We start from the raw sequence: 58906 nt of genomic DNA, 5'->3' as shown, positions 1-58906 counted from the left end.
AAATTTAGTAATATTATGGAAATTGTGTCTAAACAGAATGATATATTGTTGTTTCTTACAAAGTCATACATTAGTAAGGCACCTAATCTTAATGGTTATATTAAAAACTACAATAATCATTTAATCTTACTAAAGCATATTCAGTTAAAATTTATTGTTTGAAATTTGGTGTTTGCATACATTATGGAGCCACAAAGGTGTGCCCTGATATAAGCCATTACAGCACAACTGCTTAAAATGAGCATTTAGAACACATGGATGGCAATGGCTACCCATGAACCAGGCCAACAGACCAGAAAATATGATGCGAAATGGATTCATGCTTTTCATACTTGTTCTGAAAGCCAGACCAGGTACAGCTATGGACTTGTCATAGTTTAACTGTTTCCTTAACCTGGGCAGAAAATATTTCGTATTTTCAATAATCCTTGCTTTGGACTTTTGCAACAGATTTTCAGGCACGGATCTGATTTGGACGTAATAGGGGTAAATAAGTACATCTGAGAGTAGCAGTGTTTTTGAAGCTAATTGGCACAAAGAGATTCTTGTTTTGCAGGTTTCTGATTTGCTGGCAATGTGCTTTCACCAGGATTGCTGGGAAAGTCTGTATAAATACCCCACGCTGTCTGCTGACACAATCGGGGCTCTCCCACCAGATTTGAGACGTGCAAAGTTGTGCTCTCAGAAAGAAAGAAAATGGTCAGCCGGTAAGTGTTATCTACTTTCATATTTCTACTACATGTAGGCATGGATTTCATCACTTAAAATTTTATCATCAAGCTGCATTTTTTGTCAATTCATCCAACACAGGGAAAAGTAAACATGGATATATTTCGACAACAAATGTCTGAAAATGACAATGTATAGTACAGTTGCTTAAATTTGATAAGATTGGTGTATTAGGATTTTTAAACTGATTTTATACCAATTTTGAATCAATACTCTTATGCTGATGATTAATGTACCTATTTGTTCTAGTTTTCCCACAGTCACACCCCTCCCTATCTCTACCCAGGTTTGCTTTTTTTTGCTACCCATCACTCAATATTTTCCCAGTCCTCACGTTGACAATGTACTCTACAGAGTGGAGCATCCTGCTGGAGGCTACAAGAAGATCTTTGAGACTTGTGAGGAGCTGGCTGAGCCCATTCCTGCCCAGGTTACAGGTCTGCTTGGAGAATCTGCTTCCTGCAATCCATCTCACTCATTGACAGCTGCACTGTGGCCTCATTCCCATTGCAGATACATGCATGGATTTTTTTCCTCCTCTCTTTATGCTTGTTCTGGATTTCTAATTGCAGGATATGTAAAATGTATATTAATTACTCTTCTAAGAAGAGCTCTGGCAGATTTAACCTTTTTGCAACCATAATATAATATAATATAATGGCACTGTGGCACAGCGAGTAGCACTGTTGTCACACAGCACCTCGGTGGAGTGTTCCACTGATGTATGGATGAGTGACCCATTGTAAGTAGTGTATCTAGCAGTGTAAGTCACCTTGGAGAATAAGGTGTGTGGGCTGATAACACTACACAGAGTTCAATGGAAGTTGTTTTGGAGAAAAGTGCCTGCTAAATAAATAAATGTAAATTTAATACGATACGAAAAACACAAAAATTGTATATATAATGCATGTTTATCCATTGAGCTGCATGTGAACAGCCTTGCATTGTTAAAGGTAACTTCCCAAGATGGACCTTTTGATATTTGATCAAGGCTGTGAATTTGCTATATAGGAGGATGTACAGGAGGGCTTTTTCCATCGCTTTTCAGGTCGAATACCTTCTTGGCTGAAGGGGAGTCTTCTCCGCCTTGGGCCTGGGTTGTTTGAGGTTGGATCAGAGCCATTCTATCACCTTTTCGATGGACAGGCCCTCATGCACAAATTTGATTTCAAGAATGGCCAAGTCACCTACTACCGCAAGTAATGCTTCAAAAACAATTTGAAATGTTAACTTTTCTGAGTTTGTATCATTAACGATTTTTTGTAACATTTTCTCGTATTAACTGAAGTTTCATAATAAATGTAATATGCTTTCAAGTTACAAATACTAAAAATTTTAATGTAAGAACTTTTTTGCATTTATCTTTGAAAAAGTAAGGGCTTTTAGTACACAGAAATTCAGTACTGAGCTTTGAACATAATAAATTACTTTTTTTTTTTTTTTTACTGATTTTACCCTTTTACAGATTCATAAAAACAGATGCCTACGTGCGAGCCATGACAGAGAAGCGTATTGTTATAACAGAGTTTGGGACTTTTGCTTATCCTGATCCCTGCAAAAACATCTTCTCCAGGTCAGGACTATTCACTCCCTGTTTTCACTAAATTTAGTTTACGGTGTCTGTATAGTTCACCCTGCCGGCCGACAAGGGTATGCGGGCTTTTTTCAGAGTTTAAAAGGAATTAGTGGCAAATGATTAAACAAAAAAGGGGGTGCGGTGGCGCAGTGGGTTGGACCGCAGTCCTGCTCTCCAGTGGGTCTGGGGTTCAAGTCCCGCTTGGGGTGCCTTGCGGCGGACTGGCGTCCCGTCCTGGGTGTGTCCCCTTCCCCCTCCGGCCTTACGCCCTGTGTTGCCGGGTAGGCTCCGGTTCCCCGTGACCCCGTAAGGGACAAGCGGTTCTGAAAATGTGTGTGTGTGTGTGTGATTAAACAAAAACCGCTGTTAAAAATGAGAAAGTTCAAACCCCTGGGAGACACAACAGTGACGGCACACTTTTTCCTTATCTTTGTCCACAGCACATGATAAAATAAAATCTATAGTTCACTTCCTGGACAAGGCTGAAACCAAACTGGTGATTTAGATTCAGCATTTAGATCAACAATGAGATTTATTTCATAAACGTACAAATAAAAACATCTCTCAATAGCATTGATCAAACTGTTTGCTTCCTTTTTGTTATGACTCTAGGTTTTTCTCCTACTTCAAAGGTGTGGAAGTAACCGATAACTGCCTGGTGAATGTGTACCCCATTGGTGAGGATTTCTATGCCTGCACAGAAACCAACTACATCACTAAAGTCAATACAGAAACACTGGAGACTCTGAAAAAGGTAAACATCTCCATTGTAGTTTTATCTTTATTTTGTTTTTTGCAACGGTTTCAGTTCTAAGGAACTCTCCATCCATACTCTGGAGCAGTCATGACCACAGGCCAATCTCAGGAAGGACAAGGGTGTAGGACATATGTAACAGCAGTGTTGCACACAAGTCACTCACTATCATTTATACAGGTGGGTAATCTTCACCGGAGCAATTCAGGACAAGCACCTTGATCACACCTACAACAGTGGGAAGGGGATTCAAACCTGGGTCCTTTGAGAAGATGGCAACATTTACATTTGCTTATTTAGCAGATGTTTTTCTCCAAAACAACTTCCAATTGATACTATGTAGTGGCCTCAGCCTACACACCTTATTCACCGCGGTGACTTACACTGCTAGATACACTACTTACAATGGGTCACTCATCCATACATCAGTGAAACACACTCTCTCTGGCACTCACATACTATGGGTGAACCTGAACAGCATGTCTCTGGACTGTGGGAGGAAACCCACACAGACATGGGGAGAATATGCAAACTCCACACAGGCTGAGCAGGGATTGAACCCACATCTTCTTGCACCACTGAGGCACTGTTAGACAGCAGCACCGCTCGCTGTGCCACCCAACAACAGGTCTAGCCACTACCCACATTACCAGCCTCTACCCACATAAACATGCTCACGCTCAAAGATGCACACACACTCACACACACAATACTATAAGTACTATACATGTAGAGAATTCTATGTGTGACATATTTACAATCTATTTATGTTTAGATACTGAAACTATACTTTCTTCCACAGGTGGACCTGTGTAACTATGTCTCCATCAATGGAGTAACAGCTCACCCTCAGATTGATGCAGACGGCACAGTGTACAACATTGGAAACTGCATGGGGAAGGGTGCGTCGCTAGCCTATAACATCATAAGCATACCTCCAGCCCAAAAAGGTAAGTATTTTCACATTTATCATGCATTGATTGAACGTGATGGTTTACATTCCCAAAACGCATCAAGCTTGTATTTTCCGAATCAAACTCCCAAATCCTGTTGGTTGGTCTCTTGTTAAAGTCTCCCTCAATGTGTTGCTTGTATTTCCAGACAAATCAGACCCCATTGAGAAGTCCAAAGTTGTGGTCCAGTTCCCCAGTAGCGAGAGGTTCAAACCATCCTATGTACACAGGTTTGTCTTACCTGCGACACCCTCAATGCTCTACCATGTCTTACATAACAAATAACTTGAAAATTTAGCTGGTAAGCACACTTTCTCACGCACAACAGCTGCATTCGTGTTTCAGTTTCAGAAATATCCAGTAGCACATGTACAACCATTCACCTATAGAGGGTCAAGTGGCATAGCAGCTATGGGTAAAGACAAGCAACCTGAAGAGTTACCCTGTCTGTTATACCCTTGAGCGATATACTTCGTCTCAGAGGCTCTAATAAAATATTGAAATGTAAAAAAGGATGATGTTTCAGGAGATTCTTGACTAAAGTCCTGTCTAAGCCCAAAATACAAATGGGACATAAAGCTAACATAGCAGATGGTGGTTCTGCTGTCTCTGCCTTCCCCCACAGCTTTGGAATGACACCCAACTACTTTGTGTTTGTGGAGACTCCGGTGAAGATCAATCTCTTGAAGTTCTTGGGTGCATGGAGTATAAGAGGCTCCAACTACATGGACTGCTTTGAATCCAATGAAACCATGGGTGTTAGTTTTCTTGTCTTCCTTTCTTTGTTCAATTTAATGACACTGTTGGTTTTTAATATAGTAAATACAGACTTTGACTGCATCTGTTCTTCTTTTTAGACCTGGTTTCATCTGGCCAGCAGGAATCCAGCTGGATATATTGATTACAAATTCAGGGGTTCTGCAATTAATGTTTTCCACCATATCAACTGCTATGAAGACCAAGGTTTTGTAGTGGTTGACCTGTGTACCTGGAAAGGGTAAGCAAAGCAGTATCCTGACAGTCACCATTTTTTTGGAACCCGTATGAGCCCTCTTGAATATACCTTGTCTCCTTCGATGCCCTGCAGATTTGAGTTTGTGTACAACTACTTGTACCTGGCAAATCTGCGGGAGAACTGGGAAGAGGTGAAGAAGGCCGCTATGATGGCCCCTCAGCCAGAAGTGCGCCGTTATGTCTTTCCCCTTGATATCGAGAAGGTACCCTACGCACGACAGTGTGTCTTACTCCAGTGTACTTATTGCTCGGGAGGAGAGCTGGTATTCCACAGTATCTAGAAGCTATTTTCTTCTCCATGGCAACCCACAGGAAGAGCAGGGGAAGAACCTGATATCCCTGCCATATACCACGGCCACTGCTGTGATGCGCTATGACGGGACCATCTGGCTGGAACCAGAGGTTCTCTTCTCTGGACCGCGCCAAGGTGAGGAAAATCACAGCTGATTAATATATTCATACTGGCATGGAGTTTTATCCATTTATACAGCTCTATATTTAAGAGGAGCAGTTTAATGAAAGCATGTAGCACAAAGATACAACAGAGCCACCTACTGCACTCAAACCAGTAAAATCAAGGCTGAATGTCCTTTAATCACCATGTTACCTGATCTTAGGTTCTTCTGCCAACCATCCTTCTTAAACATGCAGCAGCTGTACAACATCATTGCCTTCTTTTATAAGATGATTGAGCCTGTCACAGTTTGGATTAAGACACAAAATATAAAAAAAGAAATTACAAAAGTTCTGCTCTGCTTTAAAGTCAGCCTTAAAGGTTAACATAATAGAACCATAAAAAGTGATTTACCTGCTGGAAAATGTACATCACTGTGCTCATATTTCTTTTTCATTTGTATATTAATGCATTATTTCACATACTGTAGCCTTTGAGTTCCCTCAGATCAACTACAAGAGGTTCGGTGGAAAGAACTACAGTTACGCGTATGGACTTGGTCTGAATCACTTCATTCCTGACAGGGTGAGTACGAAAAACAAAAAATACTGAAACATGTCAATATATTAACTTTTTTTTCCCCCTCACCCCTTATAAGATGGCAAAAAATAGCCTCTCACACCTTGATTTAAAAACATCATGAAAAGCATACCATCTAGTGGCAACAATGTCCTATTTTACATTTACATGTATTCATTTAGCAGATGCTTTTCTCCAAAGCGATGTACATCTCAGCTAAAATACAATTTGTACATTACAAGAGAAAGAGATTTGTACATTAAGAGAAAGAGACATGGCTGCAGACATGTGATTCTTAAGTAAACCTAGTTTGTTACTATCCACTTGATGCACCGATGTTCATCGCTCGAGTAGGTGCATTTTCCCTTTCCGTCATAGTTTATCTGTACACAGGCATTAGAGCTGAAACATCTTTATTGGTTTGTTGCAAGATCTGCAAGCTTAATGTGCGAACCAAGGAGACTTGGGTCTGGCAGGAGCCAGATTCGTACCCCTCAGAGCCACTGTTTGTTCAGAGTCCCGACGGCGTGGATGAGGATGATGGTAAGCAGGAACAACAGAATGTCAGGAATGTATTCTTAAGGTGAATTCTATCCCAGCTCTCGATGTGAGCAACTGAAGGTGCTATGAGGGGGCTTGACCTGTCTGTTTGGTCCAGGGGTACTGCTCACAATCGTGGTGAACCCAGGGGCTGCCCAGAGGCCGGGGTACCTTCTTATCCTGAATGCCAAGGATCTGACAGAGATTGCCCGTGCAGAAGTCGAGGTCATGATCCCAGTGACCTTCCATGGAATGTACAAGCCTTAGAACCCTCCCTAGACGACAGGATGAGCCCTCATGCTACATTATAAACTTATCTTTAGAGTGTAAAATAATGTGTCCATGGCCAAATTGTCACGAAAGTTTGATACAGAGGAAATGTATACACCTCTGATGGTGGCTGTGCCTTGTCACATAATCACATAAATTTAGCCAGCTAGATTTCACTTTTTGCTTCTCATCTTGGTTCACTTCTTCAGTGAATCATGGGCCAAACTTACCGAGAGAACTTCAACCTTAGCTTAATCTCTTCATTCAGTTTGCTGAAGCTACAGTTAAAGAGTACTCCAGTGAAATGTGTACAAAGCTATGCACTTGAGAAATGGTAAACACAAAAATAAAACAATCAAAACCTACATTGTGTAGCCCTGTTTACACTTTTTGGGTATAAGTTTGTGCTTTAAATTTTTCCATCATTGTAATGTCCTTTTGATTATTACAGTTATTTTATTCCTGTGCCCATCAGTGGTAGAAGTTTCAAATCCTATTGATTTCTTTGTTGATCATTTTAGATGATGGGGATATACTGCTGTTTGTTAGATTTAGCCTTTTTCTCTCTAAATCGGCTCCTTGTACAGGCCAAGGATACACTGCCCTTTCGGAAAAACTGGATCTAATGAAAAGCTTGACACATTTGCTCAGTAACCCATGTGGTGTTTGGCAGCCCACAGCAACTGTCCCAGTTATTGGAGGATCAGGGACTCCTGGGTCATCCTCTTTGTATTATCTTCCTTTTCCTGCCAGAAATTCAGGCAGATTGGCAAAAAATCTTGGGAAGGGCATTACCAGGTCATCGGAGCTGCTGATCACATAGCCTGGGGCAGAAAAACTTGACGGTTTCAATAAAAGAACTAAACAGGTTTTAAAAATGTACTTTTGTTAATCTTGTTTACATCAAAATACTTAATTTAAAACATACCAAGATCATAACATCTGTGTGGACCAATTAATTTGGACTATAAAACCCACATGATCCATAGAGTGAACAATTTAACCATAAGGTCAATGGTTTCATACAAATTATACAGATTTTAATATGTCCAGTTTTTCAAACAAATGTCAACTTAATGAATCCAAAATTGACAATTGAGTTTTTCCCCCCATTTCCCCTAGAATATGTTGCACAGAATGAAACAAAAATGCAAATTAAATTCAAAATATGATTTTACAAGCGTATAGTTAGTCTCCATTTTGCTGAAAATATGAAAAAGGCTCATCATAGTATGCTGAAAAGAAGATGAAATAGCACCAATAGTGAAAATACTTTATACTCTCCATACTACTTCTTTTAATATATTGACAAAAATATGAAATATGCTTATATAAATATATGTATTTTGGCATATGAAACTAGTAGTGACAGTAATGTACTGTGTATGTGGCCAGCAGAATTTGAAGCCTTCATATCAATATATGATGGAGCTGTTCTTGGAGTTCTCTCTCCCAAGAATTTAGAATTGCCATAGCAACCACTCTTATTACTCATTAATGCCAAAATTAAAATACCCTGCCATCATTAGTATTTTAAGTAGCAGTTCTCTACAAAGCAGAATACATAGATTCTTTTATTTACAGTATTTTCCTGTGAGTGAGTTGTTTTTTGAGTTTGTGATGGTAAATTTTTGAAAGGATTTTTCAGTTTAACCCAACCATTGCACAGCTGTATTATGTGGCCCGGTGTGCGTTTATATAAAAATCTTTCCCATACTAATCTTGTTGTTACAGTCGTAGTAATCCACTGTAATACAAAGTCTGACTGGGCATTCAGTTGCAATTTGCTAATCTGATAATACCAATAAGGTGGGACAACTATTTCACCTCTTGAACAAAAGACACATTATATTTATGGCTCTGTGAGAAATCAGAACAACCAATATGCCCTTGTAACATGGGGCAGTTTATGTAAAAATATTACAAAAGCAAAGGGGAAAAAAAGGTATAAGCAGAAACAAAAAATGCTGGGTGCACACTACATGGCTTTCAAATCTTTTTCAGAAGGGCATTATGATTGCATCTTACCAGATTAGGAACAGCACTAGATGACTGTGTGGTAAGAAATGATAAATCTCCTTTGTCTTTTTCAGGCTTCATGAATGTCATCTACATCCAATATCAGTAAAATCAGTTTTTTTTTTTTTTTTTTTTAAAATTATCTCTCAAAAGACGTTTGACCAGTCAGGCAACAATCAACTGGTTGACACTTTCAGCTAGATGACACTTTTATCCAGTATGACTTACAATGGTACATAACTTCGCAATGATTTAGCAATTTACACAGAAGGGTTTTCTTGCTGTATCAGATCAGCTTCATAAAAGGTGCTATAACAAAAGCAGGATTTGAACCCAGAACCTTCATCTTATGAAGCTATAATCCTATCCAGGACACTACTAGATGAACACCACTCAGTGCTGCTCTTTATGCACCAGGCAGTAGCTGTCCGAGATCCATCCCTGGCAGACCGACAGCCTACCGTTTACTCGACGTTTACTCTGCTTAAATACTCCAAGACTGGTTTACATAACAGAGTTCACTGCGACCAACGCTTGACTGAGTGGTTCACAAAATCTGCACAATGGATGGATGCATTCTGTACAGGTATGGAAACTTGCCTATAAATTCTCACGCACAATGCGGAGCAGTACTCAGTTTGTATGAACAACAGCGCCACCCACAGGACCTGGACAGAACATGCCAGCAAATTCACTGTGAAATGTGTGTGTGTGTGTGTGTGTGTGTGTGTGTGTTACATTGATCATTTTTACAGCATTGGACAATTTTCTGAAACAGTTGAGATTTGTATCACAGTGCAATTATTCGTATTCATTTGTAGCATGTGGAAGAACACTACAGCATTTTTTTTTTGCTCGAGGCATTGGAAAGGCTACATTTTTGATGACCGTTATTAACAGCTGATCGTGCCATGGATGGCTATTCGATAACTGATCATGCCACAATTGAACCTTTCACTATCACAATCATTATGAGGTATTAAACTCAATCCATTCAAACATAGTCAAGCATGAAGAAATTCATTATTTATTATTGCCACATAATCATGGCGACTGGGATGTTTCGGAATTTCTCATTCCAGATATGGAGAGGTGCCCCGCGAGCAGGTCATAATTAATAATTATTGCAATAAGACCGACTCCCCAGTGGGATGGCCCGTCCGAGCGGGCAGGCGGGCAGGTAGGTGGGCAGGCAGGTGGGCGTAGCACTCCCATGCAAAACACACCTCGTACACACCGCAGTCTGCCCGGGGAGTGGACTTAAGCCTTAAGTTAAGGCTTTGATCCGTCTACTCCAAAGTCAGAGCAACAGTTCGGACTGATACCGCCTGTAAAGGCGACTTTGTTTGGGAGGAGATGCTGAACCATACAAACGACGGACGGGGCTTTTTATCGCTGCGGCTGTAGATGAACGTTTTTTGGAGTTTTTTTTCCCCGTTTTTCAGAGGTGACTTCGCCCCTAGGGACGGGTTAAGGACGTTTCCTGGACCTTGGAGGTCATTTTCCCCGCCGTCCCGTGAGCTTCGAGTGGGACCCGTACGGGGATGCCCTAGAAGTGGATGCTGACTGCGCTCCGCCGGCCCCTTTCTTTCACCATGAGCTGGGCGACGGCGCTCTGGGTGAGTGAGCGCGCCGTGCGACCGGAGCCTCGTTTCCACGTTCCCGCGCGCGCCACGCTCCGCTTCATCGTGGACGAGGCTGTAGGATCATGTCGAAACGTTTGCAGTCTGAATGCAGAGTTCGGCGAACACCTGTTCCTGTCCATGATGATCTGGATGTATAGGAAATATATATTCCAGTTCAGCTGTTGCTCCAACGAGGGCTTCGGTTTCGCACGTGCCCGACAGACACACGACACGGGGGGGGGGGGGGGGGGTCTTTGAAGTTTTCTCAAGACAAAAGACTTACTGAAATCCGTTGTTCTCGTGTGTGAGAAGCACTAAAAACGTTGGCGATACTAGCTACTGTTAAATATCTAGATCAATGCCCCGTAGTGTGTTTAGATTAGAATTTTACTTTTATTTTTTATTTAACTCTACTTACAAAAAAACATGATATGCAAAGGGGAAAAACATTTTACTTTGGTTTTGTCCTTACCTGACACCTAAATACAATACACTGATCTCTAACTAATCCTTCTCCCGTCAGTAACATTTGCAGATGATTATATCTTAAAAATTCTGAAAATTGTTCCAGGTGCTCAGCCCCTGCCATCCATTTAATGCCTGTATTTTTGTTCTTAATACTTGTGTAAATAAATGAACACGGAAGTGAACTGTGATCTTCTTCTTATACTTTTTAGAGAGTAGTTAGGGTTGTGTAATGTTGCTCTGAACTGTGAGCACACAGGTCTTCTGTGACCATTTAGGTGAGGTGCACCTTACCTTGCTTTACCTTACCTGGTACGTATGCTATGCAGAACACGTGTTGTTCTGCTATGTGGACAATGAGGAGATTCCTCGGGAACACTAAACACACATTCCGCTGTGAACTCATGTCACAGGCCAGGACATTCATTTATTTAATGTGCAAATCTGCACTTTTTTAGATCTGCCCTTCTTCTTGGCCACAACTCCTCTTGTCGTGAGGGTTAATAGGACAGGGAAGGTGTCGAAATGACAGTGTGACCATTGTGTTCGGAGTAGACTTCTGCCTCTGCGCTGGCATTTTTGCCTTTAACAAGAAGTTTTTGATCTTCCTGTTGATTACAAAGCGGAATGTCAAGAGTATCGTATGGCACAGAGGACACGCAAGGCTTACAGATGGGCATGACTTCAGGGCCTTTTCCTTGTTTGCTTAGGAGGAGGGTAAACTCACCATGTGCACTTCAGCACAGTTTTCTGTGACTGCATCTTCTTCCTTGTAAATCGGAAGAACTGGACCAACAGATCAAAACTCTCTGAGTGAAACGAAGGCAGAATTCACAAAATATGTCCATCCGTCCGAACGAACGAACAAACGAACCACTCGCCCCATGGGGAACTGGAGCCTAACCCGGCACAAGGCTGGAGGGGACACACCCAGGACGGGACGCCAGTCTGTTGCAAGGCACCCCAAGCGGGACTCAAACCCCAAACACCCCGAAGAGCAGGACCAGGACCAACCCACTGCGCCACCACACCCCCTCGTAAAATATGTTGAACATATTAATTATTAGTCTGTTTCTGTACTATTACTATTTACTCATTTAGCTGAAGCTTTTCTCCAAAGTGACTTACAACAATAAGGTTACAATTATCACACTTACAATTATTTACCTATTTAGACAACTGGAGCAATTTAGGGTAAGTACCTTGCTCAAGGGTACTACAGCTGGAGGTGGGCATCAAGCCTATGACCTATAGATCCAAAGGCATTAACGCCAACCACTACGCTACTGGCTGTCCCCTATTACTGTATTATTCTTTGAAGACTATGTCATACACTATATCACGCACTTCGGCACACTTCCCTGGCTACCGGACAAGCTTGTCTTTGTGTATACAGTTATACAGAAGTCATCTTGTCTCTACAAAAAAGTTTGTCTAAATAACTGACTCATACAGTCACCGGCAAAGTTAAAGAAAAAAAGCATGACAGGCATATCCTTGTCTGTTTCTTTAAAACACGTACGGTTTGTATCTTAGATGGCAGCTTAAGAGCACTTAGTCAAAAAAAAGACGTTTATAACATATGCTCAAAACACTTCTTTCAAGTCGTGGATTACAATGTGACTGAATCTTCCTGCCCTGAAAACTTACTTTCTCAGATGAAGTCAAAAGCTTGAATTCTCTTATGTACCTGTTCTTTTTCACCTATTATGAAATTTGCACACAGAGTGAAGACTGCTTACAAAAATGTAAAAATAATATTTTTGCCTACAAGTAACATTGTTCTACTGAGCAACAACTTGGATCAGTTTTTCCATTCTATTTGCCGTGAACAAATACTCACTGAAAAAGCTGAAAGGACTGCTTCCTCGCTTGTAATTTTCTTTAGGACCAGCTGGAAAATCTTGACAAGCATACACAATGGGGGATCGACTTCTTGGAGAAGTATGCAAAATTTGTCAAAGAAAGGATGGAGATCGAGCAGACCTATGTAAAACAACTGAGGTAAAACACTAGTCAAAGCTAAGCTCACATAAGGACACTTTTTTTTTTTTTTTTTTTAACCTAGTGTCTGTTATACAGTACTTGTTACTTCCCATATGCAAGTGTAAAATGTTCATTCTTTGAAACCTTTTACAACACTAATATACCTTTAATTTGTATTACATTTTACACACACACACACACACCATCTGAAACCGCTTGTCCCATACGGGGTCACGTGGAGCCGAAGCCTAACCCGGCAACACAGGACGTAAGGCTGGAGGGGGAGGGGACACACCCAGGACGGGACGCCAGTCCATCGCAAGGCACCCCAAGCGGGACTCGGACCCCAGACCCACCAGAGAGCATGACTCAGTCAAACCCACTGCGCCACCAAGCCCCGCCTCTATTACATTTTAGATAATTGTAAATTAGTTTTGACTATAAGGCATGGAAAAGTTGAAATTTGCAGTGTGAATAATATTAGACATGTTGACATTAATTTAGCCAGCAAAGTTTTACGTTAATGTTTACCAGTTTATACTGTAGTTACTACTTTCCTTAAATACAATTCATATGTTAAGAAATTAAAGCAAACTCAATTACTTAACATTTATGCAGAAGAGTGGATTTTTGAGCTGGTACTTTCTAGCTGGGACAAGCGGTTCTGAAAAGGTGTGTGTTTGTATGCTAGTGAAGACATTTGTGTTCTGATTTTATCTCTGATCTGCACCTTTGAAAGTGATTCTTACATTTTCTGCAAACAGAAACCTGGCAAAGAAGTTTTGTTCTAAGCAATCAAAAGAGGATGAACCCAAGTAAGTCCAATCAAAAGAGTCTGAGCTTAAAGTTTCAAAGTTTTTTTTTTTTAAATATGTATAAAATGTGTGTAGATTAGGAAGTTTAAGTTATGAAGATGGGTGTGGGGAACTTTAGTTGTACCTTTTAGCACAATCACAAATCCTTTCATTAAAATCCTGTTTAACTACAAGCTATTTAGGAAACTTTGTCTGAAAATGCAATTCAAGGTTGTTTTGAAAAACCACAAAATACCCTGTATGTTTGCACTGAGTGTCTGTTATATTGTCATTAACAGACAAACTGGTGAACTGGTGTTTGTGGACCATGGTGCAATACTGTCTGCCTTTATGGGATGACCTGTATCCTTTGTGACACCTTCATCAGGTTTTCCTGCTGTCTTTCGTTCCATGCCATTCTGAGCGAGTTGAATGACTATGCTGGGCACAGGGAAGTCATCGCCCAGGAGCTGGGAGACAAGCTGCATGGAGATCTGATGAAGTATTCACAGGAACTCAAGAATGACAGGAAACAAGTGAGCTGTTTTATTTCCTCTTCCAACACTGCTTACATTATGCTTGCTGCTTAGACAGGACATCTGTCCTCTATTTGATGCTAAGTAGTATGTTAATGAATCTTGATCTTTATTATGGAGTGTTAACTAAGTGTGTATAAAGTCCATTTTCCACTCTGCAACTGAGACAAGGAAAAGACAGGAGATTTGATTGAAAACATTAATAATCCAAGGGAACACCATCCCAGCATTTTCCCCTGCTTTGAGGATAAAGTTTATATTACTGTTTCAGTGGGTTTTTCTAAATAAAAGTCACATGGTATACTATAGCTAACAAAAACTCAACAAGAGTGGTTTTTAGGGAAAATAGTTATCCAATTTTGGATCCAAAGGTCGCAGTTTAATTCCCACCTCTGACTGTAACACCCTTGAGCAAGGTACTTACACTGAATTGCTCCAGTAAAATTAACCAGTTGTATAAATGGCTAAATAATTGTAACCTTAACATTGTAAGTTGCTTTGGAGAAAAGCATCAGTCAGTTAAATGAATTTAGGGTAGATAGTGAGTGAGCAGAACAGATTTGTCTTTTTGAATAGCCATTTTTTACCATTATGCATGTTCAGACAGCTTCCTTTTCCTTTGGAAGTTTCTGATCACAGCCTTTGTGTTCGCTTGTGCTTACTCCACAGTACCTGCAGGACTGGAGGAAGGCGCAGCAGCACATTGAGCAGCAGTTGAAGCAGATGGAAAGCGTGAGTGGTGTTGCCCTCGATTCTTACAGTAAAATGGAACTGCACAGGGTTCTTCAGTTACTCCCTCATGTTCTCCAGCAGTATCCATACTTTACTCGTACAATACATGACTTATTTAGGTGAAATTTATGTTTACATTTCTTTATTTAGCAGATGCTTTTCTCCAAAGCGACTATCAATAAACTCTATGTAGTGTTCCTAGGCCAAACACCTTTATTCACTGTGGTGCCTTACACTGCTAGACATCTACTTACACTGGGTCACTCATCCATACATCAGTGGAACACACTCTCTCTCTCTCTCTCTCTCTCTCTGTCACTCACACACTAATTTTTTAAACTCTGTTCAATTCCTTTACTGATGCTTTGCCTCAAAAAAAGGACCGGAATTCACAATAACATTCTCAAACCCTCCCCCGTTTTGGATATTGAGTTGAAAACAAAAGCACTGAACACATTTTTTTCAGTTGTACACTAACTAGAAAAAATCCCAGACATTTCCCTTCAACATATTAACCAGATCTTTCTACCCAAACCATTTTCAGACTGGTGGCATTAAGTACTTATTTCTCAAAACCAAACACTGAACTCTATAACTGTGACTCTGTAGCGTAAATTACATTATTGCCATAAAACAAACATCCTACAAAAGGCATGCAAAGCTGAAATCAAGTATACTGCACAAAACAAACAATATCTAAATACTTAAGAATAATAACTTATGTTATATAATATCTGAAATAATTTATTCAAGATTTTGCAGAACTTAAAACACTAGCTCCACTTTCTGAGACAACAGAACAAGATTACTTGCATTGTATGTTATACTGTAATTCCTTCTCACCATTGCAGCAAACAGGTTACAATTAATTTCTCCCCATAAAGTGGCAAAAAAATATGCACACATAAGTGGAAATAAAGAATTCAGACGTACATTTTGGAAGCAAAAACTTTTGACCAAAATCATGACAAGAAAACCTGAAGGTTATATGGACTTGTAAACTGCAAAGTTGAACAACTTACTGACAATAAATACAAACTGTGGACAACTGTGTAAAAATTAAATAGTAAAGATGAAATTTTCCACACCACTCAGAAGTTAGAATGCAAATGCTATGTTGACAGGGAGCACCAATACTACACAGCTCTGGGCAGCATTTTAAAAATTGTCTTTCTGTGTGGGGTTTGCAAAATCTCCCCATGTTTGTGTGGGTTTCTACCAGTTGCTCCAGTTTCCTCCCACAGTCCAAAGACGTGGGTCAGATGGATTGGTGACTAAATCACCTTTAATGTCTGATTGCTCTGAGATGGACTGGCATCCCTTCCATGGTAAACACTGCCTCACTTCCTATGCTTCTTGAATAAGCTCTAGAGCACCTAGACCCTACGATGGACAAGTGGTTCTCAATAATGGATGGACTGATGAATGCTACATAATATTCTGTTTTCATTAGGTCTATAATTTTGCCATGCACCTTTCTGGTTTTAATTTAAAAATCTATGCCATATAGATTTTAATGTAGAGTGCATATTATAATTAAGTCTTCTGTACCTTGTAGTACTTATTGTAATTGACATATTGCCTTCTTTGATAGAGCCTGTTTATTAAATTCTTTAAAATAATCATCTCAGACTTTCTGCAGTCCTATTGTAAAGCCACAGTTCTGGCAACATCCCCTTACTCAGTGTTGTTAACATAACGTTGGCTTCTCTCCTTTTCTTTGCCGTGAAAATAGACTGTGTTTGCCATTTCCTCAGGATAAGAAAAAATTTGAGCGAGAGTGGAAGGAAGCTGAGAAGTTACAGCTGCGATATGAGAAGTTGGAAATTGACATGAATGTCACCAAAGCTGATGTTGAAAAGGTTGGCCCTTAATGGTACAATATAGTAAAATATGTAATGCCGTATGAACTGTAATCCCAGTATCAGCACATTAATGTTTTATTTTGCTGCTTTATACATTTTACATAAACTCATTTTGTTCTGTTTTATAAAAACTATTAATGTATTTTCCTGAAATATTAGTATCTTAAACTGCCCCTTACACTATTTAAAACATTTTGATGTTCTTGTTGTGAACAGCAAAACACAAATGAGCTTTGTGCATCCTAATAAAATTACAGTGCTAATGTAATTAAAGTACATGCCCCACGTTTAGTTTCATGTACAGGCAGTCCCCGAGTTACGAATGTCCGACTTACGTAGCTCATTAGTTTTATACCATTCTCTAGCAGAAATCTTGGCAAGATAACCACCCCTAGATAAACGTACCTCTGTTCTAAACTTTCTCCTTTGGATGAGCATGGTTCTTTCCATGTTTTCATTGAGATTCAGGAGCTTAAAGTGGCTGTGTGATACCAGCCATGCAGATGAGCATCACAAACTTCCTTCTAGCATCGTATAACACGAATATGTATTTCTGCTAACTGAGCTTCATCTAGTAAAGATGTACTAGTTGAAAATGATATTTGCCAGGGCTGACCTCAATTAAGCCTGATTATATTCAAACAGCTCATTCTAATTACCCCTTTAATTAAGATGAATCTAGTTAGGGGGTAATTACTTTGTCACACCTGTGATTGCCAATTTCATTGTCTTCCGCATCAAGTAAATAACATAAAAGTAATTCTTTTGCCCCCCAATACGTAATTTAAATTGACAAAAAGATTTTTATCAAATTTATGTCAAAAAGCTGGAAAAGCATAGAAAATCTGAAAGGGAGAAAATACTGTTTGTGTGATTTCTATCTCTTGTACTATATTTAAATGTGGCCCTATATAGTGCATCCTTTGCATACTTATTGTACAATATCTACATAAACCAGCTTTGAGAGCTGAATGTAACATTTGTTTTAATGTCAGTAAGTCCTTGAATAATAGTGTGGTTTATCCATTTGAGGCAAAGAACCAACTCAGTGCCCAGCTTCAGGTGGTTGAGGAGAACAAGGAAGAATACATCATTCAGCTGCAGAGCTTTAATGAAGAGCAGAGGAAGTATTTCAATGTTACCCTTGTGCAGATATGTCAGGTAAAATCTTTTCTTTAACCTTTACACCTCCAGTCTCTCCGACAACATGTAATGCATGTATGAAAGTCAACAGCATTGTCCTGCATTTAGGACACAGCAGCAGTTGGCAGGAAGCAGTCCAGGAGGGGCCTGGGCATGGCCTTATGCATAGATTGTAAACTAAACTGCTCCAGTAAAAATATACTACTTAATAAATGGTCATAACTGGGTTACTCTAGACGAAACTGTCTTCTAAGCAATAGTATTAGTTGTAATAAAAAGGGTGCTGCTCATTCTGTGCCTCTTTGAATCGGGAATGAAGAAGCTGCAGGAAATGGACGAGAGACGCTCAGTGACACTTGGTGAGAGCTACAAAAGCCTAGGACAACTGGAGCAGAGGGTCTCCCCTGCCATCTCCAAGTGTTTCCAAGGCATGGTGAATGCTGGGAAGTCAGTGGATGCTAAGAAAGTAAGAGTAGAATACCATGATGGGGAATGTCAGTAAAAACAAAAGTATGGAGTAAAATAATGATGGTGTGGTGGATGGTACTTTTACTGTATAGAAATGCAATAAGTAAAATTTGTAGGAATTATTTTCTTACATTTTTGTATCATTATTAAACTCGAGTATATGGCTGAAGTTCTTCAACAAAGAAGGCTTCTTGTGAGGTTGACGTCACATATAAAAATAAGTACTGTATATTTTCTAAAAATGGTTGGTGGTAAAATTTCTCTATCTTTGAGGATTCTGAGATGGTGGTGCAACTATACAAGTCTGGCTTGGAGACTCCAGGGGACTACTGCTTTGAAGACTTCTCCCAAGTTTCAGCTCGAACCCGTACAAGTTCTGCCTGCACCATAAACGGGCCAAAGTTGGATGGTGTGCTCCCAGACAGGAAGATCATATTGGGCAAGGCCAGGATCAAGCTAAGCCAGTGGAAGAGGCAGGTTCAGTTCAAGACCCAGACACCCAACACATCTTCACTGGTGCGTAGGAGGCAAATCATGGTCAACGCATCTGTTCTCTCATCAAGTTATGTGCTTGAGGGTCACAATAAAATGACCTGATGGCAGTGCATATGGGAAAAGTACATGCATTGCTCATACATATAGAAAACATTTTAACTGTACTGAAATTTTATTAAATAAAGGCAGTTATTCTTGATCTGAGCAATTGCTGTTGGAATAGATTTTCAGACTGTCACACCATAAAAAACAATTGCTATAAAATTAGAACTTCCTCCTCCAATCTGCCTGGTGGGATTACACCGGTAAGGAAAAGTGTATTGACAATAGATGACAGTAGTTATCCTGTTCTTGTTCTATTTATCTAAGACCCATGTGAAGAAAAAATATCCTTTCCTTTTTGATTCATTCATTTTTCAGTCGCTGGAGGACTACAGCCATCTTTCCCCAGAGCAAAGTTGTAAGAAGCTGCAGCAGAGAATTGACCAGCTGTACAAGGATCTCCGCATAGAGACGAACTACAGGTGGCTTGTGCCAGGAACAGACAGGGAGAAGTTGATGATACAAACTCAGCAGATTGTAATCAGTCTGCATTCAAAAGTCTTATTCACCAAGATGGGGACAGATTACAATCTTCTGGGTTGCTTAGTATGGACACATGTTAGACATTTAGATGCTCTCATTGTCTCCAGTGCTGGCTCGCTGGCTCTTTGTACACCATTGCTGCCTACTATTGTATGTGCTTTGTTTGCCTCTTACAGGAAGGCAAACTGTGCTGTGATAAAACCCGGGGGGTTAATGTTTTGCAGCTGTGGCTGCAAGAACACGTTCTTTTATTGAGGTTTTGCAGTTCCTTATTACTCAGGTCAAGGTACCGTAGTACCTTTTACTGCAGTGAAATATTCCATTACATGAACACCGATAAGCCTGAATTATTATTTTATGTGTCTTTAGCTGATAACTGTCAGTTATTGTTAATGTAGCTCCAGTGTGCATCACTTTTTGATATGAACAAAGGTTCAACCTTATATGACTGATTTCCTGTTGTATGAATACATTTTTCTTACGAGTACAATTTCCATGATGCTGTGTTTTGACCTAGCCATATCTTTGTGTCCTACTCAGGGATGGGCTCACGAAGATGAAGGAGGGATATGAGAAGAAGCCCCAACTAGGGGACACCACAACCCTGGACACCAAAATGTCTGAGTCTCTAGTAAACATAGAGCACCTACGCTTAGAGATCTCCAAGGCCGAGGTATCCTAACTATACCTGCCCATGTGCAAGCAGATACTCCATATAGACTTTCTTACTTATGGATATGCTGAGATTTCTACAAATGTTATGGTTTATGATGGGTTCTTCATCGACACTACTGGATGGTCGAGGCCTGTAGGGCGTTGTTACAGCTGGGCAGTTAACCACCAGGTTCGACTTTGTGTTGTAACAAGGGAAGAAAAACCTACTGCACTTCTCCCTTAATGAGATATTAATCAGTGTTTGATAAATACAAGTAAATCTCAATTTCATTTGTACAGATGTGTATAGTGAACTTTGTGTGTTTGGAATATTGGTGCCTAATTTTTTTTAAATGCACTATTGTTATAGTCAAAGAGCTGATAAATTTGTCCATTGTTCTTTGATAGTATTAGTTAACATGTCTAATAATTGTCAACTACATAGACTATGATTTCTCACTGAAGTCAGATGTCTAAATCCAGAGCTCTGTAAATCGCTGTAGTGACAGCCTCTGGATGTGGGTATAATGTAGGCATATGCTTTGAATGTGTTTGTTTGCTGCTGGGTAGTGTCAAAATGTTTGTGCCTGGGTCTCAGAAATTGCTGTTAGAGATGAAGGTGAAGCAGAGCGCAGATGCAAGGAAACACCACAGCTCCGGGGACAACATCTACATGCCTTACAGCATGGAGAGGTGAGGGAGCTGTGTTCACAAGATGTTCATTATCCATACAAATGCTAATTTAATAATTCACATAATGCTGGTGTAGTGGGAATAACAGAAATATTCCAGATTTATACAATGTTTGGCTGATGCAACAATACCACTGACAAAGGACCCTGTGAAAGTTTCAATTTTAACGATAATTACAGATCTTTATTGATTATTACTTTACTGATGTGGTCCTGAGAAGGAGGCTTTTTAGAAGAAATACTGTTTTAGCTGTAGATATGTTTCCTTAATATTCGAAATTAAGGGTCCTTATTAATTATTTCACTGATGCGGAATCCGTCTTGAAAGGGAGGGTTGACACAAGAGAAAATGCTGTTCTCGGTTTTGGACAAGTTTCTAAGGAAAAAATCCATATTTTTAATGGAAGTGCTGGTGTACAGATTGTGCCAACATAACTGTCTCTTTGCCCTAGTCCTGAGGAGAGCTTGTATGAGGATGTCATCATAGTGGCATGCCAGGAGTTTGACGACGATCACTTTGAGTACGACAACATTAAGCCTCTTTCTGCTGGCTGCTGCCGAGCTCTCTATGATTTTGATGGTACTGAGAAAGATTATTTCATTGCAAACTCATATTTTATACGCTTTAATAACATGATAAAATTCTTAACAATTTATATGTACGTGTTACACTTATTTTGTATGTTTGAGTACAGTAGCTGAATCTGTGCATTAATTTAATGTGTAATATATTCACTTGTTGTCCAGTACAAGAATGCTTTGCAAAACGTACAGCACAATACGCTGATGTTGCTGCTCAGTGTTTTATGACAACTGTTATGTTCTTTATTTCTATAGGTCAGGCCGAGGGCTCACTGATCATGAAAGCAAACGAGATGCTTTATGTCATTGAGAAGGACAAGGGGGACGGATGGACACGAGCACGCAACTGCAGCGGGCACGAGGGCTTTGTGCCCACGTCCTACCTGGAGATAAAAGACCGGGTCCAGTAAATGTCTTGTCATAGTTCAGCCCTGTAGGTCCCCCTGCGAGGAAGCATCAATGACGGTCCGAGCTGCTCCGATACAGACTCCAGACCAGTGGAGACATACATCCCTCACACCATACCAGGAATGGGCTACAGCATGTGACAACTCCTCTGAGAGACCGGACATCAGCCTGGCTTCCAGCTGTCCAGTAGTACAGCTTGTAAAATGTCTGAAATGCTTTAGGCAAAATCTTTTTACAATATTTAAATCAGACAAAATTTGACAAGATGAAAGAACACTATGTACTTAACGTATAATATGAATAACTTACTGTTTTGGCAGTGTTTTTACTTTATATAGTATGCAGTAATGATCACTGTGCATTCTTGTGTATGATATTTATGCACAGTAAACTTTTGAAGTGATTTCTTAGATCAAAATTAATTTTAAGTTGCCTAATTGAAATATAATTAATAATAATGGGTAAGATCATAGTGACTGAGTAAAGTGATAAGATCAGAGGTCTAGCTGCACAGTTTAGGAAAGCATTCAAACGCAAGTAAAGACTGATGATCCGTAAAGACTGACGATCCAAAAATACATAACGGGATGTGTCATGCTCAGTATTTATTTTGTTTCACTTTTAAGGTTCATCGTGACGATGCATTTTGTGACAGTCTCTTTCTATAAATGCTAAAGATTCTTAAATTTAATGAAAGAAAATGTGGAAAATATTATTTTTAAAGATAGATACAAAAAGGCTCTCATTAGGCATAGTTCTGACTCTAGTGACTTGTAAGAAGAAATAAAATATGTATATTTCATGCATTTCCAAAAGTGGTGTTAAGGTCTATGATATACATAAATCAATAAAAAAGCTATTATTAATTACGTGAAACTGACTAGTGGGGAGCAGAAAATACCTTTATTGTAATTTGCTTTGTCTGAGCTCCATTTAAACACATTGAATTATGGTATATGTATTTATGTTAAATTTTCAGCAAAATTATTACATGTTTTGGTCATTACAAACTAAATATATTAAACTTAAAACAAATTACATTATAGTAAATCATGTGCCCACTAGTGTTCAAAACTGTAATATTCCAAGTCAATGTACAGACAGCCAAAGAACATAATTATTCTGCTTGAGCAATTAAAAAAACGCTGGTTCTGTTTGACTGCACAACAAGGTCATGTTAATGCACTATTAACACTACTGTATATGTAAATCGCATTGAAAGTTTACATACTGAAATGCCAATGCAAGCAGTGCTTTTCCGAATTATGGAAAAAAATATTTCCTGCATATGTGTGTCAACACTAATATTAATCTTCAGTTCTAGGGGTCTGGATACATAGGTCGGAATCATAAGAACACAGTTACTTGACCGATGGTTCTAACTTCCTGGAGAGAGCAGTAAGAATGAGACTGAACTTCTCAAACCGCTCCTTTTGGTTCAGAAGGGCCCCTCGACTGCCCCAGAGAAGTCGCAGCTGGAAGTCCGTGGTGAAAATCTGCACCAAGTCCTCATCGGGTTGGAACTCTTCAGAGGCAAAATGAGGAAACATTTTACAGACAGTCAACTTAAATGTTTACTTAGCAAGACGTGTGGTCATTATTTGCAAATACTTAGTTCAGTTCAACATGAGCGGCAGCAGGTGGCTTAGTGATTAGAGCTGCCACCTTACCATCAGTCCAAGTCCAAGGTTTGAATCCCTGCTCGTGCTACACTGCCCTCCTGCAAGGAACTTATCCCGAACTCTTTACTCCAGTAAAGTCACCCAGGTACACGACTGGGTAAAATAATTCTAAATAGCTTAGTATATAAGTGTTTATACGCTGTACTTTTCCGCTGAGCTGCATGAGGAGTGCTTAGAATAACATCTATGTGCAAAATTCAAGGATTCAGCTCTCTGTTCCCCAAGCTTAATGGAGACCAGGAAAGCTGGTCTTTTTGAAAGAACTGGAGCAAACACCTGCATATCCGAGAGCCCGAGGGAAACGTATGCATGCATAAACTGCCGCGGTGAGCTTCCAGTTGTATAAGTGCATGGAAACAGTGTCAGACTGCAGGGTAAGTAAACTCCACTTCTGTTGAGAAATTCAACTTGTGCTGTGGGACCGAGGGACGGAAGACAGTTAGTTACCCTGGAGGATGCACTCAGCGTTGGTGGCGCACGCTTCTGCATTCCACGCCATGACCCGAGCCATCTCTAGGTGCTGCAGTGTGGTGTCGCAGCCCAGGTCGTCGCTCTCCCATATGTCGCCATCGTCAGTGGCCACGGGGGGTCCCTCCATGAGTGTGAGTAGGGGCATCAGGAGTGGTACCGTGGTACTGTCTGGAGGAACAGCTACTGCGGTAACCAAGAAAAAGCAACATAACAGACAAAGTCTTGATAAATATTACAGCCGCATATCCCTTAAAGCGGAAGAAACAATTCCGAGCGCAATCAGTTTTTTGGTATTTATTGTAAAGTGAGTTTTTGTGTGTTGTCTTGGGGATATTGTGTGTACAGAAAACATCCTCCAAACATGCAACTGTAAAATTGCCGGGTAAGAATTTCCGCACGTAAAAATGTATGGTGACATTTCTTGGCGCTTAATTAAAATCCCCCAACGAAACGTTCACAAACAACAGCCACAACATTCTAGGAAAACAAATCATCCAACATACCGTGAGACATTATAACTCCTTTCATCGCTGGAAAAAATGTTCAGTATGTCTAGGAAAGGTTCTGACTGAGACGTTATGGGGTAGAAAAAATTACTTACTGCTGCCTTCGTATAAACCCTTGAAAAAAGGCTTGAGGCACTTGTCATACATGACGGCAGTCTGCGGGTGTTTCCTTCTCAGACTGGTCCAGCTGTGCTCTAACCTCCGTATCTGTGGGAAGTGGGAGGCCCGGGTCACCGCGGTGAAGGCCTGAAGTGTTCCAGGAGTGCGGCCGCAGCGCAACACTAATGTGCTCATTCACGGGGCTCGGTACCCTTTTCAATTACGCTCCTCTCATTTGTCCTCTTCAAGAGACCCCAGTAATTGTGAAAACATCATAAAGGTATTTCTTGCATAGTGACACAGTCACGATGCGAATTAAACAGCTGTTGTGTCGCCGACTTAATCGCTCTTAGCTTTCCATGAATTAAATTGAAAGGTTAAACAGAAAGAGGTTTGATACTAATTTGTTCTGTTCTGCTTCTGGACAGAACAAAATGAATGAGACATTGTCATGGCACTCATCCAGCAATTTTCTTAAATCAATACAGCTTTCATTTCATACAACTGAAAAGGCATTTCAGTTCTTCTTGCTCTACGCTCCGTTCAACAAGGTTTGAACCATGTGGCTCATTCAAGAAACAGCTATTACAGTAAATTAACGAAGATCTCAGCTGCAGCGAAAAAAACCGCACACGCAGCACTCTGCAATGGCCCGGACTCAAAGCCCCTGATCAATAGGCATGAATCTTAGATCTGCTGTATTTAAAGTTAAAATGCAGGGTAATTCATCAGTCTCTTGAGGAGTAGAATACTGTGGAACGCAGCGCCGTGGGTCTGGATGGAGCGAAGAAGGACGCGCAGGCAGCGTTCGTTCTGAACGTTTTATTAGAACAGCGGCACGCAGGGAAATAACGCTGTCGGTCCGAGGTTCCCGCTTCCTCCAGGACCTGTGCCTCAAGCCAGTCTTCCCAGCCTACTTAGCACTCTCTAGGTTCTCTTCAACATGCTGCCAAACACACTCTACCCCATTAGTTTCCCCATGAATCACCCTAGTGGTTGAACCCTCTAGTTACAGTTTACCCACAATTCAACTATTCACATTAAACAAATCTTCCCGTCCAAACACACAGTAACACGGCTCGTTACAATACATCTAACTGCTATATGGTTGTCCTAGATGCCCCTTAGACTCTCGCACTGGTTACCTGGAGCATTTCCAGAGCCTTCAGAATGGCAGAAAAGGCAAAGAGGTCCCCCATGGAGTCCTTCAGCTCCCGGGCTATGAGAAGAAAGCGGTTGAGGGCAGCAGCCCGCTCCTCCGGATGACCAGTGCAGGCCAGGATGGTTACTGCCACCCAGAAAGCCATGGTGCTGTGCCTGGAGATAACACAACAGGCCATTTGAAACTACGTTTTCAAAATGGGCTTCCACATAAAATATGTAATGTCACTTATCAGTGAGTGATACATACTAATTTTCACTGAAACTTTCTGGGTAAAGTACCTTCTATGAAGATGTATCAGTAGTTTCACTGCTGGATTTTGGACCTATACCTTTTCACTAATAATTAATGTTACTTAATTACATGCCATTATTATAGAGTCATGATGATTTACTGGATAAAGATAACTGGTAATGTTAAACAGCATTTATCCAATCTAGCATTTCACACGCCCTGTTTCAGTTCTCAGGCTTTACCTTTCCATCAAGTCTTGACGCAACTGTTTGCCATGGGGAAGGGTCACAAGCTCCAAGCCTGAGTTCACTCCCATTTCACCTTTGACCTCTTCAGCAATATGCAATATTCTTGCAACCTGATGAAAAAAGGAAACTTATACATCTACAGTATTATTTATGACATTGTGAGTAAATAAAATAGTAGTCAAGGAATGAACTTGAAGATAAAAATCTATTTTACAAACTGGCAAATACACATACAGCAACAATGAGTTTACATTTACTGGTTTTACTTTTTTGCCTGATATAAGCTGAAGAAATATTAACTGTGGATGTGCTTCTTTTTGCTTAAACTTGACAATAAACAACAACTGCTTGTATTTAGTGAATGACAGTTCAGCACGCAGCATAATGAATCAGCTAGTAGCATGCTATCTGGGGAGTACCACAATTGACCTTATCCTGGTAAGCTTCTGACAACTGTGACCCTGACTTGGAAAATTGTTTAATGATAGTAAGCGAGTGATAGTTCAGTACCTTGCAGTCAGCCTGTAAAATGTGCTTTGCGATGGTTCTATGGTTTTGACGGTCCAGCAATTTGTTAATCTTCTTCAGTAAGGACATTTCAAGAGGTTTGTTCTCAAAGGGGAGGAGCCTTGATCTGAACTCTCTAGGAGAAAACGCTGATGTTTTCTGGAACATAGGTGGTTGGAACCATTTCTTTTTCTGTTCTTTTTGGTGTAGTTTATTCATTTTTCCTTCCTCTGACATCCCTTGTAACAACATATGGCCTTTCTTCTTGCCATGAACATCCAGAACATCAAGGTCAAGGCAGTGAAGATTCTGGTTCAGCTTAGTAAGACAGGCTTCAGGCTTCCGCTGACAACTGTATTCATCTTCATCTGTCTTCAGCCTTTCCATGAAACCAGTGTTAGAGAGAGGAGTGAAAAGTCTGTCCTTCAGAGCCAGGCCAAAGGTTCTCCACTCACCAAAGTTCAGGTCAGAATAGCAGTGTTTCAGCTGTTGTGCGGATTGGAAAGAAGGGTCAAGGAGTTGTGTGTGGAGGACATGGGCCAGCTTCCCAGAGGAAGCCTTTCTGGGTTTGGTGGGCAGGTCGGAACACAGGTGATTGCCAGACATCATGAAGGACACCTCAGTCAACCCCTTATAGGCCATCCTTGACATAGGGGGGCTCAGCGGTGGCTCGTTCCCCATCCGGAACAGTAAAGGCCTGGTTCCTAGCAGAGTCTCCATGCATTTTGTATTCAAGCCTGTGGAGGAGTCATGTCGTTAATATCAACAGAATAGTTCTTCAGTTGTACTTCAAAATAATACAGCATAGGCAGTTTTGGTCAGCAAACCTTTGGAAAACTCAGATACACTATGAATAAAGAATGGAAGAACAGAGGAATAGTGGTGTATATTTCCCCACTCTTTATTAAAGAGGTGATTCATCCTTCCTACTTTTTTCTATAAAGAATGAGTCACCTGTGTGCCCCCCTCTCTTTTCTAGAAAATAATCAAAAATGATTCACTTCATATATATGGATGTACATCTCAGGTGTCAATGAAAAGTGTGAATACGTGTGGCCAAGCAAGGCAATACTTGGATGAAGAGTTGAAGCAAAACAACCCACAAGTGCCCTATAACTCCGGGAACTGCTACGGAAGAGCTGGGATGTCATATCGACTCATTGCCTGATCAAACGTGTGAATCAAATGCTTCCTGAAAACAAACTCGTTTCAATCAAGTGGGTGATAATTTTGACTGGCGGTGCAAAAGGAAATGTGCTATTATAGTTGCTGAAGCACCAGAACGTCAAACAGATAACAGATTATGAATGATGACAATCCGTGCTACCGTGATGAAGGATGCTCTCTGACTGGCAGGATGTGAAGGTTTGCCTCCTGTTCGCACACATTGGCTGGCTCAGACACCGCTCTTCTGTCCTGTGGAGGGGAGACATGATTTCTGCTCATAGCCCCCCATGAGACACAGTGAAACTTATTAAACATACTAAATTGCACCTGTATTAAATAAATAATGATGTAGCAGGGTTAGCCAAACGAAAGCAAAACTTCTGACATACCATGTGTAAATAAGCATATCATCATTTTTACAATCTGAAGGCTGCTTACAGCAGTTAAAAAATTGTCATTTCCATTCCTGACAATTCCTATCCGAGAAACATTATTTAAAATTTAATTCAAGGGATTTTAAAGAAAATTCCATTTACATTCTTATCTTTCAAATGGTTTTCCGATTTGTTGCATTGTTTAGAAGATGCCCTATCAATCTAGCCTGCTGTGTTGTAATGAACTTGGCTGAGTTGCTTCTTTGGCCCTGTGTACCCACCTCAGGAGGTTGCCATGGTAGCAGGGACGTCCCTGGTTATTCTCATTTAGGATGCTGACACACAGGCATCTACAGGGCTCTGCCCTGTGCATGAGCAGCACTGCCTGTGACCCGTAGATTTCTTCCAGACAGCGGAGAGGCAGCCCTCGGTTTACAGGTTGGGAGATTATTGGCCCCACCTGTTCTGAGAGGGGCTTACAGTTACCTACATAGTGACACACCAGTGCTGGCATGCTCTTACAGGCCTCCCCCTCCAGCAGATACTGGGCTTGCTTGTAGGCCTCGCTTGCCATTGCCACCCCCTTGGTGATCTTGAAGTGCTGTGGTGTGTCCTTCCACTGGCAGGTTAGAGTGTAGCTGCCCGGACTGGACAGGGGATCACAGTTTGGGAGGTTGCCGTCCCTCGTGATCGGGTGTTCTCCTACCTAAAAGCAAACAGCAGCTCTAAAAGGCACCTAATCAACCAAACATGTCTTCCAGAAATATTTAAAATATTAATGGTGCCACGCCCACACCATCGACGCAAAGAAGAACACCTGGGGGCACCGCAAGGGGAGACGCATAAAAGGCTACAGAATAGCAGTAGCAACTGCGGAACCTCGTTCAGCCATACAACTCGTTACTGTGTGCTCTGTATTGCTTACCTTCCTTGTTCTCCCGTCCTCGCCCCTGTTCCTTCGCCTGACTCCTGACCTCCCCTTCGTTGCTTAGCGGGTTCTGACTATTGCTTGTTTCTCAACGACGACTTTAGATAATCCCTATAACCACATTCGCACATCGACGACCTTGCCTGTCTTGAGACCACGATTCTTGGATTCCCCTCAATAAAGTCCGGTGCTCTTTAATTGTGTCCGACCCCCTACTTCCGGCAAGGACCATGACAAATAGAGGCTTTACTTTCCATGAAAACAGTCCCTCTCTAACTCTTCCAGGACTTAGTAATGAGAAAAATGTTTTCAGTTCCCTCTCCACAATGAAGAAGCACCGGGATCTAATTAGGCATGCATTCAATCTTATTTGAAACAGTGACATTAACAATAAGTTTTTAAAAGGTAATATCTGCGAAAAATAAGGGCAGTGCTGCTATACTGAATTTCCACTCAGTCACAGCGTTGCTCAGTCACCATGAGGGCTACAACAGCACATTTCCCAGAAAAGCTCTGCCAAAAAAAGTTTCTAGACCGTATAAGGCACTTACAGTAATAATATAAGTAATAAGTAATGAGTTCACAATATCAGTATCCTTTGGAGATATTTACTGGCATGCTGCACAATAGTTACAAGCACAACTGTTTATAAAGTAGCAAAAAATGCATTTATGACACACTGGAGTGCCACATTATTCATAGAAAATAAATCATAATTGTAATGGAGGCAACAATAGCAATTATTATAATGGCTGATGGGAAAAGCTCTGGATTGCTGTAATACTACATGGAAAAGAAGCATTTACTGGAAATGTCTTCATGGATGAATGCATTTTTTAATGAAAATGTATTAAAAATTGAAGTATGACATTTACATTTGAAAGTTTATGTTGATTCAGCAAAAACTAGTTCAAAAGTAAATACTGTATAACGTAAATTATGGTTATATTCCTTCCAAACAAAGTGGAGATCTTTTGATCCAGTTCAGCACCCACCTGTAGGGGTAGGGCTCCGTGGTACCAGGAGTGATTGTGAGGCTCCTCACTGCTCCACTTCAGCTCCACCACCAGCTCCTTGTGAAGCTTCTCTGCACTGCTCTCCAAACTGGCACTCTCCTGGGTGAACTGAAGGGTAAAAAACAAACAGTATAGTATTATCTCCACAATAATCCCATTGATGTTGCAACAGTGACCTCTCTTAAAATGTATCTTCATTTCACTTCTTTAAGGGCCTCAGTACGATCATCACAGCGTTCATTGCGTAGACCATCTGAAAGACCTAGGAGGTCCACCTTGAGGCCTTCCAAGTACTGTTGTATATTATGTCATGTGAAATAAGAATGCAATGAATGAATTAAGTAAAAAGTTTGAAGATGGCCAGTTGCACAGTTGGTAACATGAATGGCAAGAAGCATGGAGACTGTGATAAAAATTTTAAAGATACCAATGATAAATCTACAAATTAAGGGACTGAACAGACAGGAGGTCAAAACCTTAAAACATGCCTTCAGAAAGTCACCTAGCATGGGCTGCTTCTGTAGACAAGTGCACATCTTTAAGTAAAGTCTGCATTGATTAGTGCTCCAGCTTTGTGAATGTGATGCATTGCAAAACAGGTAGCAAGTCCCTAATAAGTCTATAACCCATCTGCGACCACTCTTCCCTGCTACAGTATACCGAGAATGACTTCATAGAGGTCAGGTTGAATCCTGACCTATCTGTCTGCATCTGTCTGCTCCAAAGTAAATGTGTGAATTTCCTTCACAGCTCAGAGCTGGAGTTTGACAAGACAGCTCCCATCAGACCCAACAGCCGCAATGTCATTGCAGCGTTTCTGGTCTCACTTATCGCCTCTGGAGCCAAGAATAAGACACGTGGAGCAACAAATGTGACCGTGTTTCGACCCATATTGTCCCAGAGGCAAAACATCCACGTGTTGTCCTCTTCATTCCCATAATCATGAGGAACACCTGGGGAAACTGTCAATGCACAAGGTGTTGATGGACGACTGCGAGGAATAGGACATGGGGGGTGCTAGATGCATGTCTCCTTTGGGATCAGTTCTCTCACAATATGACATGTGTACATTCACATGTGTTGACTATTATTAGATGTTTACATAACACGCTTTTTTTTACAGAAAATACAAGTAAAGCCCACATGAGCTGCAGATACATTGATATGTTTGTTTTTTTCCTCTTAATAAGAAAGATGATTTCATGAAAGCTCGAGAGAGACTTTTGTTTGTTTTATATTATACTGTATTTCCTTATAATTACAATTGCTTTTTAGTTTATCACTTTTTCAGTTTATTGTTTCTTTACAGTACTTATCACTTTGTTCTAGGTCTAGGTCTGTGCTGTTTTATTGGTATTGGTATTAGTGGTATTTGAATATTTTTAAAATATTTATTGATGTTTTATGCATCTGTTCCTCTTGATATTTCATACTATATATTTTAATCTTTACTTTTCGTGCAAAGTGAAGGATGTTGCAAGGGGGGTGTGGTGGTTGAGCGGGTTTGACCAGGTCCTGCTCTCCGGCAGGTCAGGGGTTCAAGTCCTGCTTGGGGTGCCTTGCAATGGACTGGTGTCCTGTCCTGGCAGTGTTCCTTCCCCCTCCAGCCTTGCACCCTGTGTTTCCAGGTTAGGCTCCAGTTCACCATGACCCTGCTTGGGACAAGTGGTTTCAGACACTGTGTGTGTGTGTGATTTCTGCAAGCCATACATCTGATGCCACTAGGAGGAAAGGAGATAAGTTTTGCTGCTGTCCAATTTAAACAGCAACCAAAAACAATGGATAATGCGACACTTTTTCTGTACACACAGAGACAGCCATGGGCACAGGTCTGCTGTCTGCTGCCCGCTGTCACTTTTCATTTCCACTAAGTGTCACACAGTGACTGATGTCTGTTGTGCCTGTACAACACCCAGATCTAGGACCGCACGTTAATGAAGCCTTGCGGTTCTCTGCAAGTTGCAACTACTTTGAGAAGGCCGGGGCAGCATATGTGGACTGCGGCTTGTGAAGACAGAGCAGGAGATTGAGACCTTGTACCTCAAGTACTGCAAAGTTCTCCTGGCCAGCTGCATTCACACATACACATTCATTCTAGAGTCACTCTCACTCTATATCAATAAATGTTTCCTAACTCCAATCCAGCAGAAAGTTAATAATATCAACGTTTTAGCAGTTTTAGATTTTCAAACAAGTTGGCAAACCTTTAAGATATACAGATATATTGTCAGATATTGTATAATATAATGCAATATACATCATAATATATCTGAATAATATTTCCATTTAAGGGTGATATATATATTATATATTATACATAATATTTCATACGTATGGATACAGTATATTTGTATGTATATCAATATCATGTATAATAATATGTTGTAGTATGTAAAATTACATAAATGTAGTATTCTATTTTCCATTATGTTCATAATTTATTTTCTTTTAAACTGAACTGCTAAACAACAGATACTTACAGAGTAACATTATTTATACGTTAATGTAAGATGGAAGTATTTCCAAAACTCAAAAACCAAAATTAGCCAGATAAAAACCATAATATATCAAAGTTAGGCATTAAAAAATATGAATATATATTTTTTTCATGCAAAGGAAAGTAGTTTGCCTGGTGAGTCTTTCTTTATGGTTTATAAACCCCACAATTTCATGGCAACGAGTGTAAACACACATAACCACAGACACGTAGAATATTCATGGGGCTACTGAGACCACTCACACACCAAATATTGTGTACAAAAACAGGGATGTGTGAGAACACATCTTTCCATGATATTTCGACACAGCTCTCCATGCGTATTTAAGCTCCCACGGTATGAAGGTTTCCACTAGTCTCATGTACTGAGACACTTTACACGACACGCTCAAACACCGAGAGCACACGTGACTCACCTGTGCTTTGATGACCGAAGGCTTGTGGTAAAAGCAGCAAAGAGCAGATGTGATGTTCTGCAGGACCGAGCATCTCTCAGACATCTTTCCGATAAACTCACTATCCCAAAAAAGGCAGCGCATTTTTACTCAGAAAAACAAGACTGTTTCATGAAATCGTCAGTGACGAGCGAGGAAACCCTACGATGACTCCCAAGCGATCTCTGTGCTCCTCCCTATGAAGCCGCCCAGCTCCTGTGTGTTCCACCAAGCTGTGGCCCTCTTCGCTGCTCCAAGCATGAGCAGATGAAATCCCCACGTGAGCTCTCCCTCGCACAGAAGAAATCCATGCTCACTGGGAGTGGCTCCAGCGCTGGTTCCTGCCCATCGCCCACACCTCCCCGCAGTAGCGCATGTATAACATGTAAATCTCACACTTGATCTTTTAATCTTATTTAAACCTTCATTTCCTGCCCGCTTTCTTTCTGCTTCTTTGTCTTTCTCTCAGACACACGCATGACATTTTGTGTTCTCTGGAGGAGCATCACAATTATTTCTATTCTTTATTCTGCTGACCCTTTTGTCTAAGGCGACTCATAATGTTATATAATTACCTTCACACCAATTTACCACTTTAAATGACAGAATGTTCTTATGGTATGTATCCAGAGTAAGTATCTTCATCAAGGTTATTAGAATGGAGGCAGGGATTTGATCCCAGCACCTTCCCATTGCAAGACTCTAAAGACTGCTCTAAAACCCATGCTCCCTGCTGCTCCTTATCAAGCAGTTACACTTATAAAGGCATCAAGTGATGCTCTACAGGTGATGCAGGGGGTCTAACTTTTAACCTGTGTTGCTGATTCAGATCCCTTGAGGGGCCCTGTTGTTTTACTTTCTAAGAAGATGCTAAACCTGAATTTCTGCAGCTGTTACAACAAGATTAAACTTGCTGTAAAGCCAGTCCCAGTCCCAGCAATAAAGTATAATGGGCTATAAATGTGTTTCTCTAGATTCTGTTGGCATAGTTATAATACCTTCACAAAGGATGAAGGCTGAATTGTATGCATTATAGTTTTTATAAATATTGTTTTATCTATGGGGGTGCGGTGGCGCAGTGGGTTGGACCGCAGTCCTGCTTTCCGGTGGGTCTGGGGTTCAAGTCCCGCTTGGGGTGCCTTGTGACGGACTGGCGTCCCGTCCTGGGTGTGTCCCCTCCCTCTCTCCGGCCTTACGCCCTGTGTTGCCGGGTAGGCTCCGGTTCCCCGTGACCCCGTATGGGACAAGCGGTTCTGAAAATGTGTGTGTGTGTGTGTGTGTGTGTGTGTGTGTGTGTGTGTGTGTGTGTGTGTGTGTGTGTGTGTGTGTGTGTGTGTTTTATCTATTATGCCCAGTCAGACAGTTCTTGACATGGCATTAGTGCTTAACCAAAGAAGAGTTCACAATGTACTTTTGAAATACTGTGCTCAATGATGCTGAGCAAATGGTAGCTTTTTTCTTTTTGCCTGAAACTTCATCTGAAAAAATATAATCAAGCGAGCAGGTCTATAGGTGTTATGTCAAAAAAGCTTAACTGCATTGTGGGAAAACCTAAAGATGAATGACATGCTGTGATTTTATATGTACCCATTGCTAAATTACTTTCCTTGAAGGAATTGCCTCCTACTTGTAAAATATCACAATTCCATAACTCACACAACTGAAGTCAGATCTAGAGTCCGATTCTAGATTCCAGTTTTTGAACCCAGTTATTTGGAATTATTGCCTTGCAAGTTTTCAGCTACATTTCACCAGAATCCACTAAGTTCATGCTGTAGCCAGTTCAAAATTTTTGCAAGCATTTTATTGCCTCAGTGAGAAAACAGTCGGTTGTTACTGTCTTCTCCAGTCCATAAATACAATTAAAAAATCCACTCAAAAGGACAAAAGTAGATGAAAGAAAGTGTGGGAGAAGATGTGGAGCATCTGGTGTTTTACCTTCTTTTTAAGTTGCACTGTTGCAGTTTTACTTGAAAAAAACACAAAATAAGCTACTTGTTCAGCTCATCCAGACGAACCTTGGTATTTTGTATACTTGTGCTACTATGCATCAAAAAGTCTCAAAGCAGACAAGACCAAACTATAATAAATAGCACCTGTTTCATTCAATCAGTTTGCATTGAAGAAACGGGAGAGCTTCATACCGTGAAATGGTCTTCTTCCAGGTTTGATCTCCAAGGGGTTCTTTCAGTACACAAATACAAGTGGGTCCTCCAAGCTGACCTTTCATAGAAGCTCTTCCCTGCACAACACCCTTCAGTGCCAGTCTTTTCCAGAATCTGTCCTGGCAATGAGCCCTTTGTGGTCTTCACCACCTATTCAGCAGCAGCTTCTACACTGCTGAACACCAGCATCCTGACTTCTAACCCACTGAACATTACATGAGAGGTCTGCACATGATCTGCACTTAGCAACTTCTTTGTACTGTACATCTGGTTTGTCTAAAGAAGCTTTAATATTTATCATAAAAATGTCTTTGAAAAGATAAAACTACTCAGCCTTCATATCCAAGTCTTGGTGTGTTTATTAATGGATCACAAGCTATCCAGCCATCTAAATAATGCCTTTCTTAAGCTTTATGTACATTCAGTAATATTTTTCATTTCTGCATTCTCCTTCTTTGACAGTGATTTAATTTGAATCTAACAAGCATTGTCCAATATGTAATTGTATAAGGATTATGGTGAGGATAAAAATTGAAAGAACAAAATTTCACACTGAAATTGGGAAGAGAAAAAAACATGCTTAGCATCAGTATTTATGGATTATGCAGGGAAAATTGAAATGTAATCTTTGATTACACAAGCTTTCGCCAAATATGTTTTTTATAGCAACCCGAAGAGAATAGAGGGCATTTAAAGTTGTCATTGAAATAGCAATCCTTTACTGCATTACTGCAGGCTAGGTGCTGTTATTTTCTCCTGATTAGATTCCTACATTTGCCGCTGAGCTCTAGTGAACAGAAGTGCATATTATAAATACTTTAGGAGATCCTTGTATTCATAATCTCGTCTCCAGTCCTTACAATCTGGAAACGTCTTGAAAGAGTGAGATGCGAATGCAGCACAAAAAACCAAAAAGAAGATTTAATGACAGTAATGAGTGAGTCCAACGTAGATAAAGGCTTAAGGAATCTGCTTTTTTTACAGATTCCAAGACTTCAGATGTGTCTCTGATTTCAATGTCAAACCATGAAAGCAAATATTACACATTAATATATTGAAATCATCCACAATTTGACTGGCAAGAAAACAACTTACTTTGCCTTCAACATACTTTAGTGAATGGAAGAAGAGGAATGACAGTTCTAGGTGTTTTGAAGAATATATCTTTTTAGGCTCTGAGGAATGTTCAAGGGCCAAGGAGTCTTTATCGACCGCAATGGCTCTCAGAGGCAATGCAGCACTTTTTGAAAGGAAGGATTCATTATGATAACTAGTGAAACAAGAAATATGCCTTCTTAGGGTCTTTGGGTGATGGGTGTTTGTTCAGTGCGAGCTATTATCACCTGCACAATCTGCACTGTTTTGGCTATTTGAAAAGTTTTTGGAGCCACAGTAGGCTTCCTTACATTGTTTCTTTTATTAGTAATACTTTTTTTCCACTTCATTACAATCCAGTAAATTTGGCATGTTTTTTTAATTTGCCGGCAGAGTAACTGGGCTGATATATCTGACAGCACTTTGTTGGAAAGCCAAAGACTTTGGCGGGTTTTCCACTAAGAGTAGATGCACCTATTTGTCTTCAGGGGCAGTCAGCTGTGGATGGAGATTTCCCTGCTGTTGCACTGTGTTTCCAGCTCACGAGGAAGATGATCCAGTAATTCCACGGAGGACACCAAAAACACATTTCAAGGAGGATCCTAAAGGAAACCGCAGGTTTATCAGCCAGCTGGTAAACTACGAGCCATTATAGGTGACTTGAAGTATCACACAAAGATATTAACAGAGGCATTAGGGATTTTGCACAAAAAGGCATTTCTCCAATGGCCGTTAGTTATGACAATGTAGAAAAGTTCTTGTCTGACTTTGACTCTGAAGAAGAGCCGTATGGTTGAGCCATTCAGATACTCAAACTAGATCACAAGCAGGACAGGTAACGTTTTATAGTTCGATAAAGCCATGCCGACACAATTACTTCCTGGGAATATTCGGAATGTTACTCACAGTGACCATGAGATGATCGGTAGATAATCAAGGCTACCCAACGCCTTGCATCGCTATCAGCGGGGTGGACCATAAAGAAACCAGCTGCAGGCTCAGAAACCCAGGGTTGCAAATGGAAGCAAATGTACTTGCTATTTTGCCAGCAATAGTTTTAGCGATCTAATAGGAGAAACTGGGAATCTTTGAAAGTAGCTTGAGCAAGAATAAAAACAGGTAGGCAGAAAAACATATGAAAAGCAAGCAGCAAAAACAGTGACCGGAGGCAGTCACATTCAGAGATCCGTATTTGTGTGGAAACAGGGTAAGGTTGACCAAGAAGACCAGGTATCCCATTACAAGCCTGAGAGGAGAACAATAATAGTGTGGGTTATATCCAGGTGAGAAAGCCTGAAACATGATCAACTGTCAGAGTAGGAAAAATGAGAAAACGTGATTTTTTTTTTTTTAGTGTTCACTCAGTTGTTAACTTCCCTCCATTTCCAGCACATGCACCAATCCCTGTGCTTAAACGTACTTTCAACAAGTCTCCTGGATGCAAGAAGAGTGTAAAACAGTGCAAGGTTACATTCGCCAGAGACCCATGCCAACCTCAAGCATCATAATATATAGGCAGGGCAGTACAAAGTTTTAAAATCAATGACAACATGCTGCACTTTCTTCCTTCAGGGCTGCTTTGCACCCAGCACATCTCCTGCTGTCATCCAAATGATCTGGTGGAGTTTTTCTTGAAACATGTACCACAGCATGCTCTATGGACATGCTTACCTACCTCCAGCTTCACCAGTGTCTAAAAGAGCAATCTTGCTTTTTCTGGTCCTCCCTGTGTGCGCTGCAGGCCCAGAGATGTTTCATTCATACTGACAGAGTAGTCGTCCTGCTTTCCTGGACTTACTGCCGCCTTTCTCATTCATGCACGGATGAGGAGCAATTTAAACCTTTCAAGCCACGCCCTTTCCACCAGGGGATCCCACCCCCAGCCTGACTGTTTCTCAACTTGTTCATTCCTAGGGTTGAGCTGACTCACATTTCTTACATTTGGTATGAATAATAAATAGTGTAGAAGACTTTGTAACCAGAGCAACTAGTCCAGGAGAATGGCTCAGTCTGAAAGCCTTTCGTCCATAGACCCTACCCCTGCACTTAGCTACTTCAATGATTCGTGAAGACAACGTCTAACGGTTTACGATGCAGGACCATGAGGATGTTTCCAACATAGGAAACGAAACGTTGGGATTAGTCTCTATGACAATGCGGTCTACTCCGGAAGATGCTAAATTCCAGTCTAATGACAACGGCCGCGAAAGCCTACGTGACTTGATATACCCTACCCCTGGTTTACTTTATTCCATTTCTTCATACTCTCACGCCTTCATTCAGTAGCCATAGCTTCTCACCCTAAGGCAAGGTCATGGTGGTCTGGAGCTTAGAAGCATTTTGTAGGCATCTAATTCAGGTTCTTAAATCAGTAACAGTAATGCGCACAGTTTGATCTTTTAACATTAAACTTATCATCCTCTTTGCTGTGGCTTGCTGTGGAACAAGGAGCATAAGTCTCAGTTGAAGAATTCGGTACTGAGGAAGCTCCTATTCTATTTTTAGGGGATGCTCGTAGGCGTGTTGAGCCCTGTCCCAGCTCTCGAAAGTAATGAAACCAGTCAAGGCTGATGTTGCATTTAGAAACAATATCTACTTCACCAGTCTGCTGGGGTTTATTTTCATAGCTTCGTGTGAAAAACAATGCAACTGTCATTGTTTGCTGTGCAGTTTATTCCTGCTTATGAATCCTGAATAAACCATCTCCACACTGCTGTCTAACTCTGACAGTAACAGTATCGGGGCTGCTCACTTCTGGCTCTGGCTACTCTCACACAGGGCCCTGCTGTAGTAGTAGTACTCTAGAGCAAGGTAATTCACCTGTATTGTTGTGGAAAAAATTTTACTGTATAAAAATAAAAGCAGAGAAACGTATCAGCTAAGAGACAATTTGAAGACTTCATATTTTATAGTAGCACTGCTCTCTCCCAGAACCTAGGAGGCGCAAGAGGACATGGGTTCGATTCCTGCTCACTCTGTGTGGAGTTTGCATGTTCTCCCTGTGTCTGCATGGGGGTACTCTGGTTTCCTCCCACAGTCCAAAGACAAGCTGTTCAGGTTCCCCCCTAGTGTGTGAGTGACACAGAGAGAGAGTGTGTTCCACTGATGGTATGGATGAGTGACCCAGTGTAAGTAGTGTATCTAGCAGTGTAAGTCACTGCAGTGAGTAAAGTGTGTGGGCTGATAACACTACACAGAGTTCTTTGGAAGTCATTTTGGAGAAAAGCGTCTTCTAAATAAATTAAAAGAAAAAAATTACCTAGTATACAGTATGTACTTATTACTTTTTAATATAATGTTGTTGCAAACCGAAGTGTAGTGTCAAAGTGTTAAAGTGTCAACAGCAGAAGGGATTAAGATACTTTGTTTAAACAGCGCACAAGGAAACGTGAGCTTGGGATCAAACTGTTCCACTGTGTGAATCTATCTAACAGCAAACCAAACAGAAGAAATTTGTGAAATACCCTTCTTTTGTTTCTCAGTCCTCTTTTTCTTGAGCTTTGCTCATCCTTTGACTGTCCTTCCGTTTGTCACAGTCTAATGACAAGATTTCTGTTCCTGTTGCTCCATCACTTTAACCGTCTTACTTAGATAACCTCTGTAACACCTCCAACAAGATTCAACACCACTACACCTCCATCCAGGGGATGTGGTGGTGCAGTGGGTTTGGCCGGGTCCTGCTCTCTGGTGAGTCTGGGGTCCGAGTGATGCTTGGGGTGCCTTGTGATGGACCGACGTCCCGTCCTGGATGTGTCCCCTCCCCCTCCAGCCCTGTGCTGCCAGGTTTGGCTCCGGTTCACCATATCCCCATTTGGGGAAAAGCTGTTTCAGACGGTGTGTGTGTGTGTGTGTGTGTGTGTGTGTGTACTCTGCCATCACGTGTCATCAGGCCCTAAAAGTGTCATTCATGGCATGTCTGCAATGTGTTCATGCATTATAAAAATGTAATGATATTGTTTATTTGTTGCCAAGCATTCAGAGGACAAGGAGTATGAGAAAGGTCACCTATAAAGCTATGGCAGAAAACAGTTGTTCATGGTTATTCAGCTCCGACATCTCTTACCAACTTAAAGCCTGCAACTTCCTGCAAAGCATGAATGAAACTCAAAATGAACATTGCCGGAAGAGTTCGCTTGCGCTTTATCATTGGGAACGCCAACAAACTTGTTTGTCTATAACGCAGCCAGTTATGTAAAACCAACAGGAATGACTGCTGAGCAGCTGTCAAATAGGACACTGCAGGAGACTGAACGATGTAGAAAGTATCATGCACACAAGTGAACTGAGGGACAAGTCCCCAGCAATTTTTTAAATTGTAAAACTTTATTAGCATTCGGCCAAACTACTGAGTCTCCATGTTCTCATGTCTGGCCATTACAGGTGGTCCCCAATTTATGATGAGGTTATGTTCCTTGAAGCCCATCATAAGTCCAAAATATCGTAAGTCAAAAATTCATTTAATACACAGCTTTGCGTGACAGACTGAGGTGTGGATCACTGCCGCTGTCCAGCATCGCGAGAAAGTATCGCTCAGCAGATTGCTTGCCCTGGGAGGGGGGGAGAAATCAAAATTCGAAGTGCAGCTTGTACTGAATGCCTATCGCCAGCTCGCCGTTGTAAAGTCGGAAAATCGTAAGTCGAACCATCGTAAATCGAGGACCGCTCGTAATCAAGTCATGGCCTTACAGAGATATATGTACATGTAGACGATATTAATTCCTTTCAGTGTTGCTGCAGCCCTCACTGCAGAGGTCTTTCTCTACTGCCCTCTGATCATCCCAACTTTAGGAATGTTTAACTGCCACACCAGTGCTGCTTTCCCAAATAATGGATAGTAAAAACAGGAACAGAGGTGAAGAATTTGTGAAAGGTACTACAGATGCAGAATGGAATATTTCCTTGAATCCCACCATTTACAGGTATGCGCCACTTAACAACGGGGTTACGTTGTGCGAAACCAGTCGCAGTTCGACTTCGTCGCCGAGCGAACATCATGGAGCGTACAGTACCGTCTCACATTACGGAACTTTAAGTAGAAAGAGTACACTCTAAAATAAAAACTACTGTACGGTAAATACATAAACCAGTAACGGAGTTATTATCATTATCATGTATTATGTACTATACATAAATCGGATATACTTTGATATGTCTGGCAGCGCAGTTGGTTTGTTTACAAAACACGCTTAACACATGTGAGCGATGCATTGCATTACTACCCATACGATGGCTATGACGTCACTCTTTGATAGGAATTTTTCAGTCCATTACATTTTTATGGGACCACAGTCGTAAATGCGTTTTGTCGCTGCCTGAAATGTCGTAAAGCGGCGCATACCTGTATTTTGTTTCTATCCAAAGCAACATGGCCGATTAAAAAAAAAAAAAAAAGAGATGCTTATTATTGTGCAGCGCTATATCTGGATAAACTGGACTACGTAGACAAAGAGATGCATTCTCTCAGCCCGCCAAATGCATAATTACTAAATGAGCAAACCAGTAGCTATCATTTCTTAAGAAACTTGTTCAAACATTGCAACGTTATTTATCATCAAAACTTCATTGTCAGCAAAAATAAGAATACAAATTATGGAAAAGATCATCAGGAAGTAGATGAGCTGTTTACAGCTGTAACATAACAGATGACCAAAAAAAAAAAAAAAAAAAAAAAAAAAAAAAAAAAAAAGAAAATCTGGCAAATTGTGTCCATTACACATCATCCACTGCCAGTTCCCAATGTCTGTTATAATGAAATAAAGAAGCAGTCGTGTGACAGTACGTTGAAAAATTTGACTGCGTTGAACTCTGGGAACTTGGTTTCCTCCCTGAAATTCCACACCAAATCAGTGCATACTTGGAATACTTGAGCAAACCCTGTGCATGCATGAGGGATCCCTCAACGCCCTTGGTTCTTCAAGAGCCTTGGAAAATTCGACTGTTACATTAAGGTCACATGCTGTCCTTGTCGGTACACTGGAGCCTGTTGAGTTGCAGGAATGCGAAGAGATTACAGATCATTAATAATGGATTATCTGTGTGTTTGAAATACACATTCCTAAATGATCCTCTGGCGCATACGCTGGAGAAGGGATCCGATTTCGACGCCCCCCTAAGCGAGGTTCGGAGCGAGATCTATTCCATTTAGAAAGCAATTTAACATAAGCGTGACACTCTAAAGAACAAAAGCCTCCCGACTCGTATCGCAATTACCGAAAAGATTAAAAGCGAAGCAAATTAAGTTGTTCGGTGATTAAGCAGCATGAATTCAGATGCTGTCTGATTCATTGCAAAAGTGAGGCAGCTTTGCAGAACTGCTGGTACAAAATAGCAGAGATGGTGTTTCGTCCGCTGGGTGAATATCGTTCCTGTACCGCACACGAGTCATGTGGGTGGCACAGTGAGGTACTCAGCAGTGGTGATGCGCAATTCCAGATATGTGGCTTGAACCGCACACCGGCTCGGTCCACGGTCACATTCTAAGTGCTGCTACCTCTTCTATGTGAAGAGGTTCCATTTGGGTGACAGTAAATTGAACTTACTGGGCGTCTAAAACAGCGCTCGTGATGGACTGATCTGTTCTGTGGTGGGCTCTGCCTCATGTCCCGCGATTCCTGGGAACGGGTCCAGACCCCCACTTTTCCGTAAGCAGCCCCGCAGGACGGACGTACAGCATCGGATCAAGTAAAACTTCAGCAGCATGCAGCCCACAAAATTTCTGGCACACAAAACAAGCAATTTATTACGTCATTTTTTAAAAGCCTTCTCTCGATGGCTTGGCTCTTCAAGTGCTGAGAGTAAATGAAAGATTAAATTACCGAAGAAGTAATTGTTTGTTTACTGTGGATGCATATTGGTGGTATGTCAAGTGAAGATGTTTGACTCACTTTATGCAAGAACGAAGATACTGTGAAGATGCAGAGATTTAATCCAGAAGCCTGATTTGATAATCAGGTGGAAGGACAATCAATGTGTTGTTTCACAAACACACACACACACACTGTCTGAAACCGCTTGTCCCAAGCAGGCGAGCTGGAGCCTAACCCACCAACACAGGGCACAAGGCTGGAGGGGGAGGGGACACACCCAGGATGGGACGCCAGTCCATCACAGAGCACCCCAAGCAGAACTTGAACCACAAACCCATCAGAGAGCAGGAGCAGGTCAAACCCGCTGCACCACCACACCCACTGTTTCACAAACATTGTGGGACTATTAACCACAATATGGCCAAACACCATATCTAACAGGCCATGGTCTAAATTCACTCTCTATTATAAACCCGAGACATTTCTTCCAGAAGGTCTGCAACCACAGCCTGCCTTTACCTTGACCTTCTATCATTGCTCTAATCTCATACATATCTACTGACTTTCACAAGTAAGAAATTTATGCACATACTTTAAATACATATCGTGTAGCCCTATAATGAAAGAACTTGTTACAATCTGCAATAAAGTTCTGAAAAATATTTATTATCTGGGAATAGAAGCGCAGCCACTTTCCAACAGCCTTTAAACTTTTTTTCTGTTAAACAAACTTAACATGGTTTAATGCTACTTCCGTACACATGTTCTACTTTCACAATGCAGCTGAGGAGATACTGGAATTTTCTTTGACGCGGACTTCTTTCTCTCCATGCTTTGCCAAAGCAACAATTCTTTGAGAAATACAGAAACAGATCACGTTTCCCAGGAGCCATCAGGCTTCATTCTCTCTTTACACAAAGACATTGTTTATGGCAAATAAAAATTTGTTCCACTACAACTACCTCCAAAGGATGAAGTCCTAACAGCGTTACACTTTTATACAGTAAACTCAATATGAGCAGAACTTCACTTCTTTTGATACGAAATGCAAATGTTTTAAAATTATGAGCTCAATAGCTCTTTTAATGTTTTTATACCAACTACATGTCTTAAAAACTTGCTTTGCCAAGTAACACAATGGAGTAAGGATTTTTCTGAAAAATTGTTTGCATGTTTTTATTATTGATATTGTGATTATTATTGACTCATTTATTGGATGATGAATATTTAGCAATGGCAACTCAGGTTAAACGCGTATTTGAGGACACTAGAACAGGCATCTCTTAGGTTGTGAATGGTGTTAAAAGAGCCACTTTTCAGACAGTGATGATGATGATCTTCTTGAACGGTAAAATACTAAAGGAATGCGAAAACCCATCTTACCTTTTGAATTTTTTAGGGGAAAGAATACATTTAAGCAACTTGAATGAATCTACTGTCATGATGGCAGTCTATGTAATTCTTTACTAATATAGCATCTGCAGAAGGGATATCTCATGTCTTGCAGTGTCAGTTTTGTTACCAAAAATACACAATACAAATAAAGTCTCACTGAAGAGAAAAGCGCACACACACACACACACACACACACACACACACTGAAACTGCTTGTCCAAAGCAGGGTCGTCGTGAACCGGACCCTAACCTGGCCACGCAGGGTGCAGGGCTGGAGGGGACACACCCAGGATGGGATTCCAGTTCATCACAAGGCACCCCAAGCGGGACTCGAACCCCAGACCCACGAGAGAGCGGGACCCACTCAAACCCGCTGCGCCACCGTGCCCCCCTGAGAAAAGTAGATCAAAGGGAAATAGTATATTCATGCAGTAGAAGTCCACCATTATGCATTATGTCTTTTTACTAGTGCCAGAGTTCTGGGTCAGTTTAAGTACAGAATAAAACATTTTGTTTCAATTGGTTTGGTTGGAGCGTTGAGGCTGCTGGTATAAAGTGCACCAAACTGGAACCACGCAACAGAGTCCACAGCAGCTATTCGGCTTCTGCCGATGCCGCTAGCGTGAGGTTTTGAGCAACTTTCCTCAAACTATCTTTGCAATCTACAGTATGATTACAGCGAAATGTATTTCATTTGCGGCAGAACAGAGTGATGTCACGGCGGATAGGCTATGTAACATTCTCCTCGTACAGGGTCTGAGTCTGGGATGTGGAACCGCTGGGAGACTGACGGACAGATTCCGCAGGCATGAATGACACGGGCTGCTGTCCGAGGTCCTGAAGCTTCCCCTCGGCATGGATGACGCAAAGCCAGCTGACAACCACTAAATTGAATTCCACCTCCATAAATACAACCGCGATCAAGAGACTCTAAGCTTGTCTTCAAACCAATGAGATTCTCACCCTGAAAGGAAACTGCAAGCTCTAAATTATAATCAGAGGAAGTGAAATGTCTTAGAGCCAGTGCCAAAGCTCTAAAATAACTGTGTAATTCAGGGCTGACTGAGTCGATTCAGTTAAAGTACCTCGCTCAGTGGTACTACAGCAAGAGTGGGGATTCAAACCCGGTTCTTTGAATTGCAAGGCTATGGCTTTAACTGCTGCTCCTCCTGATGCCCCTAGGATGGAATTTGCAAAAGAAGTGTCCCTCAACAGAAGAACCCACCACTGGAAGCAGGCGTGGTGGCAGCTCTACTAAAAGTGTTGAGAACAAACAATGGATTGCTGGGGACCAGGAACCTACAAATCAGCTTTTGTCCTCTTGCAGAGCACCGTTGGAAATATCACACACACATTGGCTGAAGCAGTTTGTCCCAGGCAGGGTTGTGGTGAGCCAGGGCCTAGCCCAGTGGCATGGGGGGGGGGGGCACACCCAGGGCAGGATGCCAGTCCATTGCAGGGCACCTCAAGCAGGGCTTGAACTCCATGCCCACCAGAGAGCAGGCAAAGACCAAGTCCGCTGTACCACCACACCCCCCCCATGAGAAATACGAGGAGAAAATATTTCATTCCATTGCAACACTCAAAGTATAAGGACAGTATAGTATAAATGAGACAATTCCAGCACTTGTGTGTGTCTACAGTGACGTGTTCCAGCAAACAGGATCGATGGAGCTCAGCCCACATGATAACGGACTGCCTGCTAGCAGCGCTACAGGGCCCATTCTGTGCTAATGATTCACATTATGATTAAAAAGGTAACGCTGGTTATGCAACCACAGTGCAGTCTGAATGGTGGGCTGGTGGGCTTACTCCCCCAATGTGGAGGCGGGGGGAGAGATCTCTCTGACATCTGCACATGTTCACCTTTCCATGACTGGCATCTGTTTCCTGTAGGCAGCAGTGAAGTGAATCTCAGCTGGCCTCTTGGCTCAAAAACTGCTGTGTGAGGGATTAACAAAGAGCTGGAAAAAGGGCTGAAAGGGGAACTAACAACTAATAAAGTAAATGTTTTAAAAAAAAAAAAACAATTAGGAATGGTCGATTACTCAGATAAACCTTTATGTGGCAACTGATGTACATTGATTCATCAACTGGGAGGGTTCATAGTGTAATGGTTAGAGCTGCTGCTTTTGGATCCAAAGGTTGCAGGTTCAATCCCCACCTCTAGCTGGAACATCCTTGAGTAAGGTACTTACCCTGAATTGCTCCAGGAAAATTACCCGGGTGAATAATTGTAACCTCAACATCCTAAGTTGCTTTGGAGAAAAGCATCAGCTAAATGAACGGAAGTAAGTATGAGTCACGCGGTGGGAAAAAAAACTAACCGTACTTTGGAATCATGAGCGAGAGAACATCTCTCTTCCTGCAAATGTCATGCACACATTGTAAAAGTGTCTGCTAAATGTATAAATGTAACAAAGCTAAAGGGGGCCATTCAAACACTGGGTTGTAACTGTTACCTGCGAGTCACATTTCATTTTCAGGTCATCGCTTAAAAATAATGAGAAAGCAACCTGCTAATAAGTATGAGGAGAAAATATGCCACATTGAGACTTTATTTTCCAGACCTGCAGCAGATTTCGCTTTACTACAGTACACTTCAGTACCTGCTTTACTATGGTGTCCATCAGATGGACATGGACTGTGAGCGCAAGCCTTGTGGACGAGCTTGGGTGACTGTGCTAGTGCCAGTCTCTCATCAGCCCAGTTTCAAATATTAACACCTCCAACACTCCAGATGAGTCTTTGACCCGAGACGGGCAACATGTGCGTGTGATTCCATCTCGGGACGCGAGCGAACGGGCGGCAACTCGCGCTTCATCGTCTGTAGTTCCAGGCTTCGCCAGTAGATGGCAGCAGAGCACAAGGGCACTGATCCCCCTGCGCTCCGTTATAAACCCATATTATACACACACAATATTTACATTTATTTAATTTAGGAGACGATTTTGTCCAAAGTGGCTTCCAATGAACTCTATGCAGTGTTATCAGCCCACACACCTTATTCACCAAGGTGACTTACACTGCGTCACTCATCAGTAGAGCACACTCTCTCTGTCACTCACACACTATGGGGAACCTGAACAGCATGTCTTTGGACTGTGGGAGGAAACCAGAGCACCCACAGTAAACCCATGCAGACACAGGGAGAACAGGCAGACTCCATACAGACTGAGTGGGGATCGAACCCCTGTCCTCTCACACCACCCAGGTACTGTGAGACAGCAGTGCTACTTGCTGAGCCACCCATATTGCAGCAAAAGTGACTTTACCACAGATTAACAAACTGGAAGTCTGAAATTCCCTCTGCTAACTAAACATCTCTTTTCGAAAGGTGCTTCGAAAGCGGTTTCTTCAGTTTACTCACTTGAAGCTGCTGACATCCCGGAATTTGCTGAAGCTCCTTGGACTTTTATAGCATTCTCGCTCTTTACCCTGGACACACTGGTGAATAAACTGGCTGAGGTAACTAACAGGGTAACATGTAATCAAAGAAACTGCAGTTTTCAGGTTATAATAGCTACCTCACAGTGCCAGGGGCTGGATGAGTGATTGAACATTAATCATTAGTTAACAGGATGGCAACAACATTTCCATTTATTCATTCCAATGAGCCATTTCTCCAAAGAAACTTACTGTGTTAATCTACTGTCAGTCACTTACCCTTTTATACAGCTAGGTAATTTTACTGGAACAATTTAGGGTAAGTACCTTACTCAGGTACTGGTAAGATTTCAACCTGTGTATCTGAAGGCATCAGCGTTAACCTCCAGGCTACCCGCTGCACCAATACTGCTATATTAGGTGAAAAAAAGCACAGAGGATGATTAAAATTCCAGTGAGCGAGTGGATGAGCATTTGGTCCCTCATTTAGAAATACTGCTAGAACTGTATCCTCCAGAAAAGTGATGCCTGGTACTAGAGCAGGTGTGGCAAAATATGAGTATTACCCAATTGGGATATACACAAATATTGAGGGGGGGCAAAATTATGCTTCTTTGAATATTACAGGGACACGATTACCCTTTTTACACCTCGTGATTTCCACAAATCTAAAGGCATGACTTCTGTGAGAGCTGCCACCTTCACATCAGGAGGTTGCTGGTTCAGTTGCTGGAACCATTGACCGAGGAAGGTACTTATGCTAAACGGCTCCAGTAAATTACCCAGCTGCGTAAGTGACTCAGCAGCGTTAGTCGCTTTGGAGAAAAGTATCAGCTGGTAGACATTCACCCAGACAAATCCATGAGCCCCATTACCTTCCTGGTGAAATCACCAGCTGTCTTGCGTTTGCAGAACAGCATTACTCTGGGGAAACGCACAATTCCGCAGCGCTTTTTACAGGCGCCTGCAAAAAATTAAATACCGGAGCAGGAAGGAAAAGGATGGGATGCTCGGACCAAACATCAGCCCACGAGCACAATTTAGAAAGGGAAGACAACATGACTTAAGGGTTGTGAAAAAGAGCGGTCTGTACCAAGGGTAGCCCAAGGTTTTGCCACAGTTGTTTCCTTGTGGTAAAGTTAGGACGGTAAATCGAAAACAAATAAAAGAGAGAGCAGCCCGTGTGGGGAACTTATTCTTTATTCGTCTGCTGGGCACATGTACACATTTAATTCTCATTCATGCATATTGATGCACACTGTTAAACCACATCACCCAAAATACTTACAATTTGTTACAGTTCATATAGATATGCAGGTACACACACCCCCATTTCTGTACATACTCGCACCTGGTCGTGTTTTGTACAGGATTCTTGTACTCCATGTACGCGATTAATGAACCCCCCCAGGAATTTAACCGCTGGGGTCGTGTCCTTTCTCGTGGTTTACCACAAAGCACTGGGACGGAGTCTGTTTCTGCGCAGACGCTGAACCTCGGTTGCTTGCTCGAGTTCTACGCCTGCCAAAAATTGGGCTCGGAAGGCCTAAGGCGATAAATATTCACGCCAGCTGGAGAAAGCTTAGTTTTTGTCCACGGTTCCTTTGTGTGCAGATGAGAATGACATTTGACATCACTCGCGGAAACAAACTCACTGAGAATGCAGCATTGACTTCATCTTTATGACAGAAAACAACACGTGTAACTTGTGGAAAAATCACAGAAGCGAGAGATACCGGATGGAAAAAACACTCCTGAATTAAGTATAAAGCTATGCTTAATTTATATAAAGCATATAAGATATACAGTATGAGCATATAAGCATATAAGATAGTCCACTTGTGCTTTAATTTATACATACATATAATTGTATGTATATACTTATACAAATAAACACAATTTCCAACAAGGAAAAAGCCCATAGAGGTTTATGTAACAAGAAAAATGTAATGTTTTTACATGTTCATTTTACAGAATATGGGAATTTCATATTAGCACAATGAAATATCTTCAAAGGAAAGAGGGGGAAAAAATAGACATTTAACATAGAAGATTAACATCACAAATTAGGTTTTCAATCTCACTGAGATCAATTAATTCTAACATATATAATTATATATGATCAGGACAAACTACTTATTCTCATCACATTAAAAAAAAAACACTGATTTGACTTCATGCCTTTAACTTTTAATTTTCACAAATCCTATGTGTAATTAATAGTTAGAATTTCAATTACTAAAAATGTAAAGTTTGCAAGGTTGACAAGCATTATCAGTTAACGTGAGTAAATAAGTATTATTTATACTAGCTGAGAAGCATACATATCTAGCTGTTCGGGTATGTTAATGCTAAGATTTAATGAACTGCATGTCTCTGCATGTGTTCATGCACAAAAACAAAAGATGACCAAAAAAAGCAGGTTTAAACTCATTCAGGAAATGATGGTAATCCATGATTATGTGATGGACAACACACTGACATTAAAAGGAGACAAATGGGTTCGGTTAGTCGTTTATACATTCCATTCCCAATATTTATACATTTTGTATCATGGCCTCCATACAGCAATTGTGATGTGTAAAAATAAGCAGCAATGTGAACAGTTGATTTGTGTCCAACAGCATGAGACACAAAGAAGTAAACTGCATAAAATCAGATTCTTTTTTATAGCCAAAGAAACTTTTTTCCACAGAGAACCCATGCCAACTGTATTTATAATTAATTGAAAAATTAATTATGTTGACCACAAATACGAGACGGAACCCGAGTACAGTCCCGCATCTAGACAACTAGGTTTTTAACAAGTCTAAAAGGGGGAAAAGAAATCTGCAGACATTCACCAAAAAAAAAAGAATAAGGTAATTCATAAAAATAGAAAAAAAAAAATCTTATTGCTATTCAGTTACATTTGTTCCTTTCTATTAACCTCATCTTCATTGACAAATACATTTTCAAGCAAAATATACTTTAAAATAAGATCCCTGCACGTGTTTTCATTCTCTCACACACACACACACACACACACACACACACACACACACACACACACACACACACACACACCTCTGAAAAGAAAGGTGTAGCTCACATAAACATGAAGCCCATCAATAACTTACTATATAACATATAATTTGTTATGATTAATAGATGCACACTTCTAATGACAGAAGTGCAGCCTCAGCAGGATTATCTGCAGTTTTAATACATTTCCTACCCATATGGCCCAACACAATATACAATTTTAGGAGAAATAATAAGCAGTAGAGGTCTAAAACTCAGTGTTGCTAATAATAAAAAAAAGGAATTCTAAGGTTACAGGCATACATTTCTTAAACTACAAATTCTTCATACAGATGTATAAGTTTAATTAAATGTCCAGAACGGAAGTGCAAATTTCTAAATTTGATATTTGTGCAAATATTTCTCATTCGTAGCAAGAATGCATATTTCCTCCTCCACGTAAGCCAAAGCAAATACTGAGCCCTTCTGCAGTCTGACTGCAATGTCACCCCACCCTCTACGGAGACAGAGGCAAATAAAGACACAACAGTGCTCTGATGAAGATGTTCTTTTCCCAGAACTATCAGATCCTAATGGATCATTCAGTCTGTTATTCACTACATATACTAATCAGTTCTTTTTTTAAAGCAACAGGACAATGGGAAAATGAAAAGGACTTTTGCCACATTGCGGGCAGCAAGCTACTACTACCCCGTAGAGGACAGCTTTGGGAATGTTTGATTTGTGGCAGTCGTATGGATCACAAAGAGTTCCATGTAAAAAGCAAACAAGTTATCCATTAAACAAACGGTAAATGAAAACAAACAGAAAAAACTATGTCAAAAACAATAATACAGAAAACAGTAAATGACAACAAATTAGAAATCAATTTAAAAGTAACATTCAAATTAAAATCTATCAATTGTTATATTTGCTTTCATATTTATTGACTTATTTTTACTTTGGCCTCTACTATTATCATGTTGCTTGTCATATTTCTACTTCATGCATTTCTGCTTCTATAAACAGTGGATGTAAGCAACCCTTTTACTGGTCATTAAACAATATTTGGGACCTCGGGGACCATTAACCACACATCTGGACTGACGCAGAGGCACTCCTTGTCCTTCACAGCTGTAAGCCATATTCTCACGTCACTGTGTAAACAACGTATGCAATGCAATGCTTTTTACGTGGAACTCCCGGTCTTCCACAGAGTCAATCATTAGCACCTCTGCCGTGCAAACCGAGGGGTGTGCTCAGAAGGCGGGGTCTGGTGGGCCAGGGCCTGCTGTCAGTTGGTCTCGTAGGAGGAGAGCAGTGCAGCGTCTACGGGCTCCATGCAGGACGGACAGGTGAAGGAGCGCATGAGCCAGTCGTCAATGCAGTCCATATGGTAGATGTGCATGCAGGGCAGGAACCGGATGGGTTCCCCGTACACAAAGTCCATCATGCAGATCACGCACCTGTGGGAGAGGGGCAGAAAATGCGGGCACATCACTTAGCGCTGCAGACGTCACTTCCTCTAAAGTCTTGGAAAACACAAGCAACCTTGTTTTTCTCAGAGGGATTCAATGTGTCTTGAGGGAGTGGTACATCTCCAAAAACACCCAGGAGGTATTTTAAAGGTTAAGCACAGGTTAAAGGTTAAGAATTGCAGCCCAGTGATAGTTCAAATCCAGAGAGGCCCTGTAAGATGTTTTAAATAAAACTGTTAGTTATGCAACAAAATAATATATCTGTCACTGCTGATTGCAGGTGATTTCTCAAAGATGGCAGTTGGCTCAAGGGCAAAGACAAAGTTAAGCCTCCGGTTTGCAGGTGAAAATAAGAGCTCAGGCAGGAGGGCCACTGGATACTCACTCACGAATCTTCTTTTCCGAGCCATCCCTGCCGGCATCGTACAACCCCTTGGGCAGGTGCTGAATGAGGCCTATCCTCTGTGCAATGCGCACCTGCTCCTCCTCTGTTAGCTGGGTGGCCAGGCGTGTCTGACTGGGTGTGGGGTGGTACACAGGCACTTGGACATGCTCCTGGAACACACAAGTGGACCCAGGTTAGGAATATTGCAGTGATCCCCCAATTCACAGTGAAAAACTCTTACTAAAAGTATCCTGCTAGCCACATTGAAAGGGAGTACATATAAACTGTTAAAGACCAGTTAAAATGCAGTAGTACACTGTGTGAGTTTATGAACTTTATTGGTGTACAACACAAATATGTTAAGACAAAGACAGTCAAAAAAGTTCTTCAACACCGAGAAATTTCTTTAAAGTCTATTTAAAATTAACCTTGGCTCTCTTTCAATATGCAGAGTGATGTATCAGGGCTTTTAAGATGTGATACACATCCCACCCCTTTTCAATAATGGTTTGTCTAATGCAGGGTGACACTGATCAAGAGCCTAGTCCAAAAATACAGGATATGATGCAGGGTGCATCCTGGATGGGACGCCAGTCCACTGCAAGATGATTGTAGACACTATAGGCAATTTAAGTATCAGTCCACCTGAAACGCATGTTCTTGGACAGTGGGAAGAAACCAGAGCACCAGGAGGAAACCCACACAGGAACAACATGCAAACTCCACACAGACGGAATCAAATTCGAACCCACGCCTAATGCGCAAACCAGGAGCTGCGAGGCACCAGTGCATCCACTGTGGCACCCAGACGAAAAATCAAATATATATTTGATAAATTGCATACAATTGTAACAAATGGGAGGATTATTTTCTCTTTAACTGGTAAAACAAAAATAATACATGAAAAGGTACATTACCATTTAGGTGCTAAATAACAAATGGAGAAAATAAAGGAATGTCTCTTTAAAAGCAAATCCATGTCAGTGATTAATTATAGCATGAATTCAGTATTAAAAGCTAACTAGACATGAGTTTGTCAACTGCAAATGTAGAAAATATCATTATTATTATTATTATTATTATTACTACTTTAAAACACTAAATGAATTACATCTTAGGCAAATATGGTGAATAACAAAGCTTTTTTTGTTTTGAAAAGCTCAGCATAAGCTAGAGAATACTGCCACTAAATGTCAGGAATGAAACAAATCTATGCCAGCTTCTCCACTCATAAAGTACTGTTTGGGGATAAATAAATCATTATTGAAGTTACTCTGGCTTTCTCATGAGACTCTAAAAAGCAGGCTGCCCATAAACACAGATGCTCATGGTTTGGACTATACTCGGCACACCTGACTGGCAAATCTACTTAAGCTGTTCCACGCGGTGACCTTGGAAACAGAAGAGAGCAGGATGTAGGTCAGCCTGCCCATGATCTCCTTAAAGGTACATGGAGCCAACATCCAAACTACAGCAGCAACATAGGACGGCTGGCCTGTTTTGGTCAGTCACAGCCCTTCTGAGGAAGGTCACTCTGCCCTCTGCAATGTTTGTAGCAGCCATTCAAAACAAAGCCTTGAAAAGGCTCCCTAATGGCAAGGCAGCACCTGCAATATGAACATTTCATGTTTTGTGAAGGCCCCATCCTCCACCAAGGTGGCAGGGAAGCCCACAGATGCTAGAAGAACAGTGCGCTGCGTGATGACAGCTGTCATCACATCAGTATTCCATCTCCTCGTACAATCCTGACTCCATCCCAGCTTCGCCCTAGCAATTTTACCAGAAACACTAGTGATCTGTGCTCACGTGGGAATCGAGATCCAATACGAACTGAAAATTCACCGCTTGCCCAGCCCTAATCCCAGTGACTCATACATTTCTGAGGTGGGGCCCAGCTGAAATACAGCTGTATTCTCATTTCATCTCGAACATAACAGGCCTGCTACAAAATAAAACACACCACATAATCTGGCAATAACCTAGGGAACACATACTCATTAGCTGCTGAAAACCCACCATTAACAAGACTTAAAATTAGGTCAACGCATCCAAAATCAGGCATTTGTTCTCTGTAAATACGTACATGTGTACATTTAGCTTTTTATTTAATCGCTGTGTAAAAGTAGATTGCATAGTGGCTGCACATGGCACCTTGCACTTGAAGGACCTGTGAAAGACTTTCCTCCTGTAAAACCCATGATGACAGTACTTATCCTAGATTGATACAGTAAAATCAACAAGGTGAATACATGGTGAACTCATTCTTAACATTAAGTCATTTTGAAGACAAGCATCAGTGAAATGAATAAGTAATAACTAGCGTAGCTTTAATGTAACAATCGATACGACAGAGGCACACAGAGTCACATATTTGAAGAATGTGACCGCTCACATTTTTCCACATAGTAAATGATAAAGTAAGGAGAGGTTAGGCAATAAAACGTTACCGAAAATTTTCCGGAATGTATTTAAGATAACTTTATTTCTTTGCAAACCTGCACGGGATCCTGAAATCTGGTTTACAGTAAGATTCCAAGATGAAAACAGACTGCAGTAAACATTAATAAAAAAACCAAAAAATGTGAGTTTGTCTACTTGTTTTCAGGTAGACTTAATGACTGAAAGCAAGAAACACTTCCCACACTTAGCCTTTTCTTCACACTCATTTTTATCTGAGGATATATACGCTTGTCATACATGAAGCAAAAGCAGTCACTAAGTGCTAAATTGAAATCTGGCAGGAATCCCTAATCTGGGATAAAACCACAAGCTATCCTGGACATTTTTTAATAAAAACCTGATTAAAGCCTTTTAATTCTTATACAGTCTCCACCAGCACAGATCTGCATGAAACGAGGCGAGGAAAAAGAAATGAACACTTATGTTTATTTCCAGCTCAAAACAGAAACTTTTTGCACTGTACACCAAATCTAGGTTAAATTCAGTGTAAACTGTTCTTTCTCTCTCGGGTCGATCTACCTGCATGCAAAACAAGCATAAGTTGTCGCATGAAGATCGTGATCACAGAACGAGATCAACGATTCTGTTTAGCTGACACCTTTGTTCAAGATGACTTGCAATATTAGACAAACTTTTCGATAGTCTTTTTACAGCATCAATTCGGGTTAATCACGTTAATCAAGGGTGCTGCAGCAGGAGGGAGATTCAAACCTTGAACATTCAAATTAAAAGGCAACAGTCCTGCTGCATTTCGCTGGCACCCTGGTAAATACAATTTCTTAACCAAGAACTGTGAGTCAAGGTCATTTCCAGCCAAAATATTCCCTCACATACTTCACAATATGATCAAGAAAGTCTACTGGGACTTAAACATCCAACCTATGCAAGCAGTACATTAAAAATCTTCCGAGGCCTGTGCCCGCACTCAGCAGAACACAGCATCCATGGGGATGGGAGGGGAAAAAAGATTACCGCAGCAATTTTCACCCTGCTGATCAATCAGTTTAATGCATTCAGCTTTCTCTGCAGCAAAGCAAGGGAATCACCTTTAAAAAAAAAAAAAAGGTCAGTACGAGCAATCTAAAGCCCTCACCCAAGCAAATTCCTCAGAGCGGGCGACACGCGGCGGTGAGAAAGAGAGACAGACACCTCAAATTCAATCGCGCCCTGCTGATTTCAGAGGAAACCGTGGCTAATCCCTCCTCTTACTTCTCCACTCTTCCCACTTGCAGTAAAACTTACGCAAAGGCATTGAAGAAGAGCACAATACAACTCTGCTGCAGTTGTGGATACGGGTCTGCTAATCGGGTGCTCGCTCAACTGAGCCGGAGAAACACGACAGTCACGATTTTGTGCCGTTCGCTGCCGTTCAGAGATGCGCACCCAGGACACGTGAAGATTAAGGAACGGCGTAAATTATGCTCAACTGGACACACACTGACAGTGACTGACTGGTTACCTGCGGCCCTCAGCCTCCACACACCCAGCTACTCTTGAGCGGCCAGATTAAAACATCCAGCTGTCATCAGTGGGTTAAAAGCACGCAAACTTAAAGTACCTGCAGTTACAACAATAACAATGGTAACAACAACGAACAAAAACAATTATGGCAGGTTTATTCTTAAATCATTCAAACCAAGACAAAACCTATTGGGCATGTTAGACCTTCATCCAGGAGGCAAGACACTGCAAAGGTTATGATAATTTTTCCCGTACCAGTCTGAGTCCACATACAGAGTATAAATATTAAATGAATGGGATCACTGCAGTTGTGTACAGAAGGTAAAGCACTTCTTGTACACAGTGGCGAGATGAAAGTGGTTAGTTGTACACAGTAGATGTACGATGGATGTGTGTAGAACAGACCGTACCGTACCGTACGTACACAGAGCGTGTACAGACAGAGTAAGTAGCGGGACAGAGTGGTTATTGACGGTTCGGTTGTTGAGCAGCACAGACACACACACACACACACACACACACACACACACACACACACACACACACGACCGGACGAGTACCGCAGAGAGAGCGGACGGAGGCAGGCAGGCAGGCCGGGCCGTGACACATACGTGGTAAGGCGGCGGGGGCTCGCGCTCGCGCTCGTGCTCCGCTCCGTCCCCGAAACTCGCCCTGTCCGACTGCGACTCGTGCAGCAGCGAGATGTCGTCCGACGTGGGCGATTTCAGGCAGTTCCCCATCGGCGCTCGGGGCGGGCGGCGGTCGCGATGGGTGCTGCTCCCCTCCTGCTCTCCTCTCTCCGTCCGTGTCCTCGACTACTGTACACACACTGCGTCGCCCCCGCCGCCGGGCGTCCTGCGTTCGATCTCACAGCTCTTTCCTCCTTCCACACACACACAGACGAAGGAATTAGCTGCCGCCGCTCATCGCGAAGCGACCCGAAAGCAGACACACACACCGTCAGAGAGAAACCATCGGCATCGCCTCACGAGTCACGCAAACTAAGCCGACTAGCTAAGTAAGTTAGCCGTGCGGCTAGCTACTGCTAGCCTAAACAGCACTTCTCAAGGCCCGAGGAAGTAACACAGCGCACTTGGACACGCTCCTCCTTCACCCAGACTGCGCAGGCTGTCTTCGCCGCGTATCTTCGGCGCTGTTCACCGCGGTTATTGTTGTTTTCACGAGGCGTATTCCTCCTTTCCACCAGTAAACATTCCCCACAGCAGCTCGAGCGCTGGGCACTACGTCATCACCCGAAAGTGGTACTACGTCACGAAAAAAAACCCGTTGCTTGCGTCATCAAATGAGAGTGGGGCTACGTCGCGGGAGGGGAGCGGCGTGTGAAGTTCTTCTCTTCTTGCCGAGGATTTACAGAGCCTAGTTTCTTAGGATACGTTGTGAGCTAACGTGTCCTTGGCTATATAAATTGTTAGTTTGCCTGGTAGACTTTTTTTCGAAAATGTTGACTCTTGGCTGCAGAATTCATTTTCAATAAAGTACCAGTTTGTACTCATTCTTGTATTGCATTTAAACACACGAACGAAGACAGCCCGCTGCAAATGATTTCATAATGACATTGACTTGAGTATTCTTTATATAATAATGTCCAATGTAGACTAGTAGGATTTGTGGGAAACACAGCTAGACAGTATGAATAAAATAAAATGTAGCAACTTTTTGTCATATACTGTTTTTGGAATTCATTAAATGAAATGACAAAAATTATGTTCTGGTAAGAACCATGAAGTTGATTATTGTTCATTTGGTTACACCAAATATTATTATTATTATTATTGTTGTTGTTGTTAACTTGTCTAAGGCTTTTTGGATAATCCGAGGTGAGTTGTGTCGCTGTGTTTCTGTGTTTCAAATAACATCTCAGGCACAGATGAGTATATTCTGAGTTCATGAGTTCAAAAGAATTGATTTGTTAATCACTTGAGACAGATGAGAAGTGAGAAAGTGAATACGCAGTATTGCCCCAGGTCCAGCTTACCAACAAAATTTCCACCGGAAGTCCCTTCGAAACTCAGTTTGTACATCTAACAACTACACCACAATTATTAAAAGCTTTGCAGTATACAGATT

General features: G+C 41.4%; 4 protein-coding genes across 4 annotated transcripts; 2 read left to right on the top strand and 2 right to left on the bottom strand.

Annotated features, from left to right (window-relative positions):
- Window positions 1-696: 696 nt before the first annotated feature.
- LOC108935006 (retinoid isomerohydrolase) lies at window positions 697-6806 on the top strand. Its single transcript, XM_018753254.2, has 14 exons — window positions 697-707; window positions 1057-1166; window positions 1778-1928; window positions 2195-2302; window positions 2918-3059; window positions 3862-4009; window positions 4161-4242; window positions 4638-4770; window positions 4870-5009; window positions 5100-5229; window positions 5339-5453; window positions 5911-6005; window positions 6431-6542; window positions 6658-6806. The coding sequence occupies exons 1-14, from the start codon at window positions 697-699 to the stop codon at window positions 6804-6806; spliced, it is 1626 nt and encodes a 541-aa protein (XP_018608770.1).
- A 3294-nt stretch (window positions 6807-10100) lies between these two features.
- LOC108934951 (formin-binding protein 1-like) lies at window positions 10101-22102 on the top strand. Its single transcript, XM_018753187.1, has 14 exons — window positions 10101-10447; window positions 12807-12922; window positions 13669-13719; window positions 14087-14234; window positions 14904-14966; window positions 16724-16828; window positions 17864-17992; window positions 18294-18440; window positions 18716-18958; window positions 19358-19461; window positions 20063-20195; window positions 20775-20869; window positions 21321-21448; window positions 21706-22102. The coding sequence occupies exons 1-14, from the start codon at window positions 10388-10390 to the stop codon at window positions 21858-21860; spliced, it is 1677 nt and encodes a 558-aa protein (XP_018608703.1). The 5' UTR covers window positions 10101-10387; the 3' UTR covers window positions 21861-22102.
- A 697-nt stretch (window positions 22103-22799) lies between these two features.
- LOC108934949 (breast cancer anti-estrogen resistance protein 3-like) lies at window positions 22800-33358 on the bottom strand. Its single transcript, XM_018753186.2, has 10 exons — window positions 33166-33358; window positions 30232-30360; window positions 28590-29014; window positions 28095-28183; window positions 26771-27504; window positions 26255-26370; window positions 25762-25933; window positions 24613-24724; window positions 23988-24194; window positions 22800-23383 (listed from the first exon to the last, which is right to left on the bottom strand). Exons 1-10 carry the CDS (start codon window positions 33286-33288, stop codon window positions 23220-23222), a joined length of 2271 nt encoding a protein of 756 aa, XP_018608702.2. The 5' UTR covers window positions 33289-33358; the 3' UTR covers window positions 22800-23219.
- Window positions 33359-51062: 17704 nt separating this feature from the next.
- Window positions 51063-58072, bottom strand: LOC108935171 (RING finger protein 11-like). The gene is made up of 3 exons (XM_018753553.2): window positions 57430-58072; window positions 52898-53067; window positions 51063-52500 (listed from the first exon to the last, which is right to left on the bottom strand). The coding sequence occupies exons 1-3, from the start codon at window positions 57556-57558 to the stop codon at window positions 52329-52331; spliced, it is 471 nt and encodes a 156-aa protein (XP_018609069.1). The 5' UTR covers window positions 57559-58072; the 3' UTR covers window positions 51063-52328.
- Window positions 58073-58906: the final 834 nt, after the last annotated feature.

The sequence above is a fragment of the Scleropages formosus genome, chromosome 3, assembly GCF_900964775.1.
Source record: "Scleropages formosus chromosome 3, fSclFor1.1, whole genome shotgun sequence".
NCBI classification, from domain to species: Eukaryota; Metazoa; Chordata; class Actinopteri; order Osteoglossiformes; family Osteoglossidae; genus Scleropages; species Scleropages formosus.
This window is presented reverse-complemented; position numbering and strand designations above follow the sequence as displayed.

Coding starts and splice junctions, on each gene's coding strand:
- LOC108935171 (XM_018753553.2), bottom strand. CDS start 57,558: ATGGGGAACTGCCTGAAATCGCCCACGTCGGACGACATCTCGCTGCTG. Junction 53,068..57,429: donor AGCCCCCGCCGCCTTACCAC/GTATGTGTCACG, acceptor TGTGTGTTCCAG/GAGCATGTCCAAGTGCCTGT. Junction 52,501..52,897: donor TCGGAAAAGAAGATTCGTGA/GTGAGTATCCAG, acceptor CCTCTCCCACAG/GTGCGTGATCTGCATGATGG.
- LOC108935006 (XM_018753254.2), top strand. Junction 2,303..2,917: donor TGCAAAAACATCTTCTCCAG/GTCAGGACTATT, acceptor TTATGACTCTAG/GTTTTTCTCCTACTTCAAAG. Junction 4,771..4,869: donor AATCCAATGAAACCATGGGT/GTTAGTTTTCTT, acceptor TCTTCTTTTTAG/ACCTGGTTTCATCTGGCCAG.
- LOC108934951 (XM_018753187.1), top strand. CDS start 10,388: ATGCTGACTGCGCTCCGCCGGCCCCTTTCTTTCACCATGAGCTGGGCG. Junction 19,462..20,062: donor CGCATAGAGACGAACTACAG/GTGGCTTGTGCC, acceptor TGTCCTACTCAG/GGATGGGCTCACGAAGATGA. Junction 20,870..21,320: donor ATGCCTTACAGCATGGAGAG/GTGAGGGAGCTG, acceptor TCTTTGCCCTAG/TCCTGAGGAGAGCTTGTATG.
- LOC108934949 (XM_018753186.2), bottom strand. CDS start 33,288: ATGCGCTGCCTTTTTTGGGATAGTGAGTTTATCGGAAAGATGTCTGAG. Junction 27,505..28,094: donor AGAGAGCATCCTTCATCACG/GTAGCACGGATT, acceptor ACTCCTCCACAG/GCTTGAATACAAAATGCATG. Junction 24,195..24,612: donor GGGTTTATACGAAGGCAGCA/GTAAGTAATTTT, acceptor TGGTTACCGCAG/TAGCTGTTCCTCCAGACAGT.